The sequence below is a fragment of the Oncorhynchus mykiss genome, chromosome 12, assembly GCF_057628025.1.
Source record: "Oncorhynchus mykiss isolate SJ-2025 chromosome 12, ASM5762802v1, whole genome shotgun sequence".
Taxonomy (NCBI): domain Eukaryota; kingdom Metazoa; phylum Chordata; class Actinopteri; order Salmoniformes; family Salmonidae; genus Oncorhynchus; species Oncorhynchus mykiss.
Window position 1 is genome coordinate 17,467,918 of NC_143033.1, and position 72,089 is coordinate 17,540,006.

The window sequence follows — 72,089 nt, forward strand, 5'->3', positions numbered from 1 at the left end:
AAGTTCCCTGTTTGATGAGATATTGCATAGTTTGTTACTTTGTCGAAACATGTCAAACATCCGAATTCTTTGAAGTTGTCTCTTTCTGTTGCTTATGAAAGATGGTAATGAGAGAGTTTTATTAACCTGAACGGGGCCATGAACCTGACATGAGGAAGCCGGTGAGGGAGGCGCGCCCTGATCGATCAAATCGAACGATAATCTGCGCCACTCATTCATATTGTAAACATTACAGCATGCTGCATCATGCAGGAAAAATACATATATTTTAAAACTAGTTTTCATTGTATGCAATCAACACCCGGCTCACCCGGGGCATGAATAGAATCCCCCCCTATATTAGTGAATGTACACCAATAATATTCGGTGTGACAGAGTTACGGTGTTACAGTGATTTCGATTGGTTGAAACCTATTGCGAGAAAGAAGACTTCTTACGTAGCAGGTCGAGTTTACTTTGAGGAACCGGAGGGACAACTTTCTCATTGCATTTCGATGAACGAGGGTAGTGATAAACGTGGTTTGGTACTGGACTCAAGTGTAGTTTTCGTGACTTTGTAGGACCTCGGACCCTACGCTCTGACCAACGTTTTTATCGACCTCAGAATAGCAGAGCAGATAGCAAGGGTTTCTTTGGACCAGCAACAAGCATGCTAACTTCTCTGTTCGCATTTGGAACTGTTAGTCATGCTTGTTATTTGTATGATCATTTTTTTTAATTCGTGAGTAATCGGATGAGGAAATTTTTAACTAGATTATTTAAAAAAAAAACATTTAAAAAAAAGTCAAAATAACTATGTTGGGGAATGAGGGGATATATGCAGCGAAGAAGAGGAAGAAACCCGTCCAGAAAAGGTAATAATATTTGTAGGCTAAGATGTATTCACTGCTTTCTGTGAATGCATGCCTATTCTTTTATATAATTAGTGGGCGTGATGGTGGGAGGAGGGTGTACAACATCAACACAGCATCATAATAATTTCAATTTAAGGGCTTTATTGACATGGGAAACGTATGTTTACACTGCCAAAACAAGTGAAATAGAAAATATGTTTTAGGCCGAGGTATGTATAGTTTTTTGTGTGCTCTCGGGCAAGTGTCTAGATGGAATTTGTATTCGTGGTCCTGGGAACTGGACCTTTTTCAGGAACACCATTATTGTTGTCTTACTGAGATTTACTGTCAGGATCCAGGTCTGACAGAATCTGTGCAGAAGATCTAGGTGCTGCTGTAGGCCCTCCTTGATTGGGGACCACAAGCACTATCCCAATTCCCGTCTTGAAGATTTGGTCCAAAGTCAATAGTCTACCTAGTTGAGGAAGCTCAACTCTGTCCTCTTATATCGAGGCAGAGTTGGTTTTGAATAACTGGTCGCTCGATTTGCTAGAAACAAGCTGGACCAAAGTGTAGTTTACTACAGCAGAGCAGAGGAGGCACATGGTTTTCCTCCCAGAGTACAGGCTGCTGACTGGGAGTCCACGGACAAACAACATCTTCAGGCCAACTTTTTTTTTTTTAACAGTAACAACACTGTAAAGTAGACTATTATAAAGTCACTGTAGTGTGTTCAAATAACTTTCCTCTGATGAGAATGAGAGGTGTGCGTTGACACAGCCTCTGCTGTTCCCCCTCAAACAAACATTTAAAGTGACTCCAAGGAGGGATTTTAACATCTGTATGAGTGTGATGTTTACCTGGCTGGCTTCCTCACACACAGACTTGACTTGCAGACAGACAGACAGACAGGCAAGAAGGCAGACAGACATGACTGCTATTCAGGCAAAAAGACAGACTGACCGGCAAGAGGGCAGACAGACATGACAGACAGACAGGCGGAAACTTCACACCGAATAGCTCAGGGGGCTGGGATTAATTTACACTAAGCCACAATTTACAGTAAGACTCAACTGTTATGGGAAACCTCACAGTCCACTCTGCCATCACTATACCGCATTAGTGCACAATAACCAAACAAAACAATTTTGTTTGGTTATTGTGCACTAATGCAGTATAGTGATGGCAGAGTGGACTGTGAGGTTGTTTGAAGGACAGTGAAGTTTACTCAAGAGTCTACTATAGTTTACTCTCTAGGGTAGTTTGCTCTTTCCCCTTTCTTCCAAAGGAATGCAATGTGGCCCGATTGCCTAGCTTTACTAAGGACATTAACCACTGTGAGCGAATGGAAGCTCCAGAAAATGATCCAACCAGTGTTGATCTATCTGGTATAATTCACAATGCACGCACAGCCTATCCTCGTGCTTTTATTCCAAGTTCTCCAGGCCCTGCTTTCTCTCTCCTCTGTATTTCTTTATTCCCTTATCTTCTCTTTCCTCTCTCTCTCTCTCTCTCTCTCTCTCTCTGTGTGTCTCTCTCTCTGCATCTTGTCGTGGCATTTTTCTGCTTTAGCAAATGAGAGTTACAAACTTCCAACACCAGTCAGAGTTATACTTAAACTACATATGTTTTAATAATAAGCTTTGCAATAGCCTTTTTGACTTTCAATGATGCACTATCTCTAATGAACCATTGAAAAGTACCACCAGAAAAGTACAAAGATCTTTTATAGCCAAGATACACCCCTCTCAACTTACACTGACGAACCACAGATCTTAGGAACAGTTCACAAAGGTTAAGATTTGCTGTGTCAACAGTTCTCATTGTAAAGACCAGTGTCTGGCCCCCTCACTCAAATCAAAATCAAATGTATTTATATAGCCCTTCGTACATCAGCTGATATCTCAAAGTGCTGTACAGAAATCCAGCCTAAAACCCCAAACAGCAAGCAATGCAGGTGTAGAAGCAAGGTGGCTAGGAAAAACTCCCTAAAAAGGCCAAAACCTAGGAAGAAACCTAGAGAGGAACCAGGCTATGAGGGGTGGTCAGTCCTCTTCTGGCTGTGCCGGGTGGAGATTATAACAGAACATGGCCAAGATGTTCAAATGTTTATAGATGACCAGCAGGGTCAAATAATAATAATCACAATAGTTGTCGAGGGTGCAACAGGTCAGCACCTCAGGAGTAAATGTCGGTTGGCTTTTCATAGCCGATCATTAAGAGTATCTCTACCAACTCTCTCTCTCGAGAGAGAGTTGAAAACAGCAGGTCTGGGACAGGTAGAACGTCCGGTGAACTCCACTCACTCCAAAAGGGAACCGTCTCTCTCTGATACGGCATAGAACAGAACCATTAGCTCATGTTATCTGGAATGCTCTTTAGGCTTTATTACCCAAAGACATCGTAAATCTCCTCTGTCAGTGCTATCTCATAGAGGCTCACCCTCAGTGGAACACACACACAATACTCTATTCTGTCGAATGTAACAACTATTATAATGCAATACAAAGATTATAATATAATCTTACAAGCATTATAACATAATCTTTCATTTTTCCACGATAGTCTCTCTCTCTCTCTCTCTCTCTCTCTCTCTCTCTCTCTGTCTCTGTCTCTCTCTGTGTCTCTCTCTGTGTCTCTCTCTCTATGTGTGTGTGTGTTATGGGAGGGAGTGTTGGCAGACTGTGTGTCGTGTCCAGGCCTGTTCTAGCAGAGTAATCCTGCTGTAATGTGTTGTAGTTACACTGGCAGAGCCCCGGTAGACCCCATGATGCTGCAGGCTCGCAATGATGACATCACTCCTTTTTAGGATGTTTTTATGCTTTCTTTAGTGCACAATCAATGCTTCGAAAGAAAAGCCCTTGTCTAAGGCACTGCATCTCAATGCTTGAGGCGTCACTACAGACACCCTGGTTCGATTCCAGGCTGTATCACAACCGGCCGTGATTAGCAGTCCCATAGGGCGGCACATAATTTACCCAGCGTCGTCCAGGTTTGGCCGGTGTAGACAGTCATTGTAAATAATAATTTGTTCTTAACTGACTGGCCTAGTTAAATAAAATATAAAATAAAGAAAATGTTTGTGTACTTTCCCCCTCTTGAAATTTGTATTGGCCCTGTCAGATGTCTTTGAAATTGACCTTAATTGGGAATCTAGAAGGCATCACTGGTTAACAATCGTGAAATGCTATGCTGAAATAAATCATCCTGTAATTCAGAACCAACCTGAGTATGAGTTCCATGCGTTTCCCAAAGGACATACCATGGGTTCAGTAACCATGCCTCCTCCCCAAGGTAAAGAGGAGCCAGCCAGTCACTCTGTCCTCTGGGGCAGCAGCAGAGGAACAGAAATCCTGTTTGTCCTTAGCTATGCTGCCTGGGGCTGCAGGCTGCAGGATGGCCTCTGGATTAGACATCACACAGGCTGCATCTCTATAATGGAAAGTCCTTTTCTCTCCTGGCCCTCAATTTTATAGTCTGAAAGGGCTTGTCTCTTTCAAGCCCCTGAAAACATATTGTAAGTGACAGCAATAGCCAGATGATTACCAGTGTAAAGACAGACGTTGGGAGACGAGAAGCAAGTACAGGGAGTGAACATTTATTAAGCAACGGACATGAAACAGAACACGGACAGCGCATGGACATGCAAAAAATAACATCAATGTTGACACTGGGAACAAACTGAGGAACAGACCGATAAAGAGGAGCAATCAACAAAGTGAAGGAGTCCAGGTGAGTCCAATATTGCACTGATGCGTGTAATGATAGTAACAGAGGAGTGGGAGCAGGTGTGACACCCAGACCTGTCATGAAGAATGGACTCTGTTTCCCAAAATCTGTTACTGCGTTCATTTTACATGTCCTGATATGCTTATAGAAGTGAGTCTTTGTTGTCTATTCATGGAACTGGTGTTGAGAAATTGACCTGAAACAACTTCTTATTCTCAGCCATCTGTTTACTACAGGGGCAGGGCATTTCAGGACAGATTACATACAGTACCATTTAAAAGTTTGGACACACCTACTCATTCAAGTGTTTTTCTTTATTTTTACTATTTTCTACATTGTAAAATAATAGTGAAGACATCAAAACTATGAAATAACACATGGAATCATGTAGTAACCAAAAGAGTGTTTAACAAATCAAAATATATTTTCTTCAAAGTATCCACCCTTTGCCTTGATGACAGCGTTGCACACTCTTGACATTCTTTTAACCAGCTTCATAAGGTAGTCACCTGGAATGCATTTCAGTTAACAGGTGTGCCTTGTTAAAAGTTCATTTGTTGAATTTCTTTCCTTCTTAATGCGTTTGAGCCAATCAGTTGTGTTGTGAAGAGGTAGATGGCCCTATTTGGTAAAAGACCAAATCCATATTATGTCAAAAACAGCTCAAATAAGCAAAGACAGTCCATCATTCATTTAAGACATGAAGGTCAGTCAATCCGGGAAATTTCAAGAACTTTGAAAGTTTCTTCAAGTGCAGTCGCAAAAACCATCAAGCGCTATGATGAAACTGGCTCTCATGAGGACCACCACAGGAAAGGAAGACCCAGCGTTACCTCTGCTGCAGACGATAAGTTCATTAGAGTTACCAGCCTCAGAAATTGCAGCCCAAATAAATGCTTCACAGAGTTCAAGTAACAGACATCTCAACATCAACTGTTCAGAGGAGACTGAGTGAATCAGGCCTTCATGGTCGAATTGCTACAAAGAAATCACTACTGAAGGACACCAATAAGAAAAAGAGACTTGCTTGGGCCAAGAAACACAAGCAATGGACATTAGACTGGTGGAAATCTATCCTTTGGTCTGATGAGTCCAAATGTGAGATTTTTGGTTCCAACCGCCTTGTCTTTTTGAGTCACAGAGTAGGTGAATGGATGATCCCTGCATGTGTGTTTCTCACTGTGAAGCAGGAGGTGTGATGTTGGGGGGGTGCTTTGCTGGTGATACTTTCTGTGATTTTTTTTTATTCAAGGCCACTTAACCAGCATGAGTACGACAGCATTCTGCAGCAATACGCCATCCCATCTGGTTTGCGCTTAGTGGGACTATAATTTGTTTTTCAACAGGACAATGACCCAACACACCTCCAGACTGTGTAAGAGCTATTTGACCAAAAAGGAGAGTGATGGAGTGCTGCATCAGATGACCTGGCCTCCACAATCACCCGATCTCAAACCGTTGAGATGGTTTGGTATGACTTGGACCGCGGAGTGAAGGAAAAGCAGCCAACAAGTGCTTAGCATTTGTGGGAACTCCTTCAAGACTGTTGGAAAAGCATTTCAGGTGAAGCTGGTTGAGAGAATGCCAAGAGTGTGCAAAGCTGTCATCAACGCAAATGGTGGCTACTTTGAAGAATCTCAAATATAAAATATATTTTGATTTGTTTAAAACCTTTTGGGTTACTACATGTGCTATTTCCTAGTGTTGATGTCTTCACTATTATTCTCCAATGTAAAAAATAGTAAAAAAAAAAAAAGAAAAACCCTTGAATGAGTAGGTGTACCCAAACTTTTGACTGCTACTGTAAGTGTGACTGACCAGGTTTCCAATCTATTACACTTCACTTCCTTTGACCACCTCCTCTCCGGAATGACCCCAGCAGCTGATAGGCATCACCTGACAGAATTTGTGTCATGGCACCAATGTGACTGACTAGTGTCTGACTGGTTTTGAACCTGGGTTGTCTGTTCACCACAAGACTGTGTTAGCTTGCTACTGACAATCATATACTCTAGTAGTCCAAAGTCTGTGTTCAGTAGATTCCTAACCTTCCCTTGTCCTCTCTGGTCTGTTAACCTCTGCGCTAAAGCCTCTGACAATCAGCTGCAGTTCAGCTCTGCTCAGTAGATTACTAATTCCTCCCTCTCCTCCCCTCCTGTCCCCAGTCTGAAGCATGCTCCAGGTGACGGTGTGGTAAAGACCAACCCTTCAAAACGTCACCGGAATCGTCTGAACGGGGAGCTCGACCGGCTGACCAACCTGCTGCCCTTCTCCCCAGAGGTCAGGGGTAGGTTGGACAAATTGTCTGTCCTGCGGCTCAGCGTGGGATATGTCAAGGTCAAGAGCTTCTTTCATGGTGAGTGGGGTTGGAGGTGCACACACACACACAGACGCACGCACACACACACACTACGTTTATCGTTAAACTCACTGTTGGAAAGTAATGCACAGGCTATTAACCTTTCTGATCTCCCCATCCCGGATCCGGGTTTGTGAATACAGACTCAAGCTCATTACCATAACGCAACGTTAACTATTCATGAAAATCGCAAATGAAATGAAATAAATATGCTAGCTCTCAAGCTTAGCCTTTTGTTAACAACACTGTCATCTCAGATTTTCAAAATATGCTTCTCAACCATTGCAAAACAAGCATTTGTGTAACAGTATTGATGGCTAACGTAGCATTTAGCATTAACATTCAGCTGGCAACATTTACACAAAAAAACAGAAAAGCATTCAAAAAAATCATTTACCTTTGAAGAACTTCAGATGTTTTCAATGAGGAGACTCTCAGATAGCAAATGTTCAGTTTTTCCTGAAAGATTATTTGTTTAGGACAAATCGCTCCGTTTTCTGCGTCACGTTTAGCTATGAAAAAAACCCTGTATCCAGGATTGTGTAAATCTATCAGCAAGCTCATTAGCATAACACAACGTTAACTATTTATGAAAATCGCAAATGAAATGAAATAAATATGCCATCTCTCAAGCTTAGCCTTTTGTAAACAACACTGTCATCTCAGATTTTCAAAATATGCTTCTCAACCATAGGAAAACAATAATTTGTGTAAAAGTAGCTAGCTAGAGTTAGCATTTCACGTTAGCATTTAGCGTTAGCATTAGCGTTAGCATCCAGCACGCAACATTAACAAAAACATAAAAGCCTTCAAATAAAATCATTTACCTTTGAAGAACTTCTGATGTTTTCAATGAGGATACTCTCAGTTAGATAGCAGATGCTCAGTTTTTCCAAAAAGATTCCTTGTGTATTAGAAATAGCTCCGTTTTATACATCACATTTGGCCACCAAAAAAAATCCATAAATTCAGTCCTCAAAACGCAAACTTTTTTCCAAATTAACTCCATAATATCGACTGAAAACATGGCAAACGTTGTTTAGAATCAATCATCAAGGTGTTTTTCACATATCTCTTCATTGATACATCGTTCTTGGACACATGCTTTCTCCCCTGAATCAAATGGTAAAGTGGAAGCAGCTGGCAATTGCGCACCGAATTCGACGCAGGACACCAGGCGGACACTTGGGAAATGTAGTCTCTTATGGTCAATCTTCCAATGATATGCCTACAAATACGTCACAATGCTGCTAAGACCTTGGGCGAACGACAGAAAGTGTAGGCTCATTCGTTGCGCAATCACAGCCATATAAGGAGAGAATGGAAAACAGAGCTTCAGAAATTCTGCTAATTCCTGGGTGATGCATCATCTTGGTTTCGCCTGTAGAATGAGTTCTGGGGCACTTACAGACAAAATCTTTGCAGATTCTGAAACTTCAGAGTGTTTTCTTTCCAAAACTGTCAAGAATATGCATAGTCGAGCATCTTTTCGTGACAAAATATCGCGCTTAAAACGGGAACGTTTTTTATCCAAAAATGAAATAGCGCCCCTAGAGCTCTAAGAGGTTAACTTCTTGCGGATCAGTGGGACGCTAGCGTCCCATTTCGACAACTTCCGGTGAAATTGCAGAGCGCCAAATTCAAATTAAGTTACTATAAATATTAAACCTTCATGAAATCACAAGTGCAATACATCAAAATAAAGCTTAACTTGTTGTTAATCCAGCCTCCGTGTCAGATTTCAAAAAGGCTTTACGGCGAAAGCAAACCATGCGATTATCTGAGGACAGCGCCCAGCGCACAAATGCATAACAAATCACTTTCAACCAGGGAGTTGCGACACGAAAGTCAGAAATAGCGATATTATACATGCCTTACCTTTGAAGATCTTCTTCTGTTGGCACTCCAAAAGGTCACAGTTACATTACAAATGGTCCTTTTGTTCGATAATGTCCTTCTTTATATCCATAAAAACTCAGTTTAGCTGGCGCGCTTCAGTCAATAATCCACTCGGTTTCCCTCTTTCAAAATGCATACAAAATGAATCCCAAACGTTACCAATAAACTTATCCAAACAAGTCAATCAACGTTTATAATCAAACCTTAGGTACCCTAATATGCAAATAAATGATACAATTTAAGACGGAGAATCGTTATTGTCTTTACCAGAGAAAAATACCAAAGAACGTGCTCTCATTCACACGCTTGGAAACACTTGCAGTCAATTTGCAGTCTACAAATGATTTGCAGTTATGTTTCCGGCCCCCTGACCATCCACTCGAGTTGAATCTAGTTGATGATCCCTGCTGTAGAGCATGTTAATGTTGCTCGACCCCAGGAAGAGTAATGGGGATCCATGATAAATACTAAATAAAACAAATACTGTTTTAAGCAATGAGCCTAACGCAACAGATGAGAACGTTTAGCTTAAAATGTTGATAAACTATTGGTCTATTTCTTCATAGTATAAGCACAGCAATGCGCTCACAGCAATAGGCTATAAGCGCAAATGTTCAATTAGCAGGAAAACACCATTCTCAAAAGTGACCACAAATGCGATATAAAGGTGCATTTTTATGGTGAAAATGATTTTCTCCAACTTGAAACTCACACGCTGTGTGTGTTTGCCAGTTAGGCTCTACAGCTGTTGTAAAGCGGTGGCATGTCGCTAGTAAAGATTGATAAAAGTAAGGGGCCTAGACAGCTGCCCTGGAGAATTCCAGATTCTACCTGGAGTATGGAGAGGCTTCCATTAAAGAACACCCTCTGTGGTCTGTTAGACAGGTAACTCTTTATCCACAATATAGCAGGGGGTGTAAAGCCATAACACATACGTTTTTCCAGCAGCAGACTATGATCCATAATGTCAAAAGCCGCACTGAAGTCTAACAAAACAGCCCCACAATCTTGTTATCTTTCATAATTTGGTCAGATATACAGTACCAGTCAAAAGTTTGTACACACCTACTCATTCCGGGGGTTTTCTTTATTTTTACAGTTTTCTACATTGTAGAATTATGGTGAAGTCATCAAAACAATGAAATAACACATATGGAATCATGTAGTACACAAAAAAATGTTAAACAAATCAAAATATATTTTATATTTGAGATTCTTCAAAGTAGCCACCCTTTGCCTTGATGACAGCTTTGCAAACTCTTGGCATTCTCTCAACCAGCTTCATGAGGTAGTCACCTGGTAGTCACATTTCAATTAACAGGTGTGCCTTGTTAAAAGTTCATTTGTGGAATTTCTTTCCTTCTTAATGCGTTTGAGCCAATCAGTTGTGTTGTGACAAGGTAGGGGTGGTATACAGAAGATAGTCCTATTTGGTAAAATACCAAGTCCATATTATGGCAAGAACAGCTAAAATAAGCAAAGAGAAATGACAGTCCATCATTCATTTAAGACATGAAGGTCAGTCAGTCCGGAAAATGTCAAAAACTTTGAAAGTTTCTTCAAGTGCAGTTGCAAAAACCATCATGCGCTATGATGAAATTGGCTCTTATGAGGACCGCCACAGGAAAGGAAGACCCAGAGTTACCTCCGCTGCAGAGAATAAGTTAATTTGTTCAATCACCCAACCTCAACCCAATTGAGATGGTTTGGTGAGTTGGACCGCAGAGTGAAGGAAAAGCAGCCAACAAGTGCTCAGCATATGTGGGAACTTCTTCAAGACTGTTGGAAAAAGCATTCCAGGTGAAGCTGGTTGAGAGTATGTCAAGAGCTTGCAAAGCTGTCATCAAGGCAAAGGGTAGCTAAAATATATTTTGATTTGTTTAACACTTATTTGGTTAGTACACAATTCCATATGTGTTATTTCATTGTTTTGATGTCTTCACTATAATTTTATAATGTAGTAAATAAAGAAAAACCCTTTAATGAGTGTCCAAACTCTTGACTGGCACTGTACTTGGATGTTTAGTGTCAGCGTTTGTTGCTGGCATGTCATGCCTACGTTTGCTTAACTTGCCACTGAAAAATCATTAAAGTGGTTGGCAAAATCAGTTGGTTTTGTGATGAATGAGCCATCTGATTCCATGCCTTTTTTCCCATGCTCCAAAGTTTTTTATTATCATTCTTTATGTAATATATCTTTGTTTCAAAGTGTAGTTTCTTCTTTTTAATTCAGTTTAGTCATATGATTTCTCAATTTGCAATGCGTTTGCCAATCGGTTGTGCAGCCAGACTTATTTGCCATTCCTTTTGCCTCATCCCTCTCAACCAGACAATTTTTCAATTCCTCCTCAATCCACAATGATTTAACTGTCTTTACAGTCATTTTCTTAATGGGTGCATGCTTATTAGTAATTGGAATAAGTAATGCAGCGTCTGTTTGCTCCTCATTACACACCACGGACCAACAAATGTTCTTTACATCAACAACATAGGAATCACTACAAAACTCATTTTATGCTAGTGCTTGTATCAATTTGGGATCTATTGCATCCCACAAGTTTCCCAGACTATGTTTGAAATATTTATTTCTAGCACAGAATAGAAAAGGTCAACTTTTGTACAATGGGGATAGTGGATTGACATAGGCTATTGCTTTTGCTGTTCGTTATGCCTACTGATCTTGTTGGCTGACAAAAAGTAAATGTGGACAGTTCTTCCAATATCTTCAATATGTGGTTCGGATTTGGATAAGGATGAGTACAGTTGCGTCCTCGATGTGTCTGTTTTTACGTGTAGCCTGTGAGAAAGACCTGATCACGTGACAGAGAGCCATGTGAGTGAGAGGTGCTTTGGCACGCAGCCAGGAGAAGGGAATTATAGTATTCAGCCCAAGGGCACAACAGCCACTGGCCGCAAGAGGCATGGGAGTAATTACGACTACACGAAGGGGATACAGCAGGGAGATTTGAGGTATTATCAACTGCCTGTCACTAATACTAATATAGTTGCTCATGGAAAAATATTTTGTTTAATTAACAAGTAATATTTTTTTATATCTGAAGTTAGGATTCAGTCTTTCAAGTTGAGTGTTTTTTCCTCTGAGTTTAGGTGTAGCTCTTAAGGATCTGTATGGTGAATGGTTGTGTAGTTTCCATGTCTATGTCCTGTTGTCTGTCTGAGGTGGCTGAAGCCTAGCTGTCTGTTGTCTGTCTGACTCAAAGGAGAACAGAGAGATTGAAATAAGAGTTGACACGGAATCCTTCTGACCCAGATTTGTTCCAGCGTGTCGGTTGATGTGTGTGTATTTGTGTCTGGGCCTTTTTATTGGCCCTGTGTGTGTGTGTTTTTCTGCAGTAGTTGTCCGTGAGGAGCATGTCTACGGTATACTGTCAGGATACAGTGCCATCCCATGTCTATGGTACACTGCCAGGGTACAGTGCCATCCCATGTCTATGGTACACTGCCAGGGTACAGTGCCATCCCATGTCTATGGTACACTGCCAGGGTACAGTGCCATCCCATGTCAATGGTAAACTTCCAGGGTACAGTGCCATCCCATGTCAATGGTACACTGCCAGGGTACAGTGCCATCCCATGTCTATGGTACACTGCCAGGGTACTGTGCCATCCCATGTCTATGGTACACTGCCAGGGTACAGTGCCATCCCATGTCTATGGTATACTGCCAGGGTACAGTGCCAGGGTACAGTGCCATCCCATGTCTATGGTACACTGCCAGGGTACAGTGCCATCCCATGTCTATGGTACACTGCCAGGGTACAGTGCCATCCCATGTCAATAGTAAACTGCCAGGGTACAGTGCCATCCCATGTCTATGGTATACTGCCAGGGTACAGTGCCATCCCATGTCTATGGTACACTGCCAGGGTACAGTGCCATCCCATGTTTATGGTACACTGCCAGGGTACAGTGCCATCCCATGTCTATGGTACACTGCCAGGGTACAGTGCCATCCCATGTCTACGGTACACTGCCAGGGTACAGTGTCATCCATTGTCTACGGTACACTGCCAGGGTACAGGGCCATCCCATGTCAACGGTACACTGCCAGGGTACAGTGCCATCCCATGTCTATGGTACAGTGCCATCCCATGTCTATGGTATACTGCCAGGGTACAGTGCCATTCCATGTCTACGGTATACTGCCAGGGTACAGTGCCATCCCATGTCTATGGTACACTGCCAGGGTACAGTGCCATCCCATGTCTACGGTACACTGCCAGGGTACAGTGCCATCCCATGTCTATGGTACACTGCCAGGGTACAGTGCCATCCCATGTCTATGGTACACTGCCAGGGTACAGTGCCATCCCATGTCTATGGTACACTGCCAGGGTACAGTGCCATCCCAAACTGAGGATTCAAGTTTTATTAATCATATTTACAGGATACACATATGGTATACACCCTCCAAATAAATGCTTACTTGCAGGTTCCTTCTCGACAATGCAACAACAATAAAATATAAAAATACGAACATATATTTATTTAACACTACCAGACATACACAAGACAACATACTGAGCAAGAGGACAAGTACATTAGAGTACAGCAACAACACCAACATCCACAAAGTATTTAGTCAGCCACCAATTGTGCAAGTTTTCCCACTTAAAAAGACGAGAGAGGCCTGTAATTTTCATCATAGGTACACTTCAACTATGACAGACAAAATGAGAAAAAAATTCCAGAAAATCACATTGTAGGATTTTTTATGAATTTATTTGCAAATTATGGTGGAAAATAAGTATTTGGTCACCTACAAACAAGCAAGATTTCTGGCTCTCACAGACCTGTAACTTCTTCTTTAAGAGGCTCCTCTGTCCTCTACTCGTTACCTGTATTAATGGCACCTGTTTGAACTTGTTATCAGTATAAAAGACACCTGTCCACAACCTCAAGCAGTCACACTCCAAACTCCACTATGGCCAAGACCAAAGAGCTGTCAAAGGACACTGGAAACAAAATTGTAGACCTGCACCAGGCTGGGAAGACTGAATCTGCAATAGGTAAGCAGCTTGGTTTGAAGAAATCAACTGTGGGAGCAATTATTAGGAAATGGAAGACATACAAGACCACTGATAATCTCCCTCGATCTGGGGCTCCACGCAAGATCAAGAACGGTGAGCAAAAATCCCAGAACCACACGGGGGGGACCTAGTGAATGACCTGCAGAGAGCTGGGACCAAAGTAACAAAGCCTACCATCAGTAACACACTACACCGCTAGGGACTCAAATCCTGCAGTGCCAGACGTGTCCCCCTGCTTAAGCCAGTACATGTCCAGGCCCGTCTGAAGTTTGCTAGAGAGGATTTGGATGATCCAGAAGAAGATTGGGAGAATGTCATATGGTCAGATGAAACCAAAATATAACTTTTTGGTGAAAAACTAAACTCGTCGTGTTTGGAGGACAAAGAATGCTGAGTTGCATCCAAAGAACACCATACCTACTGTGAAGCATGGGGTGGAAACATCATGCTTTGTGGCTGTTTTTCTGCAAAGGGACCAGGACGACTGATCCTTGTAAAGGAAAGAATGAATGGGGCCATGTATCGTGAGATTTTGAGTGAAAACCTCCTTCCATCAGCAAGGGCATTAAAGATGAAACGTGGCTGGGTATTTCAGCATGACAATGATCCCAAACACACCGCCCGGGCAACGAAGGAGTGGCTTCGTAAGAAGCATTTCAAGTTCCTAGAGTGGCCTAGCCAGCAACAGTATGTGAAAACCTTGTGAAGACTTACAGAAAACGTTTGACCTCTGTCATTGCCAACAAAGGGTGTATAGCACAGTATTGAGATACACTTTTGTTATTGACCAAATACTTATTTCCCACCATAATTTGCAAATAAATTCATTAAAAAACATACAATGTGATTTTCTGGATTTTTTTCTCATTTTGTCTGTCATAGTTTAAGTGAACCTATGATGAAAATTACAGGCCTCTCTCATCTTTTTAAGTGGGAGAACTTGCACAATTGGTGGCTGACTAAATACTTTTTTTGCCCCACTTTTGCCCCAACATCTTCATAATATTTTTGTTGTTGAAGCCCACTGGTTACAGTCACTTCCTGCTTGTTTATGGGGTTACAGCCTCCAGGGCCAATCAGATGTTTATCAGGCTTTTGGTGCTGCTGTGTGTGCAATGGCTTGGATGGCTGATCATCAGGCCTGTTTCCTGTGTTTGTTGATAAGGAGGGGTGAGGGAGGGAGAGCTGAGGAAGGGGGTGAGGGAGGGGGGGTTGAGCTGGGTTGAATCCCAGTCAGTCCAGTCAGTCCAGTCATTAACCTAACTCTTGCCTACCTAACCATTGGTTTCCTCTGGAGTGAGTGGTCCACTGTTACACTCCTCTAATTGATTGGATATTGTTAAGATGTACAGTCAACTGACAAGTGCAAGCTCTGTTAAGTGTAATACAAATTTCAACTACTTGTATTTTAATAGCTCCTGATAACTGCATGCTCTGGTCTAGTGCACGCTGACTGTCACAACTGCCTCAGCTGCCTCAGTTTCCAGGACTTGACTGTTATACCAAGTCTTCAAAGTGCCTGTACATTGTATGGAGGGAACTCATCTATTAGCCTACCAATGTTTATCACCAACTCTCTCTCTTTCTGTGTGTGTGTGTGTGTGTGTGTGTGTGTGTGTGTGTGTGACTTTAAGGGAGGCAGAAGTCAAATTCTGTTTCTCACAAAAATAGACATGCTGTTCTATCCACGAAGTTCCTCCCTTTCTGAGCTCTGATAATGTTTCTGACCCTAACCTTGACCCGAGAACCAAAGTGGTGGCTGATATCAGTCCCTAGCAGCCACTGTGGTCAGGAATGAGAAGCAGGATGTGTGTATCTGGCCTGTTTGGGTGATAAGCAGAAACCACACTCAGAGACACACACAGGCTACAGCTAAAATGTTTTTGTAAAATCATCTTATTTTATTATTTCATATAATTGACCTGTGATAAGGCCACACAGAGAACCAGAGATAATTAAAGACACCTGTGATAATCTGAAGTACCCATAAGGGCCACTAGATGGCTTGTGATATATTATATGGAATGCTTGAAAGATAACAAAATTCTGGTAGTTTACTGGTAAACGTATAACGTTTCCAGTAATATACCCTCCCTTTGTGACCCTAGACAGGACAAGGGAGGAGAGGACAGAGCAGGGCAAGACGGGACGGGCCGGACAGGGGAGGACATGACAGGGCAGGAGGACAAATTGTGTAGTTAGGTTAGTCTGGAGACAGGGAGGGCTTACACTCAAATGACTACAGGAGTAAATCAAATCAAAATCAAATCAAATTTATTTATATAGCCCTTCGTACATCAGCTGATATCTCAAAGTGCTGTACAGAAACCCAGCCTAAAACCCCAAACAGCAAACAGAAGCACGGTGGCTAGGAAAAACTCCCTAGAAAGGACAAAACCTAGAAAGAAATCTAGAGAGGAACCAGGCCATGTGGGGTGGCCAGTCCTCTTCTGGATGTGCCGGGTGGAGATTATAACAGAACATGGCCAAGATGTTCAAATGTTCATAAATGACCAGCATGGTCGAATAATAATAAGGCAGAACAGCAACAGAAACTGGAGCAGCAGCACGGTCAGGTGGACTGGGGACAGCAAGGAGTCATCATGTCAGGTAGTCCTGGGGCATGGTCCTAGGACTCAGGTCCTCCGAGAGAGAGAAAGAAAGAGAGAAGGAGAGAATTAGAGAACGCACACTTAGATTCACACAGGACACCAAATAGGACAGGAGAAGTACTCCAGATATAACAAACTGACCCTAGCCCCCCGACACATAAACTACTGCAGCATAAATACTGGAGGCTGAGACAGGAGGGGTCAGGAGACACTGTGGCCCCATCTGAGGACACCCCCAGACAGGGCCAAACAGGAAGGATATAACCCCACCCACTTTGCCAAAGCACAGCCCCCACACCACTAGAGGGATATCTTCAACCACCAACTTACCATCTTGAGACAAGGCTGAGTATAGCCCACAAAGACCTCCGCCACGGCACAACCCAAGGGAGGGGGGGGGGGGGGGGGGGGCGGCGCCAACCCACTCTGGTGACGCACCCCCTCCAGGGACGGCATGAGAGAGCCCCAGTAAGCCAGTGACTCAGCCCCTGTAATAGGGTTAGAGGCAGAGAATCCCAGTGGAAAGAGGGGAACCGGCCAGGAAGAGACAGCAAGGGCGGTTCGTTGCTCCAGAGCCTTTCTGTTCACCTTCCCACTCCTGGGCCAGACTACACTCAATCATATGACCCACTGAAGAGATGAGTCTTCAGTAAAGACTTAAAGGTTGAGACCGAGTTTGCGTCTCTGACATGGGTAGGCAGACCGTTCCATAAAAATGGAGCTCTATAGGAGAAAGCCCTGCCTCCAGCTGTTTGCTTAGAAATTCTAGGGACAATTAGGAGGCCTGCGTCTTGTGACCGTAGCGTACGTGTAGGTATGTACGGCAGGACCAAATCAGAGAGATAGGTAGGAGCAAGCCCATGTAATGCTTTGTAGGTTAGCAGTAAAACCTTGAAATCAGCCCTTGCTTTGACAGGAAGCCAGTGTAGAGCACTGGAGTAATATGATCAAATGTTTTGGTTCTAGTCAGGATTCTAGCAGCCGTATTTAGCACTAACTGAAGTTTATTTAGTGCTTTATCTGGGTAGCCGGAAAGTAGAGCATTGCAGTAGTCTAACCTAGAAGTGACAAAAGCATGGATTAATTTCTCTGCATCATTTTTGGACAGAAAGTTTCTGATTTTTGCAATGTTACGTAGATGGAAAAAAGCTGTCCTTGAAATGGTCTTGATATGTTCTTCAAAAGAGAGATCAGGGTCCAGAGTAACGCCGAGGTCCTTCACAGTTTTATTTGAGACGACTGTACAACCATTAAGATTAATTGTCAGATTCAACAGAAGATCTCTTTGTTTCTTGGGACCTAGAACAAGCATCTCTGTTTTGTCCGAGTTTAAAAGTAGAACGTTTGCAGCCATCCACTTCCTTATGTCTGAAACACATTCTTCTAGCAAGGGCAATTTTGGGGCTTCACCATGTTTCATTGAAATGTACAGCTGTGTGTCATCCGCATAGCAGTGAAAGTTAACATTATGTTTTCGAATAACATCCGCAAGAGGTAAAATATATAGTGAAAACAATAGTGGTCCTAAAACGGAACCTTGAGGAACACCGAAATTTACAGTTGATTTGTCAGAGGACAAACCATTCACAGAGACAAACTGATATCTTTCCGACAGATAAGATCTAAACCAGGCCAGAACTTGTCCGTGTAGAACAATTTGGGTTTCCAATCTCTCCAAAAGAATGTGGTGATCGATGGTATCAAAAGCAGCACTAAGGTCTAGGAGCACGAGGGCAGATGCAGAGCCTCGGTCCGATGCCATTAAAATGTAATTTACCACCTTCACAAGTGCCGTCTCAGTGCTATGATGGGGTCTAAAACCAGACTGAAGCATTTCGTATACATTGTTTGTCTTCAGGAAGGCAGTGAGTTGTTGCGCAACAGCCTTTTCTAAAAATTTTGAGAGGAATGGAAGATTCGATATAGGCCGATAGTTTTTTTATATTTTCTGGGTCAAGGTTTGGCTTTTTCAAGAGAGGCTTTATTACTGCCACTTTTAGTGAGTTTGGTACACATCAGGTGGATAGAGAGCCGTTTATTATGTTCAACATAGGAGGGCCAAGCACAGGAAGCAGCTCTTTCAGTAGTTTAGTTGGAATAGGGTCCAGTATGCAGCTTGAAGGTTTAGAGGCCATGATTATTTTCATCATTGTGTCAAGAGATATGTTGACATGATCAGTCCAATCAAAGCTACTGTACATATAGTGTGATTTGACGTCATTTTATCTGTGGCCAATGACCTTGAGCCTTCTTGGATGGGCACTTCTTTGGCAGCAGCCGAAGGGCTAAAATTTTCAAGGTCTCCTCTTACAGGCAGTGACCTAGACTTGGCGCTCCGATAACGCTTGCCGTGCGGTACAGAGAGAACATTCCATGACTAGGGTGGCTTGAGTCTTTGACCATTTTTAGGGCCTTCCTCTGACACCGCCTAGTATAGAGTTCCTGGATGGCAGGAAGCTTGGCCCCAGTGATGTACAGAGGCCAAGCAGTTGCCATACCAGGTAGTGATGCAACCAGGATGTTGTCGATGGTGCAGCTGTAGAACCTTTTGAGGATCTGAGGACCCATGCCAAATCTTTTCAGTCTCCTGAAGGGGAATAGGTTTTGTCGTGCCCTCTTCACAACTGTCTTGGTGTGTTTGGACCATGATAGTTTGTTGGTGATGTGGACACCAAGAAACTTGAAGCTCTCAACCTGCTCCACTGCAGCCCTGTCGATGAGAATGGAGGCGTGCTCGGTCCTCTTTTTCCTGTAGTCCACAATCATCTCCTTCGTCTTGATCAGACTAAATTTGATTCTGGGAATTCTCTCCCTATGGCACTTGTAACTTAAATGCGCCATTGAGAGAAATGTTTATCTAGAGCACACAACAACAAGCCGATTAGGTAAATAGATAAACTATTCTACTATGGGGTTGTCTGATTTTTATATTCATTACTTGTTTTGTTTGCAGAGGAAAAGTAAATGTGGACTGTTCCAGCATCTTCAAAAATACACAATCCTTTTTTCAGTTACATTTTCTGTGACATTAGACTAGTCCAGTTACCATCGCCATGGCATTTTCCATTAGTTGTTATAAGAGGTACTATTTTTTTCATGTTCCATATTTTGGGTGCGTGGCGGCATTGATTGCTGCCAAAACACTGCTAAGGACTAAATCTAAAAACTAAGTTTAAGGACGAGGAACAAATAAGTAAATCTAAGGACTAAGAACTAAATCTAAAAACTAAGTTTAAGGACGAAGAACAAATAAGTAAATCTAAGGACTAAGAAGTGAATCTAAGGACTAAGAAGTAAATCTAAGGACTAAGAACTAAGCCATGTTCTCCTCTCCTGTGTTCCAGCGACCCTCCAGAAGAAGTGTGAGTGGCCGGCCCCCCCTCTCAGTGGGAACTGTAGGAACGGACGGACAGCCACTTCTATAGACGGAGTCAGCCTCTCCGAGGGAAACCTACTGCTGCAGGTATACAGAGTGTGTGTGTGTGTAGGGTTTATCTGCATCAAAGAGGGGCTTAGGTGGTGTGCGTGACAGGGGGCATGGCAATGAGCGCAGTTGGCTGTTGGTGCGGCTAAATTGTGGAGCATTTTAGAGGCGCCCATCTTGGCGGTGTAGAGAAATTTCCTACAATTTCCTACAATTCTACACATTTTGCTATGCAGCTGAGAGAAGGTAATTTCCTGTAATTTGAATGATTTTGCCATGATGCTGAGAGAGGATTTTGCAGTTTTAAAGGTAATGTCCTGCATTTTTATGCATTTTGCCATGGCTATTAATGTGTTATTCTGCTCAAACATAATAACAAAATGAGTACTTTTAAATTTGAGTACTTTTATTTTATTTTGGTGATTGTTAGTTCACAAAGATTATATTATAAAAATATACGTAGGTCCATAATCTGTTCCACATACTTTATATCTGATTTTAGTCATTTAAGTTTACACTGAAAGCTTTTTACCAAATGTTTTACACTGTTTGGACTTTGGCGACCACAAAAAATGCTTAGGCAGTCCGCCATAGGATTACAATGGTTGTGTGTGTCCATGCGTGTGTGTGTGTGTGTGCGCGCGTGTGTGCGTGCGTGTGTGTGGGTGTGTGTGTGCGTGTGTGTGTGCGCGTGCGTGTGTGTGTGTGTAGGGGTTTCTCATGTGCTCTCTCTCTGTGTAGGCTCTGAATGGTTTTATCCTGGTGGTCACCACTGATGACTCTATCTTCTACGCCTCTCCAACCATCCAGGACTACCTGGGCTTCCACCAGGTACAACATGATTATTACTTATTGATTATGCAGTGCATTCAGAAAGTATTCAGACCCCTTGACCTTTTCCAAATGTTGTTACATTACAGCTTTATTCTAAAATGGATTAAATATCAATCTACACACAATACCCCATAATGACAAAGCACATTTTTATACATAAAAAATAATAAACTGAAATATCACATTTACATAAGTATTTAGATCCTTTACTCAGTACTTTGTTGAAGCACCTTAGCGATTACAGCTTCGAGTCTTCTTTTTGGGGAGTTTCTCCCATTCTTTTCTGCAGATCCTCTCAAGCTGTTGTCGTGGCAAATCGGTTCAAATACGACGCTTTCAAGAACTTTGTGAAATCAATAGGCTTTTAATAAAAAGGTATCGCAAGCCGGAGTGGTCCGCGGAACACACACACTTTTTCAGAGCACTCGCTCTGATTTATACACATACAACATATCAGTCCATCCTACATGCAAATTAAGTTACATCCCAATCCGTGCATCCTGCTTGTTCAGCCCAATAACGCCCACATCTGCTTTCCATTAGATCCTAATGATGACAAGACCCTTGCTTTGTCCCTTCACTCAGCTTAATGCGTTCCTTTGTATGTGTGTTATCTGGGGTCAGCAGAATATGTGTCTCCTCTAGTTTTAGTGTTTCCAGCTGTCCTGGCGCCTATGTGTCGCCTTCTCTCATGGCCTTACTCTGGCTTCCTGTCCTATACAATAGACAATGCATTTTACCAGAATGGCAAATGCACTCTATAAATGTATCTCTCTCTTGTGTTACAGTATATTGTTCCTCCATATATGTACATCATTCTCCCAAACTGTCAGGTTGGATGGGGAGTGTCGCTGCAAAGCTATTTTCAGGTCTCTTCAGAGATGATTGATCGGGTTCAAGTCCGGGCTCTGGCTGGGCCACTCGATGACATTCATAGACTTGTCCCAAAGCCAATCCTGCCTTGTTTTGGCTGTGTGCTTAGGGTCATTGTCCTGTTGGAAGTTGAACCTTTGCCCCAGTCTGAGGTCCTGAGGGCACTGGAGCAGGTTTTCATCAAGGATCTCTCTGTACTTTACTCCGTTCATCTCTCCCTCAACCCTAACTAGTCTCCCAGTCCCTGCCTCTGAAAAACATACACTCAGCATGATGCTGCCACCATCATGGTTCATTGTGCCAGGTTTCCTCCAGACGTGATGCTTGGCATTCAGGCCAAAGAGTTCAATCGCAGGTTCATCCGACCAGAGAATATTGTTTCTCATAGTCAGAGTCCTTTAGGTGCTTTTTGGCAAACTCTAAGAGGGCTGTCATGTGCCTTTTATTGAGGAGTGGCTTCTGTCTGGCCATTCTACCATAAAGGCCTGATTGGTGGAGTGCTGCAGAAATGGTTGTCCTTCTGGAAGGTTCTTGCATCTCCACAGAGGAACTCTGGAGCTCTGTCAGAGTGACCATCAGGTTTTTGGTCACCTCCCTGACCAAGGCCCTTCTCCCCCGATTGCTCAGTTTGGCCCGGCGGTCAGCTCTAGGAAGAGTCTTGGTGGTCCCAAACTTCTTCCATTTAAGAATAATGTAGGCCACTGTGATTTTGGGGACCTTTAATGCTGAAAAAATGTTTTGGTACCGTTCCATAGATCTGTGCCTTGACACAAACTCTGACCTGATGGCTTGGATTTTACATCTGTGGGACCTTATATAGACAGGTGTGTGCCTTTCCAAATCATATCCAATCAAATTAATTGATCTACACGTGGACTCCAATCAAGTTGTCGAAACATCTCAAGGATGATCAATGGAAACAGGATGCACCTGAGCTCAATTTCAAGTGTCATAGCAAAGGGTCTGAATTCTTATGTACCTAAGGTATTTCTGTTTTTTATTATTTTTATAAAAACCTGTTTTCGCTTTGTCCTTATGGGTATTGTGTGTAGATTGATGAAGAAAAATAGATTTAATCCATTTTAGAATGAGGTTGTAACGTATCAAATATGGTTAAAGTCAAGGGGTCTGAATACTTTCCGAATGCACTGTAGGATTATTGATTATAGGATTTTGACAACTCAGGCTGCTTTCTATCTCATTATTTAGGACTAACTGTACTTTGAGGATTCTGAATATCACTCTGGGTATTAATGTGTTTAGTAATGTACACAGTACCAGTCAAAAGTTTGGACACACCTACTCATTCAAGGGTTTTTCTTTATTTTTACTATTTTCTACATTGTAGAAATTGGTTACGACATGATTTCATAATTGTTATTTCATATTGTTGATGTCTTCACTATTATTCTACAATGTAGAAAATAGTAAAAATAAAGAAAAACCCTTGAATCAGTAGGTGTGTCCATATGTTTGACTGGTACTGTGTATTTCTGTCCAGTCTGATGTGGTGCACCAGAGTGTGTATGAGCTGATACACATGGATGACAGAGCCATGTTCAGGTGTCAGCTTCACTTCGCCCTCAAGCCCAACCAGACCGATTCTGAGGCCGGACCAGATGGTATGTTCAGTATATTTATTTATTTTAATGAGCCTTTATTTAACTTCAAGTCAGTTAAGAACAAATTATTATTTACAATAACAGCCTAGCAAAATGCCTCCTGCAGGGACGTGGGCTAAAAAAAATATATATATATATATATATATATATATACAGTGGGGAGAACAAGTATTTGATACACTGCCGATTTTGCAGGTTTTCCTACTTACAAAGCATGTAGAGGTCTGTAATTTTTATCATAGGTACACTTCAACTGTGAGAGACGGAATCTAAAACAAAAATCCAGAAAATCACATTGTATGACTTAAGTAATTAATTTGCATTTTATTGCATGACATAAGTATTTGATACATCAGAAAAGCAGAACTTTAATATTTGGTACAGAAACCTTTGTTTGCAATTACAGAGATCATACATTTCCTGTAGTTCTTGACCAGGTTTGCACACACTGCAGCAGGGATTTTGGCCCAATCCTCCATCTAGATCCTTCAGGTTTCGGGACTTTCAGCAATACGGACTTTAAACTCCCTCCAAAGATTTTCTATTGGGTTCAGGTCTGGAGACTGGCTAGGCCACTCCAGGACCTTGAGATGCTTCTTACGGAGCCACTCCTTAGTTGCCCTGGCTGTGTGTTTTGGGTCGTTGTCATGCTGGAAGACCCAGCCATGACCCATCTTCAATGCTCTTACTGAGGGAAGGAGGTTGTTGGCCAAGATCTTGCGATACATGGCCCCATCCATCCTCCCCTCAATACGGTGCAGTCGTCCTGTCCCCTTTGCAGAAAAGCCTCCCCAAAGAATGATGTTTCCACCTCCATGCTTCACGGTTGGGATGGTGTTCTTGGGGTTGTACTCATCCTTCCTCTTCCTCCAAACACGGCGAGTGGAGTTTAGACCAAAAAGCTCAATTTTTGTCTCATCAGACCATATGACCTTCTCCCATTCCTCCTCTGGATCATCCAGAGGGTCATTGCAAACATCAGACGGGCCTGGACATGCGCTGGCTTGAGCAGGGCGACCTTGTGTGCGCTGCAGAATTTTAATCCATGACGGCGTAGTGTGTTACTAATGGTTTTCTTTGAGGCTGTGGTCCCAGCTCTCTTTAGGTCATTGACCAGGTCCTGCCGTGTAGTTCTGGGCTGATCCCTCACCTTCCTCATGATCATTGATGCCCCACGAGGTGAGATCTTGCATGGAGCCCCAGACCGAGGGTGATTGACTGTCATCTTGAACTTCTTCCATTTTTGAATAATTGCGCCAACAGTTGTTGCCTTCTCACCAAGCTGCTTGTCTATTGTCCTGTAGCCCATCCCAGCCTTGTGCAGGTCTACAATTTTATATCTGATGTCCTTACACCCTCTCTGGTCTTGGCCAATATGGAGTGGTTGGAGTCTGTTTGATTGAGTGTGTGGACAGGTGTCTTTTATACAGGTAACGAGTTCAAACAGGTGCAGTTAATAAAGGTAATGAGTGGAGAACAGGTGGGCTTCTTAAAGAAAAACTAACAGGTCTGTGAGAGCCGGAATTCTTACTGGTTGGTAGGTGATCAAATCCTTATGTCATGCAATAAAATGCAAATGAATTACTTAAAAATCATACAATGTGATTTTCTGCATTTTTTTGTTCTCCCCACTGTATATACACATACAGTTGAAGTCGGAAGTTTACATACACCTTGGCCAAGTTAATTTAAACTCCGTTTTTCACAATCCCTGACATTTTCCTCCTCATGATGCCATCTATTTTGTGAAGTGCACCAGTCCCTCCTGCAGCAAAGCACCCCCACAACATGATGCTGCCACCCCCGTGCTTCACAGTTGGGATGGTGTTCTTAGGCTTGTCATTATGGCCAAAAAGTTATATTTTTGTTTCATCAGACCAGAGGACATTTCTCCAAAAAGTATGATCTTTGTCCCCATGTGCAGTTGCAAACCGTAGTCTGGCTTTTTTATGGCGCTTTTGGAGCAGTGAATTCTTCCTTGCTGAGCGGCCTTTCAGGTTATGTCGATATAGGACTCGTTTTACTGAGGATGTAGATACTTTTGTACCGGTTTCCTCCAGGATCTTCACAAAGTCCGTTGCTCTTGTTCTGGGATTGATTTGCACTTTTCGCACAAAAGTACATTCATCTCTAGGAGACAGAATGTGTCTCCTTCCTGAGCGGTATATCGGCTGCATGGTCCCATGGTGTTTATACTTGCGTACTATTGTTTGTACATATGAACATGGTACCTTCAGGCGTTTGGAAAATGCTCCCAAGGATGAACCAGACTCTTGGAGTTCTACAATTTTTTTTCTGAGGTCTTGGCTGATTTCTTTTGATTTTCCCATGATGTCAAGCAAAGAGGCACTGAGTTTGAAAGGTAGGCCTTGAAATACATCCACAGTTACACCTCCAATTGACTCAAATGATGTCAATTAGCCTATGAGAAGCTTCTAAAGCCATTACATAATTTTCTGGAATTTTCCAAGCTGTTTAACCTTTCTAGCGCAGGCGGAACCCCTCGACAACATTCCGCTGAAAAGGCAGCGCGCAAAATTCAAAAATATTTTTTAGAAGTATGTAATTTTCACACATTAACAAGTCCAATACAGCAAATGAAAGATCAACATCTTGTTAATCTACCCATCATGTCCGATTTCAAAAATGCTTTACAGCTAAAGCACAACATATGATTATGTTAGGTCATAGCCAAGTCGAAAAAACACACAGCCATTTTTCCAGTCAAAGATTGGAGTCACAAAAAGCAGAAATATAGATCAAATGAATCACTAACCTTTGATGATCTTCATCAGATGACACTCATAGGACATTTTAGGACATTTTAGGACATTTTGTTTCCAAAACATCCAGTGATTTTGCAGAAATACTCATAATAAACATTGATAAAAGATGCAAGTGTTATTCACAGAATTAAAGATAGACTTCTCCTTAATGCAACCGCTGTGTCAGATTTCAAAAGACCTTTACGGAAAAAGCATAATCTGAGAACGGCGCTCAGAACCCAAAACAGCCAGAGGAATATCCGCCATTTTGGAATCAACAAAGTTAGAAACAACACCATAAATATAGCCACTTGTTGTTAGCGTGTTCAGCCCAGAAATCCATCTTCATGAGGCGCAGGCACTTCATCCAGACAAAAACTCGAAAAGTTCCGTTGCAGTCCTTTAGAATCATGTCAAACGATGTATGGAATCATTCTTTAGGATGTTTTTAACATAAAACATCAATAATGTTCCAACCGGAGAATTCCTTTGTCTTCAGAAAAGCACTGGAACGAGAGGTAATGCGTCATGAGACCAAGGCTCTCTGCCAGACCACTGACTCAAATAGGTCTCATGAGCCCCTCCTTTATAGTAGAATCCTCAAACCAGTTTCTAAAGATGGTTAACATCTAGTGGATGCCGTAGGAAGTGCAACCTTATCCATATCTCAATGTGTATTCGGTAGGCCAAACTTTGAAAAACTACAAACCTCAGATGTCCCCTTCCTGGTTGGATTTTTCTCAGGTTTTCATCCTGCCATATGAGTTCTGTTATAATCACAGACATCATTCAAACAGTTTTAGAAACTTCAGAGTGTTTTCTATCCAATACTAATAATAATATGCATATATTAGCATCTGGGACAGAGTAGGAGGCAGTTCACTCTGGGCACGCTATTCATCCAAGAGTGAAAATGCTGCTCCCTATCCCAAAAAGGTTAAAGGCACAGTCAACTTAGTGTATGTAAACTTCTGACACACTGGAATTATGGTATAGTGAATTATAAGTGAAATAATCTGTCTGTAAACAATTGTTGGAAAAATTACTTGTCATGCACAAAGTAGATGTCCTAATCGACTTGACAAAACTGTAGTTTGTTAACAAGAAATTTGCGGAGTGGTTGAAAAATGAGTTTTAATGACTCCAACCTAAGTGTATGTAAACTTCTGACTTCAACTGTATATATAAACTCAGCACCAAAAGCAACTTCCTCATACTGTCAACTGTTTTTTTTCCAGCAAACTTAACATGTGTAAATATGTGTATGAATATAACAAGATTCAATAACTGAGACATGAACTGAACAAGTTCCACAGACATGTGACTAACAGAAATTGAATAATGTGTCCCTGAACAAAGGAGGGATCAAAATAAAAAGTAACAGTCAGTATCTGGTGTGGCCACCAGCTGCATTAAGTACTGCAATGCATCTCCTCCTCATGGACTGCACCAGATTTGCCAGTTCTTGCTGTGAGATGTTACCCCACTCTTCCACCAAGGCACCTGCAAGTTTCCGGACATTTCTGGGGGGAATGGCCCTAGCCCTCACCCTCCGATTCAAAAGGTCCCAGACGTGCTCAATGGGATTGAGATCCTGGCTCATCGCTGGCCATGGCAGAACACTGACATTCCTGTCTTGCAGGAAATCACGCACACAACGTGCAGTATGGCTGGTGGCATTTTCATGCTGGAAGGTAATGTCAGGATGAGCCTGCAGGAAGGGTACCACATGAGGGAGGAGGATGTCTTCCCTGTAACTCACAGAGTTGAGATAGCCTGCAATGACAACAAGCTCAGTCTGATGATGCTGTGACACACCACCCCAGACCAGAGTACAGGCCTCAATGTAACGCTCACCCCTTTGACGATAAACGCAAATCCGACCATCACCCCTGGTGAGACAAAACCGCGACTCAGTCAGTGAAGAGCACTTTTTTCCAGTCCTGTCTGGTCCAGCGAGGGTGGGTTTGTTCCCATAGGCCACGTTGTTGCCGGTGATGTCTGGTGAGGACCTGCCTTACAACAGGCCTACAAGCCCTCAGTCCAGCCTCTCTCGGCCTATTGCGTACAGTCTGAGCACTGATGGAGGGAATGTGCGTTCCTTGTTTAACTCAGGCAGTTGTTGTTGCCATCCTGTACCTATCCCACAGGTGTGATGATCGGATGTACCGATCCTGTGCAGGTGTTGTTACACGTGGTCTGTCACTGCGAGGATGATCAGCTGTCCGTCCTGTCTCCCTGTAGCTCTGTCTTAGGCGTCTCACAGTATGGACATTGCAATTTATTGCCCTGGCCACATCTGCAGTCCTCATGCCTCCTTGCAGCATGCCTAAGGCATGTTCACACAGATGCAGGGACCCTGGGCATCTTTCTTTTGGTGTTTTTCAGAGTCAGTAGAAAGGCCTCTTTAGTGTCTTAAGTTTTCATAACTTTGACCTTAATAGTCTATCGTCTGTACGCTGTTAGTGTCTTAACGACCGTTCCACAGGTCGCATGTTCATTAATTGTTTATGGTTCATTGAACAAGCATGGGAAACAGAGTCTAAACCCTTTACAATGAAGATCTGTAAAGTTATTTGGATTTTTATGAATTATCTTTGAAAGACAGGGTTCTGAAAAGGGGACTTTTCTTTTTTTGCTGAGTTTATATATAGATAAAGGACCAATCACACATCACGGAAAGAGAGACAGCACAACACTACATAAGGTGAGACCTAAGACAACAACATAGCAAGGCAGCAACACATGACAACACAGCATGGTAGCAACACAAAGTCACAACAACATGGTAGCAACACAACATGGTAGCAGCACAAAACATGGTACAAACGTTATTGAGCACAAAGGGCAAGAAGGTAAAGACAACAATACATCACGCAAATCAACCACAACTGTCCAGTCGCTGCAGCTAACTGAAAAGATGAGCGACCTAGGGATGTGTGTGCTTTGGGGACCTTTAACAGAATGTGACTGGCAGAACGAGTGTTGTATGTGGAGGATGACGGCTGCAGTAGATATCTCAGATAGGGGGGGAGGGAGGCCTAAGAGGGTTTTATAAATATGCATCAACCAGTGGGTCTTGCGATGGGTATACAGAGATGACCAGTTTACAGAGGAGTATAGAGTGCAGTGATGTGTCCTATAAGGAGCATTGATGGCAAGTCTGATGGCTAAATGGTAAAGAACATCTAGCTGCTCGAGAGCACCCTTACCTGTCGATCTAATAATTATGTCTCCGTAATCTAGCAAGGGTAGGATGGTCATCTGTCATCTGAATCAGGGTTAGTTTGGCAGCTGGGGTGAAAGAGGAGTGATTACGATAGAGGAAACCAAGTCTAGATTTAACTTTAGCCTGCAGCTTTGATATGTTCTGAGACAGTGTACCATCTAGCCATACTCCCAAGTACTTGTATGAGGTGACTACCTCAATCTCTAAACCATCAGAGGTTGTAATCACACCTGTGGGGAGAGGTGCATTCTTCTTACCAAACCACATGACCTTTGTTTTGGAGGTGTTCAGAACAAGGTTAAGGGTAGAGAAAGCTTGTTGGGCACTAAGAAAGCTTTGTTGTAGAGCATTTAACACAAAATCCGGGGAGGGGCCAGCTGAGTATAGGACTGTATTGTCTGCATATAAATGGATGAGCTTCCTACTGCCTGAGCTATGTTTTTTATTTAGGTATTAACCCCCCCCCCCCCACCTTTGGAGGACAAATATCTTTTGTTTTTTAACAGCTTTTCTGCTACATATACATACATTTTACGTTTACATTTTATATAAAGCAATCACATAACAATAATATATTACCAAACATAAGCTATTTAATCCCACCCGTTAGCCACTCTCAGCCCATCACATCTATCACCACAGACCACCCTCGTTTGGTTTCCATGTGCCATGTATTTTTCAATTGTGTTGTGATGTTTTACATACATTTGAACCTTTCTAATTGTATAGTATCCACAGATTGTGAGATAAAGATTAAAATCTTTCCTACAAGTATTATATTATTTATTGACTGACAATGGCTTTCCAAATCGCTCAACATTTCTATTTGTAAGGTTAATTTTAAGTGTATGTTGTGATTTTTTTTTTAACCATTCCTGAACCTGAGCTATGTTGTTGATGTAAATTGAGAAGAGCGTGGGGCCTAGGATCGAGCCTTGGGGTACTCCCTTGGTGACAGGCAGTGGCTGAGACAGCAGATATTCTGACTTCATACACTGCACTCTTTTGAGAGAGGTAGTTAGCAAACCAGGCCAAAGACCCCTTAGACACTAATACTCCTTAGCCAGCCCATAAGAATGGAATGGTCTACCGTATCAAAAGCTTTGGCCAAGTCAATAAAAATAGCAGCACAACATTGAATCAAGGGCAACGGGCAAATAGCAAATATTCTGTGTAGCCATTTGATTCGCTGTTCAGGAGTCTTATGGCTTGGGGGTAGATGCTGTTTAGAAGTCTCTTGGACCTAGACTTGGTGCTTTGGTACTGCTTGCCATGCGGTAGCAGAGAGAACAGTCAATTACTAGGGTGGCTGGAGTCTTTGACCATTTTTAGGGCCTTCTTCTGACATCACCTGGTACAGAGGTCCTGGATGGCAGGAAGCTTGGCCCTGGTGATGTACTGGGCTGTACGCACCACCCTCTGTAGTGCCTTGCGGTTGGAGGCCGAGCAGTTGCCATGCCAGGCAGTGATGCATCCCATCAGGATGCTCTAGATGGTGCAGCTGTAAAACCTTATGAGGATCTGAGGACCCATGCCAATCTTTTCAGTCTCCTGAGGGGGGATAAGTTTTGTCGTGCCCTCTTCACGATCGTCTTGGTGTGCTTGGACCGTGTTAGTTTGTTGGTGATGTGGACGCCAAGGAACTTGAAGCTCTCAACCTGCTCCACTACAGCCCTGTCAATGAGAATGAGGGCGTGCTTGGTCCTCCTTTTCCTGTAGTCCACAATCATCTCCTTTGTCTTGATCACATTGAGGGAGAGGTTTTTGTCCTGGCACCACACGGTCAGGTCTTTGACCTCCCTATAGGCTGTCTCATCGTTGTCGGTGATCAGGCCTACCACTGTTGTGTCATCAGCAAACTTAATGATGATGTTGGAGTTGTGCCTGACCGTGCAGTCATGAGTGAACAGGGAGTACAGGAGAGGACTGAGCACGCACCCCTGAGGGGCTCCTGTGTTGAGCATCAGCATGGCTGATGTGTTGTTACCTACCCTTACCAGCTGGGGGCGGCCTGTCAGGAAGTCCAGGATCCAGCTGTAGAAGGAGGTGTTTAGTCCCAGGGTCCTTAGCTTAGTGCTGAGCTTTGAGGGCACTATGGGGTTGAACACTGAGCTGTATTTAATGAATAGCATTTTAACATAGATGTACCTTTTTTTCCAAGTGGGAAATGGCAGTGTGGGGTGCAATAGAGATTGCATCATCTGTGGATCTGTTGGTGCGGTATGCAAATTGGAGTGGGTCTAGAGTTTCTGGGATAACACATCCATAACCTGAGCGTTAACCAGATTGCATACCAGAGAGAATACTATAGACCTCAAGAAAGCCAGTCAGTTGATTATTGACAAGTTTTTCCAACACTTTTCCAACATAAACATGGCAAAATAGAAATAGGCCTATAACTGTTAGGATCAGCTTGATCTCCCCCTTTAAATAAAGGACAACCGTGGCTGCCTTCCAAGCAATGGGAACCTCCCCAGAAAGGAGAGATCGGCTTGACGATGATAGGGGCAGCAACCTTAAAGAAGAAAGGGTCTAACCATCTGACCCAGATGTTTTTTGGGGGTCAAGTTTCAGGATCTCCTTTAGCACCTCGGACTCAGTGACCGCCTGCAGGGAGACACTTTGTTGCGAGGCAGAGGAAAAAGAGGGAGAAACGTCGGGGCTAGTCACATTAGAAGGGGTGGGAGATGAGGGAATGTTGGACGGGCAAGGAGGCATGGCTGAGTCAAATAGGAATCCTGACTTAATGAAGTGGTGATTAAAGAGCTCAGCCATGTGCTGCTTGTCAGTAACAACCACATCAACATTACGGTACATGGGCAGCTGTAGGGGGGTTTATCCCCCAGGTCTTTAACTGTTTTCCAGAACTTCTTGGGGTCAGACCCACAGAGAGAGAACTGCTCCTTAAAGTAACTAACTTTGGCCTTCCTGCTAGCCTGAGTACACTTATTTCTCATTTGCCTGGACGAGAGCCAGTCAACCTGAGTATGCATATGCCAAGCTTAATATGCTGTTTCTTTTAGTGATTGGTCATTTATTGATTAAACAGTCCAAAGATCTCAAACATGTATCTGATGGTAATGTCCTCTGTCCTATGCAGCCATCGAGTCTAGCAGCAGGCCCCACAGTGAGTCTATGAGCTACCCGCCCCATCACATCCCTGAAGAGAACAGGTCCTTCCTAGAGAGAAGCTTCTGCTGTCGCTTCCGCTGTCTCCTAGACAACTCCTCCGGCTTCCTGGTAGGACAGCATGAAAATAAATAGATATGACCAATATATGAAATATAATCCATAGATCCATATATTACATAAATACACTATCAATTTAATCCATAAATGACATGGACATTATCCATAATCTACTCTCCCAAAATCTATTCAAATTATTCATTGTATACAACACTCTCCCTCCTCTAGGCGTTGAACTTCCAGGGACGTCTGAAGTATGTTCGAGGCCAGGGAAGGCTGGGGGATGACGGGGCCTCGGTCCCCGCTCAGCTGGCCCTGTTTACCATTGCCACACCCATGCAGATCCCAGCTGTCATGGAGATCAGGACCAAGACACTCATTTTCCAGACCAAACACAGACTTGACTTCGCCCCCATAGGCATAGATACTAGGTACCATTACGACAGGGAAACTCTGAATGTACTCCTTCATCACATCTCATAGCACCACTGGGAACACAATACCCTCCCAGGGTCTTTATAAACAGGGAATTTGAGAGGACAAATGTTTGTTCCCTGAGAGATATTTTTGGTGTGTGTGTGTGTGTGTGTGTGTCTGTGTGTGTGTCTGTTCCCCCCCTTCAGAGGTAGAGTGGTGCTGGGTTACTCTGAGACAGAGTTGGTCACTCCAGGCTCAGGTTACCAGTTCATCCATGCTGCTGACATGATGTACTGCGCAGACAACCACATCAAAAGTGAGTTACACTATAGTTACTCATTACACACACATCTGAGTCTTATCTTATTAAAGGTTCGATCTGGTATTTCGCAAGCGAACATTGACTATGATGTAGACTCTGACTCCCTCTCTCTCTCTTGCTCTCTCTCTCTCCTCTATCTCTCTGTAGTGATAAAGACAGGAGAGACTGGTTTCACCATCTTCAGGCTGCTGACTAAGGCAGGTGTGTGGGTGTGGGTTCAGGCCAACGCCAGGGTCGTCTTCAAGGCAGGGAGACCCGACTTCATCATCGCTCGACAGAAAGCCCTAACGTGAGTCCACTGTTGATATTACGATTTACTCTCCCCAGCAGTTATAGTTGTATCATTCCATGGTATTTATATACGCTTACATACGGTATGTTTTAGTGACCTTTGACCTTTGTCACCTTTCTACAGAAACGAAGAGGGTGAGGAGCACCTGCGTCAGCGGAGAATGCAGCTTCCCTTCAACTTTGCCACTGGGGAGGCTCTGCTGTATGAGTCCTGTCCCTCTCTGAATACTGCCATTATGCCTACAGGACCACCCATCCCCCCTGGCCTCACTCCCCCAGGCTCCTGCCCTGAGGACAAGCCCCTGGACCCTGCGTCTCTCCTGGGGTCCCTGCTCAGTCAGGACCGCTCTGTTTATACTCAGCCCCAGGACGCTAACCCTAACCTGGACCTCCAGGTCTTTTCCCCCAACCTAGACACAGCCTTCCCCCAGGACCAGGACCCAGGCCTGGAGAGAGCCTTCCTGGACAGCCACGCTCTGCTGAGTGTCCCTGGGGAGCTCCAGGGGCCCCAGAGGCCCAACAGGGGAGACCCCACAGCGCAGGCCATGATGGACTCTCTGGGGGAGATCCTGGAGGAGATGGGGGCGGGGGGCTTGGAGGGGCTGGAGGTGGAGGAGACAGAGCTGAGGGAGTGGGAGAGCACTCTCCTCAGGATCAACATGGAACAGCAGGATGTGACGGGGGAGCTGTATGATATCTTAGCCAATGATGTGTTCTCCTATGTGGAGGAGGCTCTGATGAGAGAGTGTGATGATGGATGTGTGATGGGCAGCTTGGGACAGGGCACTGAGCCAATCAACAGACTTTCTGCTCACATCACTGCCAATCAAAACATACTACGTGGGTTCACTCACTCCCAGAGTTCCATATTGCCAGGCAACCAGGGGTTCAATGGCGGGAACGGCTCCCACAGTGAGAACCAATGGCAGTTGTCTGGTCCACACATGACCTTTAACCTCAACAGCTTTGGAGAGCAGAGGTTGCTAGGAAATGGAGTTGTTGGTGGTGTGGAGCAAGGACTGGGGTGTAGTCCTGGGACTGTGAGACAGCCACGGAGGACTGTAAACACAAACACACTACCCAGAGCTGCTCAGACCGTTGCAAGGCAATGGATTCAAGGAAGCTGTGCGGATCTCCATGGCAACCAAATGGTCCCACAACCTTCTCATACTATCAACCAACCAGAGTCCTGGATACCCTCCATCCAAAATATAAATGATAATAACCACACCTCTCTCTCTGTCCCTCTCCCAAAATTTAACAACTATCTCCCAGAGGCCTTTGACCAAACCATGCAGCCCAGCCGGGAGTTATACCACTCTGAGACTGGAGATGCAAACAGGCAGTTCTCAGGGCAGCCCTATCCAGGTCTGTCATATCAGGACCCAAGGCAGTCTTGGCAACAGCCACGTCAACACACACAATGGCAACCACGGCGGATACCACAGGGTTTTCCTGCAAAGCCAGTAAACAGACATCGTCACACACACCCCAAACACAGCACACACATACCGTCCAATAACGCACCCAGAACTCAAACACTCACACACACCACACACACACCCTCAGGCAGCTGTATGTTTGACAAGACAACTCCAAATGTCTCCAATCCCTCCAGCCCCCTTACAACTGCCCCAAGCAGATCACACGGTCTCATACCTGCCCCCACTTACTACAATGAACCCAGACCCACTCCCACTCTTTCCAATGACTGTAAAACCAGCTCCTCAACCCAGGCCCCCAAAGTCTTTATGACTTACCCTCAAGCATCCATAATCTCAAGATCTACCAAATCTTATCCGCAAGACTCCATTCCTAACCTAACCTACCCCCCAGCCTCCATCCCCACCCCCATCCCCGCCCTATCCAGAGGGGCTCAGATGGATAATTACACAGGAGCTATCCCTGCCTGGTCTGGGGCTCCATACCTGGGCATGAAGCAGCTCCCAGGCCCCTTTCCCAGCCCCAAGCAGGTTCCCCAGAGCACCAGGGGAAATGGCAGCTGTAGTGATCCCAGTGAAGGAAGCTTGATGCTGGGTCAGAGGGGGTTGGAAGAAAGCCTCCTTCCTGGAGGTCCAACGCCAGGATTTCCTCCTGAGAGAACGGATCTGTAGAGTCATCTTTATTCTACTGGAATGGACAAACACAGGTGAGACAGTGCCGAACTTCATCTCACTACTGTTTTAACAATATTCTGGGGGCCTCCCATCCTCACAAGTTTAGATACTGGAATGTGACCTAAAATGACCCTCCAATGTGATCGGTCTTTAACTCATCTGTCTCATCTTCCATAGGTCCCTACCGGTCCTAATGGTGATGCGGATCCTTTTCTCTTCACTGGCAACATCTTCTAGATTCTCTAGGACTAAGAGGAACCTACAAGTAACCATCTCCACAATGGAACCACAACATCTTTTGGAATCTAGGACCTACCTTGGAACCACCAACATCTTCTGGAAGAATACAACTGTACAAAAACCAGCACCTCTATCGAAGACTGTTCCTTGGAGCTGCATAATATTCTATATTATATTTAATTTCCTTGTCTGGTTGAAGGGTGCTGCTTTCCAGCCATGGACAGCCACCGGTTTAATGTTCAGACTAGGGCTGTTACGGTGACCGTATTACTGCCACACCGGCAGTCACTAGTCATGACCGCAGTCAATTTCCATGTGACCGTTTAGTCACGCTAACTAGGCTTATCCCAGCTCTGATTCTGCTGATGGTCATAACTGCTTGGCACTCAGCACTTTATTGTCCCTCTAATCACTCTGGCATCAATGCAAATGTAATTGAAAATCAAATCAAACACTTCATGAGAGCCCATGAGCTATGGAATTGCATGAGAAAACAGGGTGATGGCCTCTATTAAAAAGAGGAGGATCCCATCAGCTTTCTATTTTTCAACTTTCCTAATAGTAAGCACATTGCTTCGCTTTACAACAGGAGTATAGCCTACCTGGCTGGCATGAAAATGAACCACGTAAAATCGTCTTCCATTCGCTATTTAAGTGCGTAGATGACATGTATTTGTTTCCCCTGCCCCTGTTCCGAAACAGGTGCATGATCATGGTCCATTCTAAATCCAAACTAATTTCACACATATATTATTTAGTATATGTAAAGACAATATCAAATTAAGAATAGTCTGAATATTAGCCTTTCACTTGTGAATGATGTATTATCACTTGTGAATGATGTATTATCACTTGTGAAGTAAGGCAAGAAACAGCGCATTCCTTTTTTGTTGTTGACTTTTTCAAATCATAGTCAAACACCTCATGTAGCCTAGCCCATAGGCGTATATATGTTGAAAGGGTTTGTATCACAACTAAAGTTGCCAAATAACTTCTTAAAATGAAGAACATTAATCCACTTTACAACTGGTGTAGAGCATACATAGAATACATAGGCGGCACATGAGTTTCAAGTTTGGGGAAGATAATTCCCCATAAAATGCACTTTTATAATAAAGCATTACATGCTGTTGAGAAGCCTTTGTTGAGAAGCCTTTGTTGAGAAGCCTTTGTTGAGAAGCCTTTGTTGAGAAGCCTTTTTTGAGAAGCCTTTGTTGAGAAGCATTTGAAGTCACTTTTTAGAATGGTGTTTTCCTGTCAATTGATTGCATTTTGGAACATTCATGCTTATAGCGTACTGCCGTGTGTGCATTGCTGTGCTTATAATGTGAAGAAATAGCTTAATAGTTTATCAACATTTTAATCTAAACTTTCTGATCTGTTGCATCAGCCTCATTGCTTTTAAAATGTTTTATTAATTTGGGATCTAGCGCATCCCACAACTGTTCCAGACTATGTTTTGAATATTTCTTTCTCACACAGAATAGAATAGGTCTACGTCTGTACTATGGGGGATAGTAGATTGACATAGGCTAGTGCTTTTGCTGTTGGTTAGGACGACTCCTCTTGTTTGCTGATGAAAAGTCAATGTGGACAGTTCTTCTAACATCTTCAAAATGGGCCTGGGAATTTGATGAGAAGGAAGAACTCAGTTGCGTCCTCAATATGTCTTCACTTGTAGCCTACTTCAGAGCTGAGATGCCTGTGAGAAGGACCCAATCACTGTGACGGGCATTGCCTAATAAGAATTGATATATCTGAGAGAGCCATGTGATTGAGAGATGCTTTGGAGAGCGGCGATTGGCAGGCGGGAGAAGGGAATTATAATGATTCTATTCAGCCCAAGGGCAAAAGGCATGAATATTGTTAGGGGGCATTACGGCCACCCAAAAGAGGGTGCCGCCGGGAAATCTAGGCCTGGTGAGAATATTATCAAGTGCTTGTCAAATTGTGAATGAAGGGGCCTCCCGTGTGGTCTAAGACACTGCATTGCAGTGCTAGCTGTGCCACTAGAGATTCCGGGTTCGAGTCCAGGCTCTGTCGCAGCCGTCTGCGATCGGGAGACCCATGGAGAGGCGCACAATTGGCCCGGGTTAGAGGAGGGTATGGCCGGCAGGGATGTCCTTGTCCCATCGTGCACTAGCGACTCCTCTGGCGGGCTGGGTGCAGTGCATGCTGACACGGTCACCAGGTGTACGGTGTTTCCTCCAACACATTGGTGCGGCTGGCTTCCGGGTTAAGTGGGCATTGTGTCAAGAAGCAGTGTGGCTTGGTTAGGTTGTGTTTCGGAGGACGCACGGCCTTCGACCTTCGCCTCTCCCGAGTCCATACGGGAGTTGCAGTGATGAGACAAGACTGTAACTGCCAATTGGATACCACGAAATTGGGAAGAATTTTTTATTTTATTTTTTTACAAAAAAAAAAAAAAAAAAAATGTTTCACACAACTTTTTTCAAATCATCATTAGTCACATCATGTAGCCTTAGAATGTATAAAAATCTAAACATACAGCCCAGCGTTTGTATCACAACTAAAGTTACATAACTCTAAATGAAGCATATAGGAGGACCAGTTTCTTTGTTAACCCCTCAACACAGAATAGCCACGTGTGCACTCCCTCAGAAATTGCTTGGTGAAAATATCCTTTCTATTTTATTCAGTTATGTTCGATTGTATTCTTCATACTATAAAATAATGCCAAGGAATTCTAAGTAAATCTTGTCTGCTAAATTATCTAGTGTCGCCCACAGCCATATGGCACAGCCAGATCAGGACCTAACATAAGGACAACTCAGAGTATGCTATTCTGTTCTTCTGAAATAGACTACATTTTCTTCATATCATGTTTCTTTAGACCTGTCTAAAATAAATCATGGATGTATTGTGAAGGTGTAGGCTATCTTACATTGATTTATTATACTTTTTTTAAATGTAGTTCCAAAATTCTGCATAATTGGCTTGTAGACTATGTGTGGAAGCCAGGAGATGCTAAGTGTGTTTATGTTAATTAACGGTCAATTACCGTGAGACCGCCAGTTATTTGCTTGACAATCACCGGCTGACAAAATGTCATGACCGCCACAGCCCTAGTTCAGACTGTGTGTTAGTGGCATAGTGGCTGCAGCTGAGGGTCCATTCAGATGGACAGAAGATGTGTTTACGTAAATGAAATTTCATCATCGATAAAAAGGACTTCACTCTCCCCACCACATGACAATGTGAATTTATCAACACAACATCTGTTTGAGCAGGATCTGTTTTTGTTTTCAGTCATTTTCTCTCCCACACTAGCCTGGCCATTCTGTCAGCTCAACTTGAGTTTCTTGTGCACTTCTCATCACGTTTTCTTTTTTGTCTGTTTCCATTCCAAGAAACAAGAAGGCTGAACCTCTAGCTTTAAAGACAGACAGGAGTTAATGTTTTTTGGAAGTTGCAAAGGCTTTTTGAAAATGTTTTAAACCCAAATACAGCAGTTTGAGTATGATTGAGTGTCCATGTTGATACGATAAGCATCAAAAGGAGTGCATTGTGTTCATGCTTCTTCATGTTGGTTTGTTTTTAACTTGTTTCAAAGACATGTTATTGTGTTGATATTATTGTTTCTGTTCAAGCTTTAGCTGACGAGCCTGTAGCCCTAAGGAACATCACTATTACCAGGGAAACAGCCTGCCTGCTGCTTGTGCCTTGGCCGTAGACTGTTTGTCCCAATATGTTAGAGATCACATATAGCACTTAACTGGTCAACCATTGACTTTATTACATTATGATTGCTTTACATGTGTAAACTATAACTATTTAAAATTACCCAACAAATCATGCTTAACGTGTCATTGACTTATACGATAAGTATGTATAACATTAAATGTGTAACATATTGTAATTTAATATTGGAGGTTATGAATGGTTGGACAGGTTTCTAGCTATTCACTAAGTAAACATTTGTACATTTGGTGATCATTTTGAGATTTTTATATAAGTTGCACAAAGCTATTTTGAAGACACCAGCCCAGATCTGCACTCTGTATTTTGATATAAACTGTACTAATGTCCAGTAGTCATAGGAGTTAGAGGACTTTCTACTGTATGTGACACATAAACTATCTATCCCCTTCATCCCTGGATACTGGTTGATCACAGTATCCTGCATTATTGTAAAAAGAGAAACCTATTTAATGACTCAAATGCACTAATTGATATATTTTTGATATATTTTCGATATGTTATATTGGAACCCTGGTGAGCAGAGGAGGGGTAGTTTGATATGTTATATTGGAACCCTGGTGAGCAGAGGAGGGGTAGTTCGACATGTTATATTGGAACCCTGGTGAGCAGAGGAGGGGTAGTTCGACATGTTATATTGGAACCTGGTGAGCAGAGGAGGGGTAGTTCGACATGTTATATTGGAACCCTGGTGAGCAGAGGAGGGGTAGTTCGACATGTTATATTGGAACCCTGGTGAGCAGAGGAGGGGTAGTTCGACATGTTATATTGGAACCCTGGTGAGCAGAGGAGGGGTAGTTCGACATGTTATATTGGAACCTGGTGAGCAGAGGAGGGGTAGTTCGACATGTTATATTGGAACCCTGGTGAGCAGAGGAGGGGTAGTTCGACATGTTATATTGGAACCCTGGTGAGCAGAGGAGGGGTAGTTCGACATGTTATATTGGAACCTTTTGAGCAGAGGAGGGGTAGTTCGACATGTTATATTGGAACCCTGGTGAGCAGAGGAGGGGTAGTTCGACATGTTATATTGGAACCCTGGTGAGCAGAGGAGGGGTAGTTCGATATGTTATATTGGAATCTGGTGAGCAGAGGACGGGTAGTTCGACATGTTATATTGGAATCTGGTGAGCAGAGGAGGGGTAGTTCGATATGTTATATTGAAACCTGGTGAGCAGAGGAGGGGTAGTTCGACATGTTATATTGGAACCCTGGTGAGCAGAGGAGGGGTAGTTCGATATGTTATATTGGAATCTGGTGAGCAGAGGACGGGTAGTTCGACATGTTATATTGGAATCTGGTGAGCAGAGGAGGGGTAGTTCGATATGTTATATTGGAATCTGGTGAGCAGAGGAGGGGTAGTTCGACATGTTATATTGGAACCTGGTGAGCAGAGGAGGGGTAGTTTGATATGTTATATTGGAACCCTGGTGAGCAGAGGAGGGGTAGTTCGACATGTTATATTGGAACCCTGGTGAGCAGAGGAGGGGTAGTTCGACATGTTATATTGGAACCCTGGTGAGCAGAGGAGGGGTAGTTCGACATGTTATATTGGAACCCTGGTGAGCAGAGGAGGGGTAGTTCGACATGTTATATTGGAACCCTGGTGAGCAGAGGAGGGGTAGTTCGACATGTTATATTGGAACCCTGGTGAGCAGAGGAGGGGTAGTTTGATATGTTATATTGGAACCCTGGTGAGCAGAGGAGGGGTAGTTCGACATGTTATATTGGAACCCTGGTGAGCAGAGGAAGGGTAGGTCGACATGTTATATTGGAACCCTGGTGAGCAGAGGAGGGGTAGTTCGACATGTTATATTGGAACCCTGGTGAGCAGAAGAGGGGTAGTTCGACATGTTATATTGGAACCCTGGTGAGCAGAGGAGGGGTAGTTCGACATGTTATATTGGAACCCTGGTGAGCAGAGGAGGGGTAGTTCGACATGTTATATTGGAATCTGGTGAGCAGAGGAGGGGTAGTTTGATATGTTATATTGGAACCCTGGTGAGCAGAGGAGGGGTAGTTTGATATGTTATATTGGAACCCTGGTGAGCAGAGGAGGGGTAGTTTGATATGTTATATTGGAACCCTGGTGAGCAGAGGAGGGGTAGTTCGATATGTTATATTGGAACCCTGGTGAGCAGAGGAGGGGTAGTTTGATATGTTATATTGGAACCCTGGTGAGCAGAGGAGGGGTAGTTCGACATGTTATATTGGAATCTGGTGAGCAGAGGAGGGGTAGTTCGATATGTTATATTGGAACCTGGTGAGCAGAGGAGGGGTAGTTTGATATGTTATATTGGAACCCTGGTGAGCAGAGGAGGGGTAGTTCGACATGTTATATTGGAATCTGGTGAGCAGAGGAGGGGTAGTTTGACATGTTATATTGGAACCTGGTGAGCAGAGGAGGGGTAGTTCGACATGTTATATTGGAACCCTGTTGAGCAGAGGAGGGGTAGTTCGACATGTTATATTGGAATCTGGTGAGCAGAGGAGGGGTAGTTTGATATGTTATATTGGAACCCTGGTGAGCAGAGGAGGGGTAGCTCGACATGTTATATTGGAATCTGGTGAGCAGAGGAGGGGTAGTTTGACATGTTATATTGGAACCTTTTGAGCAGAGGAGGGGTAGTTTGATATGTTATATTGGAACCCTGTTGAGCAGAGGAGGGGTAGTTTGATATGTTATATTGGAACCCTGGTGAGCAGAGGAGGGGTAGTTCGACATGTTATATTGGAACCTGGTGAGCAGAGGAGGGGTAGTTTGACATGTTATATTGGAATCTGGTGAGCAGAGGAGGGGTAGTTCGACATGTTATATTGGAACCTTTTGAGCAGAGGAGGGGTAGTTCGACATGTTATATTGGAACCTTTTGAGCAGAGGAGGGGTAGTTCGACATGTTATATTGGAACCCTGGTGAGCAGAGGAGGGGTAGTTTGATATGTTATATTGGAACCTGGTGAGCAGAGGAGGGGTAGTTTGATATGTTATATTGGAACCCTGGTGAGCAGAGGAGGGGTAGTTCGATATGTTATATTGGAACCCTGGTGAGCAGAGGAGGGGTAGTTCGACATGTTATATTGGAACCCTGGTGAGCAGAGGAGGGGTAGTTCGACATGTTATATTGGAATCTGGTGAGCAGAGGGGTAGTTCGACATGTTATATTGGAACCTTTTGAGCAGAGGAGGGGTAGTTTGATATGTTATATTGGAATCTGGTGAGCAGAGGAGGGGTAGTTCGACATGTTATATTGGAACCCTGGTGAGCAGAGGAGGGGTAGTTCGACATGTTATATTGGAACCCTGGTGAGCAGAGGAGGGGTAGTTCGACATGTTATATTGGAATCTGGTGAGCAGAGGAGGGGTAGTTCGATATGTTATATTGGAACCCTGGTGAGCAGAGGAGGGGTAGTTCGATATGTTATATTGGAACCCTGGTGAGCAGAGGAGGGGTAGTTCGACATGTTATATTGGAATCTGGTGAGCAGAGGAGGGGTAGTTCGATATGTTATATTGGAACCTGGTGAGCAGAGGAGGGGTAGTTTGATATGTTATATTGGAACCCTGGTGAGCAGAGGAGGGGTAGTTCGACATGTTATATTGGAATCTGGTGAGCAGAGGAGGGGTAGTTCGACATGTTATATTGGAACCTGGTGAGCAGAGGGGTAGTTCGACATGTTATATTGGAACCTTTTGAGCAGAGGAGGGGTAGTTTGATATGTTATATTGGAATCTGGTGAGCAGAGGAGGGGTAGTTCGACATGTTATATTGGAATCTGGTGAGCAGAGGAGGGGTAGTTCGACATGTTATATTGGAACCTTTTGAGCAGAGGAGGGGTAGTTTGATATGTTATATTGGAATCTGGTGAGCAGAGGAGGGGTAGTTCGACATGTTATATTGGAATCGGGTGAGCAGAGGAGGGGTAGTTTGACATGTTATATTGGAACCTGGTGAGCAGAGGAGGGGTAGTTCGACATGTTATATTGGAACCCTGTTGAGCAGAGGAGGGGTAGTTCGACATGTTATATTGGAATCTGGTGAGCAGAGGAGGGGTAGTTTGATATGTTATATTGGAACCCTGGTGAGCAGAGGAGGGGTAGTTCGACATGTTATATTGGAATCTGGTGAGCAGAGGAGGGGTAGTTTGACATGTTATATTGGAACCTGGTGAGCAGAGGAGGGGTAGTTCGACATGTTATATTGGAACCCTGGTGAGCAGAGGAGGGGTAGTTCGACATGTTATATTGGAACCTGGTGAGCAGAGGAGGGGTAGTTCGACATGTTATATTGGAACCCTGGTGAGCAGAGGAGGGGTAGTTTGATATGTTATATTGGAACCTGGTGAGCAGAGGAGGGGTAGTTTGATATGTTATATTGGAACCTGGTGAGCAGAGGAGGGGTAGTTCGACATGTTATATTGGAACCCTGGTGAGCAGAGGAGGGGTAGTTCGACATGTTATATTGGAACCTGGTGAGCAGAGGAGGGGTAGTTCGACATGTTATATTGGAACCCTGGTGAGCAGAGGAGGGGTAGTTCGACATGTTATATTGGAACCTGGTGAGCAGAGGAGGGGTAGTTCGACATGTTATATTGGAACCCTGGTGAGCAGAGGAGGGGTAGTTCGACATGTTATATTGGAACCCTGGTGAGCAGAGGAGGGGTAGTTTGATATGTTATATTGGAACCTGGTGAGCAGAGGAGGGGTAGTTCGATATGTTATATTGGAACCTGGTGAGCAGAGGAGGGGTAGTTTGATATGTTATATTGGAACCTGGTGAGCAGAGGAGGGGTAGTTTGACATGTTATATTGGAACCTGGTGAGCAGAGGAGGGGTAGTTTGATATGTTATATTGGAACCCTGGTGAGCAGAGGAGGGGTAGTTCGACATGTTATATTGGAACCCTGGTGAGCAGAGGAGGGGTAGTTTGATATGTTATATTGGAACCCTGGTGAGCAGAGGAGGGGTAGTTTGATATGTTATATTGGAACCCTGGTGAGCAGAGGAGGGGTAGTTCGACATGTTATATTGGAATCTGGTGAGCAGAGGAGGGGTAGTTCGACATGTTATATTGGAATCTGATGAGCAGAGGAGGGGTAGTTCGATATGTTATATTGGAACCTGGTGAGCAGAGGAGGGGTAGTTTGATATGTTATATTGGAACCTGGTGAGCAGAGGAGGGGTAGTTCGACATGTTATATTGGAACCCTGGTGAGCAGAGGAGGGGTAGTTCGACATGTTATATTGGAACCTTTTGAGCAGAGGAGGGGTAGTTTGATATGTTATATTGGAATCTGGTGAGCAGAGGAGGGGTAGTTCGACATGTTATATTGGAACCTTTTGAGCAAAGGAGGGGTAGTTCGACATGTTATATTGGAACCCTGTTGAGCAAAGGAGGGGTAGTTCGACATGTTATATTGGAACCCTGGTGAGCAGAGGAGGGGTAGTTCGACATGTTATATTGGAACCTTGGTGAGCAGAGGAGGGGTAGTTCGACATGTTATATTGGAACCCTGGTGAGCAGAGGAGGGGTAGTTCGACATGTTATATTGGAACCCTGGTGAGCAGAGGAGGGGTAGTTCCTTGGTGTCCACATCACCAACAAACTATCATGGTCCAAACACACCAAGACAGTCGTGAAGAGGGCAAGACAACCTATTCCCCCTCAGGAGACTTAAAAGGTTTGGCATGGGTCCTCAGATCCTCAAAAAGTTCTACAACTGCACCATCGAGAGCATGGTTGCATCACTGCCTGGTATGGCAACTGCTCGGCCTTCGACCACAAGGCACTACAAGAGGGTAGTGTGTACGGCCCAGTGCATCACTGGGACCAAGCTTCCTGCCATCCAGGACCTCTATACCAGGCAGTGTCAGAGGAAGGCCCTAAAAATGGTCAAAGACTCCAGCCCCCTAGTCATAGACTGTTCTCTCTGTACCGCACGGCAAGCGGTACCAGAGCGCCATGTATAGGTCCAGAAGGCTTCTCAACAGCTTCTACCCCCAAGCCATAAGACTCCTGAACAGCTAATCAAATGGCTACCCAGGCTATTGCATTGTTGGTTAAGGGCTTGTAAGTAAGTATTTCACTGTAAGGTTGTTACCTGTTGTATTTGGTGTATGTGACAAATAACATGTGATTTGATTTGATTCAACACTGACCAACTTTGAGCGACTTTAACACTGACCACTTTAACACTAACTGACTTGCATCCAGACTGCTGATACTGGTTAGTTAGCATGTTTCCACTGTTTGTTTTCTTTTCTCTTCCTTCTCCCTCATCACTCTTTCTCAGGAGACTCTGTTCCCACAACACCCTTATGTAACTGCCTGCATTACTCTCTCTCTCTCTCTCTCTCTCTCTCGCCCCTTACCCATCCACTATCAGTGTCTGTGTCCTCAGAGCGCGCTCCTGGCCTAGTCTCTGATTGTCTCTGACAAAGTAAACATGGCTGCCATCAGAGCCCTTGTAAGTGGAGGAAGGAGGAGGGGGAGATATGGAAATCACTAGATGGCCACGCTAGAAACGACATCAGCTATTTCACAAGACCTGTTGAGATAGTACATGAGCTATCTGCTCTGAATCATCTAGGGTTATGTCTAAGATTAGGATATAGGTTCATGGTTAAAGTAAGAGGTTAGACAAAACATAGTAAATGTAAATCCGACACTCTTTAGTATGATGTGTTACGTTTGGTATGGTTACATAAGAGAGAAGTTTACTTAATGCAAAAACAAAAGTAGGGTGGATGGATGGAAAGTCTAGCAACCGAAGGTTTCGTGTTTGTATCTCATCAGACAACTTTAGTATTTTAGCTAATTAGACACTTTGCAACTACTTAATACTTTTTAACAACTTTACAATTACTTAGCATGTCAGCTAACCCTTCCCAAACTAGGGGTTGGGAGAATTTCCAAAATCCGGATGAAAAGAAATATACACACAGTACCAGTCAAATGTACTCATTCCAGTGTTTTCTTTATTTTTACTATTTTCTACATTGTAGAATAATAGTGAAGACATCAAAACTATGAAATAACACATATGGAATGTAGTAACCAAATAAGTGTTAAGCAAATGTAAAAAAATTTTAGATTTTAGATTCTTCAAAGTAGCAACCATTTGCCTTGATGACAGCTTTGCACATGCTTGGCATTCTCTCAACCTGCTTCATGAGGAATGCTTTTCCAACACTCTCCAAGGAGTCCAAGGAGTTGCCACATATGCTGAGCATGTTGGCGGCTTTTCCTTCACTCTGCGGTCCAAGTCATCCTCAACCATCTCCTCCTCTATGCTTCACGGTGGGAACCACACATGCAGAAATCATCCGTTCACCTACTCTGCATCTCACAAAGACAGCAGTTGGAACCAAAAATAGCAACTTTGGACTGATCAGACCAAAGGACAGATTTCCACCAGTCTAATGCCCATTGGTTGTGTTTCTTGGCCCAAGCAAGTCTCTTCTTATTATTGGTGTCCTTTAGTACTGGTTTCTTTGCAGCAAACCACGAAGGCCTGATTCACACAGTCTCCTCTGAACAGTTGATGTTAAGATGTGGCAGGTACTTGAACTCTGTGAAGCATTTATTTGGGCTGCAATCTGAGGTGCAGTTAACTCTAATGAACTTATCCTCTGCAGCAAAGGTAACTCTGGGTCTTCCTTTCCTGTGGCGGTCCTCATGAGAGCCAGTTTCATCATAGCGTTTGATGGTTTTTGCAACTGCACTTGAAGAAACTTTCAAAGTTCTTGAAATGTTCCGGATTGACTGACCTTCATGTCTTAAATTAATAATGGGCTGTCGTTTCTCTTTGCTTATTTGAGCTGTTCTTTTCAAAATATGGACTTGGTCTTTTACCAAATAGGGCTATCTTCTGTATACCACCCCTACCTTGTCACAACACAACTGATTGGCAAAAGGCATTAAAACTTCTTAGGGATAGGAGTCCCGCTAGCGGGACAACTTCCAGTGAAACCTTAAATTCTTGTTAATCTAACTGCACTGTCCGATTTACAGTAGCTATTACAGCAAAAACATGCCATGCGATTGTTTGAGGAGGGCGCCACACATCAAAATATTTCTCCACCTGCACAGGTTTCATACATTCACAAATAACGGTTAAATATTCACTTACTTTTTGAAAATCTTCCTCTGATATGTCATCCAAAGGGTCCCAGCTATAACATGTAGTGTTGTTTTGTTAGATAAAATCCTTCTTTATATCCCAAAAAATCTGTTTAGTTGGCGCCATCAATTTGAGATATCCACTCGTTCAACGTGCAGAAAAAAGAATCCAAAAATCTACCCCTAAACTTTGTTTCGACAAGTCAAAATACATTTCTATTTAAACCTCGGATAACCTAAAATGTAATCAAACTATAATTTTTCTTACGGAAAGAAGTATGTTCAATAGGAAATTGATTTAGCAGGTGCGTATTGTCTTCATGGCGCGCGCAAACACGAATTTCCAAGACTGTGTCCTTTTGCTAAAACTGATATTTCTTATTCGTTTTTGAAGTTACAAGCCTGAAACCCTGAACATAGACTGCTGACACTCTGTGGAAGCCATAGGAATTGCATCCAGGGAGCTCATTTTCAATATGACCTTACTGTCACGTTCTGACCTTAGTTCCTTTGTTTTGTTTTTGCTTTAGTATGGTCAGGGCGTGAGTTGGGGTGGGCAGTCTATGTTTGTTTTTCTAGGTTGATTTTTGAGTTTGGCCTGGTATGGTTCTCAATCAGAGGCAGGTGTCGTTAGTTGTCTCTGATTGAGAATCATACTTAGGTAGCCTTTTTCCACCTGTGTTTTGTGGGTGTTTATTTTCTGTTTTGTGTGTCGTCACTAGACAGGACTGTTTCGTTTGTTCATTCTTCCTAGTTGTTATTTTGTTTAGTGTTCAGTTTTGATTATATTAAATATCATGAACACTTACCACGCTGCACCTTGGTCCTCACCTTCTTCCACCGACGACGGACGTAACTTGCTCTTGCATTTCTATTCTCCTACAATATTTTAACATTTCTACAAACTTCAAAGTGTTTTCTTTCAAATGGTACTAATCAAATCAAATCACATTTATTTATATAGCCCTTCGTACATCAGCTGATATCAGCTAATTATATGCATATCCTGGCTTCAGGGCCTGAGCTACAGGCAGTTTACATTGGGCATGACAGGAAGTGGAGGGAAAAGGGGCATAGCCCTAAGAAAGGCATTAAGAAGGAAAGAAATTCCACAAATTAACTTTTAACAAGGCACACCTGTTAATTGAAATGCATTCCAGGTGACTACCTCATGAAGCTGGTTGAGAGAATGCCAAGAGTGTGCAAAGCTATCATCAAGGCAAAGAAAGGGTGGCTACTTTGCAGAATCTCACATATAAAACATATTTTGATTTGTTTAACACTTTTTTGGTTACTACATGATTCCATATGTGTTATTTCATAGTTTTGATGACATCACTATTATTTTACAATGTAGATCATATTAAAAATAAAGAAAAACCCTTGAATGAGTAGGTGTGTCCAAACTTTTGACCGGTAGTGTAACGTTATATATATATATATATATATTATAATACCGTCTTTGTGTCTCAAAAGCATTGTAATGTGGTTAACCTTAAACATTTAAATTATTCAAATCTGAAAGATCAAATTCAACAAGATAGCGCCCTTAGATAATGGAAATTGGCCGCACTTGGCGGTTGCACTTGAATCATTCCCACAGTGAATGTTTAGGCCCAGTACGCTATGAAACATCACACTATTGCAGAGACTTTGATATTACTGGCCGCAATTGATATGGTGAAGACAATGTGTGGGGAAGCAGAGGCACAAGAAACTCACATCAATAGCTTTTTTCAGATAACACTGTTAAACAAAGAATTCATGCTTTGATTGAACGACTCAAAAACTCCTCAGCTTATACTCACCAAATGGACTTTAGCTATGAGGGCCGAGATGCATTGACTTTTGTTTACTACACATGTCAAGGGATGCTATTTACAAGGACATATTGATCTGTCTCACCATTCCCGAGCATGAAAAGGCACAGGGGATGTTCAGTGTGCTGCATGGCTATATTGATGAAAAACAGATTCCATGGAATCGAACGGTGGGCTTTTGCACAGATGGGGCTCCATCTATGGCGGGACGGAGGGCAGTCTCTGCACTCTAGTTTTGAATGTGTCTCCCTCTGCCATTGTATCATACACTGAGAGCAACTGGCGGCAAAAGAGATGAGCACAGAACTGAGATACACTGCAACAGGTAACTTCGATTGTAAACTACATCAAAAAAGTTCACTCCGAAATGCCTGTTCTCAAAACTGTGGATTTACACTGAGGCTTTGGTGGCTAGATTTTTCGAATTGAGAGAGGAACTGTTGTCATTCTCAATGGATGTAAAAAAAAAAAAACGGACTTTCTTGACTCTGTGTAATGAAAAGAAAATAACAGGAAACAGCATCAGTAAGTGTCCCACATGAGTGATGACTGCTCACCTCCAATTTTGGGACCTACTTCCTAATCCATTTGACTGTGATCCTGACTCAGTTTATATGCTGGTAAGTGAAATCGAATAGCTGATTGAGCTGTCATGTGACCGAATGCTGCAGACAGCGCATTCACTGGTCTCTACGGAGTAGTTTTGGTTTCTGACATCTCCCTCTGAGCATTAATGTCCCATTCACTGGTCTCTACGGAGTAGTTTTGGTTTCTGACGTCTCCCTTTGAGCATTAATGTCGCATTCACTAGTCTCTACGGAGTAGTTTTGGTTTCTGACGTCTCCCTCTGAGCATTAATGTCCCATTCACTGGTCTCTACGGAGTAGTTTTGGTTTCTGACGTCTCCCTCTGAGCATTAATGTCCCATTCACTGGTCTCTACGGAGTAGTTTTGGTTTCTGACGTCTCCCTCTGAGCATTAATGTCGCATTCACTGGTCTCTACGGAGTAGTTTTGGTTTCTGACGTCTCCCTCTGAGCATTAATGTCCCATTCACTGGTCTCTACGGAGTAGTTTTGGTTTCTGACGTCTCCCTCTGAGCATTAATGTCGCATTCACTGGTCTCTACGGAGTAGTTTTGGTTTCTGACGTCTCCCTCTGAGCATTAATGTTGCATTCAGAACAACGTGGAACTCGGAACTGGGAACTCGGGAAAGAAACAAACTCCGAATGGAAAAAATCATTTTTATCAGTTATCAGACTCTGAATTCTAACTTAAGAACTCAGGGCTCTTTCTATAGCTCAGACTTTTCGACCTTAAGATCCCTGGTGTCATGATTTGACCTTGTATTTTTCGGAGTTCCCAGGTGTCTTGAAAGCACATCTGTGTGAAACTGGATTCAGTGCTCTTGTGTCCATTAAACCAAAGATCAATCCAGGTTGGATGTGACAGCAGAGATGAGGTGCACGCTGTCAACCACACCCCCTGATTTTGAGAAGCTCCGACGCAACATGCATCAAGCACACCAATCTCATTAGTGGTGTTGAGATAAGAGACTAATTTTAAATTGACTGTCGTAGACCCACATTAAAAGTATGTGATGGTGAGTTGAGAAGACAATCAGAAATAATGTTAGAAGGTTTTTGAATTAACTGTCATAGCCCTAAATTTAAAAATAAAAAAAAATCACATGGTTGGGGTCGTGAGTATTTTCAGATATCAAAATGGAGTCATGGGTCAAAAAAGTTTGGGAATACCCTGCCCTAACCCTTGTAACCTAACTCCTAACCCAAACCTTAACCCACATTGTAATTAGTAACATATCACAAGTTTTGCAAATTCCTAACATATTGTACGAATTGCAATTCTTAACATATCATACGAAATGGATGATGGAAATCCATAAATTGATACCTACCATATGAAACGTAACATATAATACTAATTGGAGTGTCCCGGATTTACTATGTTACATCTACCCCTGAGTCCAGGTTGCAGCTTCATGTTTTAGTTTAGAAGTTTGGTTAGTAGTTAAGAGGAGGTTTTGGTTCAGTGGTGTCCTCCTTAGAAGTTAAGTATTGAAATCCAATTGGATCTACCTAACTCCATACAGGATCAGGTTAAATTCTCCAAAGTTTGACAAGCAAATGGAAAAATAGCTAGAATGTAAAACAAGTCAAAGACATTTGGTTAATGTTACTGGATGTCAAATGGAGTTAGATCAGTTTAAGAAACTCATCCTCAAGTCTACCCCCTTGGTCTAGAGAGCCATGTGAAATGGTTTGTTCTTTATTTTTTCATTGTTTTCTTTCTTTCTCTTGATTGTTTGTTTTCTTTCTGTCTTCATTTCTTTCCTTTTTTCTGCATTTCTTACATTAAGCTTTCATTATGATTTCTAGTAGCTTACATTTATCAGAACTGCAAAACAGTACAGTTGTGTGTGTTATGTTGAGAAGTTTCCTCTGGGTTAAAACTACCAATGAGTTCTGACTAAATGAGCAGTCACCTGATGGAACACTAAACCAGGAATCTTCTGTGGTAGAAAATATGCCAAAAGAGCTGCATGTTTTGAAGCGTGAGTGTAAATCCAGGACTGTAACCTTAGCTGTCCCCATAGAGCAGCTCCATTGGTCTGGCTGAATGAGGGATTCGTTTAAAGGAAAATCGTGAAATGTTATATCAACATCAACTGGACCTAATGCCATGGTCTCACGCAAGGAATCTGATTCTCTGTCAGTCTGAGAGAGAGCGGAAAGAGAGAGACAAAGGGGAAGAGAGAGAGTGGAAGAGAGAGAGAGAGTGGAAGAAAGAGAGAGTGGGAGAGAGAGTGTGGAAGAGAGAGAGAGAGGGGAAGAGAGAGAGAGAGGGGAAGAGAGAGAGTGAAAGAGAGGGGAAGAGAGAGTGAGTGTGGAAGAGAGAGAGAGAGGGGAAGAGAGAGAGAGAGATTGAAAGAGAGGGGAAGAGAGAGTGAGTGTGGAAGAGAGAGAGAGAGGGGAAGAGAGAGTGAAAGAGAGGGGAAGAGAGAGTGAGTGGAAGAGAGAGCAGAGAGGGAGGGGAAGAAAGAGAGAGGGTGGGAGAGAGAGAGAGAAAGGGGAAGAGAGAGAGTGAAAGTGGCCTCTTAAAAACAAGTGACTTCTGTTCTGTTAGTTCTAGGAGAAAAGTGGTTTATGAAATCTGAGGTTGAGGAGATATTAGCTGTTTGTAGACAAAGCGAGAGAGCGAGAGGGAAGAGGAGTGTTTGGACAGGAGGAGGAGGGGTAGAGATACTATCTCGACCCTCTTGAAGAAGGAAAAGTCTAATGCTGTTTTACGATGAAGTAAACCTTGAATGTTTGACAAACATATGATTCATGAATGTCTTACGAACATGCATTAACTCCTTTTGAGTCCTTATGACCATGTATAAGCTCTTATAACTATGTTAACTAACTGCATGTCAATGTTTCACTCATGATGAGCAACTGTTAACTCCTCAACTTTCTTCTCAAACAGGTCTGTGTTCTGTGTTAATGCTGCCCTCTGGTTGGCTGATAAAATGTCTCTCTGGAGAGTTCAGTCCTCTCTCTCTCAATTCAATTTCATTTTAAGGGGCTTTACTGGCATGGGAAACAAATGTTTACATTGACAAAGCAAGTGAAATAAATAATAAACAAAAGTGAAAAAAACAATAAAAATGAACTTTAGTTAACTTTACACTCACAAAAGTTCCAAAATAATAAAGGCATTTCAAATGTCATATTATGCCATATTACAGTGCCTTGCGAAAGTATTCGGCCCCTTTGAACTTTGCGACCTTTTGCCACATTTCAGGCTTCAAACATAAAGATATAAAACTGTATTTCTTTGTGAAGAATCAACAACAAGTGAGACACAATCATGAAGTGGAACGACATTTATTGGATATTTCAAACTTTTTTAACAAATCAAAAACTGAAAAATTGGGTGTGCAAAATTATTCAGCCCATTTACTTTCAGTGCAGCAAACTCTCTCCAGAAGTTCAGTGAGGATCTCTGAATGATCCAATGTTGACCTAAATGACTAATGATGATAAATACAAGCCACCTGTGTGTAATCAAGTCTCCGTATAAATGCATCTGCACTGTGATAGTCTCAGAGGTCCGTTTAAAAGCGCAGAGAGCATCATGAAGAACAAGGAACACACCAGGCAGGTCCAAGATACTGTTGTGAAGAAGTTTAAAGCCGGATTTGGATACAAAAAGATTTCCCAAGGTTTAAACATCCCAAGGAGCACTGTGCAAGCGATAATATTGAAATGAAAGGAGTATCAGACCACTGCAAATCTACCAAGACCTGGCCATCCCTCTAAACTTTCAGCTCATACAAGGAGAAGACTGATCAGAGATGCAGCCAAGAGGCCCATGATCACTCTGGATGAACTGCAGAGATCTACAGCTGAGGTGGGAGACTCTGTCCATAGGACAACAATCAGTCGTATATTGCACAAATCTGGCCTTTATGGAAGAGTGGCAAGAAGAAAGCCATTTCTTAAAGATATCCATAAAAAGTGTCATTTAAAGTTTGCCACAAGCCACCTGGGAGACACACCAAACATGTGGAAGAAGGTGCTCTGGTCAGATGAAACCAAAATTGAACTTTTTGGCAACAATGCAAAACGTTATGTTTGGCGTAAAAGCAACACAGCTGAACACACCATCCCCATTGTCAAACATGGTGGTGGCAGCATTATGGTTTGGGCCTGCTTTTCTTCAGCAGGGACAGGGAAGATGGTTAAAATTGATGGGAAGATGGATGGAGCCAAATACAGGACCATTCTGGAAGAAAACCTGTTGGAGTCTGCAAAAGACCTGAGACTGGGACGGAGATTTGTCTTCCAACAAGACAATGATCCAAAACATAAAGCAAAATCTACAATGGAATGGTTCAAAAATAAACATATCCAGGTGTTAGAATGGCCAAGTCAAAGTCCAGATCTGAATCCAATCGAGAATCTGTGGAAAGAACTGAAAACTGCTGTTCACAAATGCTCTCCATCCAACCTCACTGAGCTCGAGCTGTTTTGCAAGGAGGAATGGGAAAAAATGTCAGTCTCTCGATGTGCAAAACTGATAGAGACATACCCCAAGCGACTTACAGCTGTAATCGCAGCAAAAGGTGGCGCTACAAAGTATTAACTTAAGGGGGCTGAATAATTTTGCACGCCCAATTTTTCAGTTTTTGATTTGTTAAAAAAGTTTGAAATATCCAATAAATGTCGTTCCACTTCATGATTGTGTCCCACTTGTTGTTGATTCTTCACAAAAAAATACAGTTTTATATCTTTATGTTTGAAACCTGAAATGTGGCAAAAGGTCGCAAAGTTCAAGGGGGCCGAATACTTTCGCAAGGCACTGTATGTCTATACACAGTGTTGTAACGATTTGAAAATAGTTCAAGTACAAAAGGGAAAATAAATAAACATCCATATTTACATATTGTATTGTATTTACATGGTGGCAACAGGTTGCAAATCTTGCTGCTGTGATGCACACTGTGGTATTTCACCCAATAGATATGGGATTTTATCAAAATTGGGTTTGTTTTCTAATTCCTTGTGGGTCTGTGTAATCTGAGGGTAATATGTGTCTCTAATATGGTCATACATTGGGCAGGAGGTTAGGAAGGGCAGCACAGATTCCACCTCATTTTGTAGGCAGTGTGCACATAGGCAGACCTTGCTCTCAAGAGAACACAGGCTATGGCGGCCTTTCTCAATAGCAAGGCTATGTTCACTGACTCTGTACGTAGTCAAAGCTTCATTTCCTTAATCTCTCCTTTGAACAATGATCCCATTGTCTTCTAGTTAGCCCTCCTCCACTGTCAAGCTAAAAGGTGAACTCATGTCGAGCTCTTGCATTGTTAATGGTTAACTTTGCTATTTGTCATGACTCCTGATACAACAAAACTTTGACCAGGCTGTTTTATGCTTAGTCACACTGCCTTTCATCCTCAATCTGCCTAACTCTTGCTTACTGTAAAAGCTCATGTAGAAATGACACATAAACACACCCGCCCCTCAGCAGTCAGTCCTACTCTATAGTGATTCAGTGAGAAGTCATCTTCATCTTCTGTACACCATTGCTGCCCTCTTGTGGGCACGGGGTATAATCCCATTGCACTGACTGGGAATGTTTTTTTTTTTTAACACAAGCGATACAGTGCCATCAGAAAGTATTCACACCTCTTGAATATTCCAAAAATCTGTTGTGTAACAAAGTGGGATTAAAATGGATTTACTCTCCTTTTTTGACAACGATTTTCACAAAATAATCTCTAATGTCAAAGTGGAGAAAAACATTTCTAACACTTGTAAAATATAGCTACTCTTCCTGGGGTCCGAAAAGGAAACAACACAAATAAAATACATATACTGTACATAAATATACTTACATAGCACTACATTTACAGTACAATTTAGCCATTCTTTTCTAGGTAAAGCCCCGCCTTATCTCAGCTCACTGGTCACCATAGCAGCACCCACCTGTAGCACGCGCTCCAGCAGGTATATTTCGCTGGTCACCCCCAAAGCCAACTCCATCTTTGGCCGTCTTTCCTTCCAGTTCTCTGCTGCCAATGACTGGAACGAATTGCAAAAATCACTGAAGCTGGAGACTCATATCTCCCTCACCAACTTTAAGCATCAGCTGTCAAAGCAGCTTACAGATCATTGCATCTGTACATAGCCCATCTGTAAATAGCCCACCCAACTACCTCATCCCCATATTGTTTTTTTTGCTCCTTTGCACCCCAGTATCTCTACTTGCACATTGATCTTCTGCACATCTATCACTCCAGTGTTTAATTGCTAAATTCTAATTATTTTGCCACTACGGCCTATTTATTGCCTTACCTCCCTAATCTTACCTCATTTACACACACTGTATATATTCTTTTCTATTGTGTTATTGACTGTACGTTTGTTTATTCCATGTGTAACTCTGTGTTGTTTGTGTCGCACTGCTTTGCTTTATCTTGGCCAGGTTGCAGTTGTAAATGAGAACTTGTTCTCAACTGGCCTACCTGGTTAAATAAAGGTGAAATAAAATTTAAAAAATATATAAAAAACAGCTATACGTTTGATACCAGTTGGTATTGAACACCCTCACCTTTCCATCCTTCTTCATGAAACTGATCTCAGCCAGAGGTTGACCCTCGCTTTTAATTCATACCTTTTCCGTGTACTCCAGATAATGAAAGGGGTTCTTCAACAAAAAGTTCACAACATTTTCAGCAGCATTGGCCATTCAACCATTCTGGCAGAGAAAACTGCACACTCCCGCTGGTAGCTAGCAAGCTAGCTACTGATGTTAGCAAGGCAACTTTAAATAAATTGCACTAACTGGACACAAAAATAAAGTTCTAAACCCAAGAAGCAATTTATAGTATACCTCCTCCATCTCCCGTAATTTTAAAAAACAATTTTAAATTGAATAATGTCCCAAAAATGCTCAACTATCACTCTTCACTCTTAATCTCTATCCAACAATGCCACAATGTTTCTAAAAGAACCCCCCATAATGCTCTGTGTGTGGCCTACCAGCCTCCTAGATTTTGTATTGAAGTCAATGTAGCCAGAGGAGGTGTCACGCCCTGACCTGAGATATCTCTATTTTCTTTATATTTTGTTTTCAAATCAAATTAAATTGTATTGTCACACGTGTCGAATACAACAGGTGTAGACTTTATCATGAAATGCTTGCTTACGAGCCCTTCCCAACGATGCAGAGTAAAATAATTGTAAAATAAGAGGAATAAAATACACAAGAGTACCAGTAGCAGATCAATGTGCAGGGGTGCAGGGTACAGTATCTGAGGTAGATATGCACATGAAGGCGCGGTAAAGTGACTCTGCATCAGGATAGATAGTAATAAGAGTAAAATAAAGAACAGAGTACTGGCAGCATATGAGCCTGAGTGTGTGTGTGTGTGTGTGTGTGTGTGTGTGTGTGTGTGTGTGTGTGTGTGTGTGTGTGTGTGTGTGTGTGTGTGTGTGTGTGTGTGTGTGTGTGTGTGTACGTATGTATGTGTACGTATGTATGTGTGTGTGTGTGTGCGTATGTAGTGTATGTCAATGTGTGTAGGTTTTTTGTGTCAGTGTGGTGTTTGTGAGTACAGTGCCTTCAGAAATAATTCATGCACCTTGACTTATTCCACATTTTGTTGTGTTACATTATTAATAAAAAAATATTTACAAACAAAATTCCACTTTGACATTATGGGGTACTGTGTGTAGATCAGTGACACAAAATCTCAATTGAATCCATTATAAATTCAATCTGTAACAACAACATGTGGAACAGGTAAAGGAGTGTGAATACTTTCTGACGGTATAGTGTGTATATACAGTCTTGTGAGTGTGCATAAAGTCAGTGCAAGATGTGGTTAATTCACATAGTCCAGGTAACCATTTAATTAACTATTTAGCAGTCTTATGGAGTAGGGTAGAAGCTATCTCAGAACCTGTTGGTCCGAGAGCCGATGCTCTGGTACCATTTGCCGGACTGTAGCAGTAAACTTTGTCTTTGGCAATTTTTTGGTCCTTCCTCTGACACCGACCTGATATAAAGATCCTGGACGGCAGGGCCCCAGTGATGCATTGGGCTGTCTGCACCACCCTCTATAGAGCTTTGCAGTCGAAATGCTCTCAATATTGCAGCTATAGAACGTTTTGAGGATCCGAGGGCCCATGCCAAATCTTTTCATCCTCCCGAGGGAGAGGAGGTATTGTCGTGTCCTCTTCACAAATGTGCGGGTGTGTGTCGACCATGTTAAGTCCTTAGTGATGTGGACGCCAAGGAACTTGAAGCTCTCTACCCGCTCCACTACAGCCTTGTCGATGTGGATGGGGGCGTGCTCTCCCCTCTTTCTCTAATAGTCCACAATCAGCTCCTTGGTCTTACTGATGTTGAGGGAGAGGCTGTTGTCCTGGCACCACACTGCTAAGTCTCCGGCCTCCAATCCTGTAGGCTGTCTCATTGCCATCGGTGATCAGGCTTACCACCGTCATGTCGTCAGCAAACTTGATGATGGTGTTGGAGTCATGCGTGGCCACACAGTCATGGGTTAACATGGAGTACAGGAGGGGACAAAGCACAGACATCTGAAGGGCCCCCTTGTTGAGGATCAGCTTGGCGGAGGTGTTGTTGCCTACCATCACCACCTGGGTCCGGCCGCCAGGAAGTCCACGATCCAGTTGCAGAGTTTTGTGTAAACTTTATACAAGCTTTTGTTAGACTTTTGTGTCTGTATAGACTGCCACCTTTCTGTGCTGTCGCCAGCTTGTTGTTGGCAAAGCAACAGTGTAACATGGGTCAAAGCTGAACAGGAACAGACAGCCAGGTACCCAGGCTGGGCTTGGTCTAGAGTTACTGCAGTTGACACCTTGGCCACTAGGGGCGATGTTCACCATTCTCTCCCAGTGAACCGTGAGTCCTATAGCGTCTAGCAACGCTGTGTGATGAAGAACAAGGCTCTCTAACCCTGTTCCTGGCGAGATATCATCCTGTAGGTTTTCACTCCAACTCTAATTTAGCGCACCTGATTCTAATAATTAGTTGGTTGATAAGCTGAATCAAGGTAGTTACAACTGGGGATGGAGCAAAAACCTACAGGAAGGGATCTCTCCAGGATCAGGGTGTCACGCCCCCTCCAAGTGTCACTTATTTTCCCCAGTGTATTTATCCCTGTGTTTCCTGTCGCTCTGTAAAAGTTTGTCTTGTCTGTTTCAAGTCAACCAGCGTGTTTTTCCTGTGCTCCTGCTTTGCTATTCTCTCTTTTGCTAGTCCTCCCGGTTTGACCCTTGCCTGTTTTCTGTACTCTGTACCCGCTTGCTTGACCAGTCTGCCTGCCCTGACCTCGAGCTTGCCTGCCACTCTGTACCTCCTGGACTCTGATTTGGTTTTGACCTTTTGCCTGTCCACGACTATTCTCTTGCCTGCCCTTTTTGGTACTAATAAATATCAAGCACTCAAACCACCTTCCTCCCGTGTCTGCATCTGGTTCTGGCCCTGAGCCCTTATACAGGGGTTGGAGAGCCCTGCTGTAGTATATGTGTTGTCATTTTAATGTCTGAAAATCAAAGCATTATATATTATTATTCTAAAAAAGAAGATAACAGCTAAAGACACAGATATATGTATATATTTTTTTACAACAGATATGAGATATAATAACTTATTATTTAAAAAAAAAAATATTGTTGCCTCTCAGTTCTGTCTGCAGCCAGAGAATAGGACTGAAGGTTTGTTTTCCACACAACAACAGATGGCAGACTGTCACCACACACACACACACACACACACGCACACACACACACACACACACACACACACACACACACACACACACACACACACACTCAGAAAGGAAATATACAAATACAAAGAGACAGACTGTCAGCTGCAGCTCGGCCCCTTGGGTAAAATTAAGGACAAGTAGCTTTCACCGAGGTGCCAAAACTAGTATGATTATAGGGGGGGAAATTCCACCATTCAGCAATATACTGCATCAGTCATTCTCTAACTTGTTTATGGAAAGTTTGAGTTCGGTGATGTATGGTTGTGTATAAAAATCTCATAAAAATGGTATATCACACTAAGGTCAAGCTACAATAAGACGACACCAATAGGAAAAACCTGTAGTACGCCTACAGCTACAGAATACGCATAGTGCGCACACACACACACACACACACACACACACACACACACACACACACACACACACACACACACACACACACACACACACACACACACACACACACACACACACACACACACACACACACACACACACACACACACAGGTACTAGAACACGGACGGATTCCAAAGGTAAAGAGAACAAGCTCAGACCTGAACATAGTGACATTTGTATAGTCTGCCAGACAACTAGGTACTAGATACCCAGACAGCTAGGTACTTGAAACCCAGACAGCTAGGAACTAGAAACACAAAAAACTAGGCAATAGAAACCAAGACAGCTAGGTACTAGAAACCCAGGCAGCTAGGTACTAGAAACCCAGACAGCTAGGTACTAAAAAGCCAGACAACTAGGTGCAAGATACCCAGACAGCTAGGTACTAGAAACCTAGACAACAAGGCAATAGAAACCCAGACAGCTAGGTACTAGAAACCCAGACAACTAGGTACTAGATACCCAGACAGCTAGGTACTTGAAACCCAGACAGCTAGGAACTAGAAACACAAAAAACTAGGCAATAGAAACCAAGACAGCTAGGTACTAGAAACCCAGGCAGCTAGGTACTAGAAACCCAGACAGCTAGGTACTAAAAAGCCAGACAACTAGGTGCAAGATACCCAGACAGCTAGGTACTAGAAACCCAGACAACAAGGCAATAGAAACCCAGACAGCTAGGTACTAGAAACCCAGACAGCTAGGCACTAGAAACCGAGACAGCTAGGCACTAGAAACCCAGACAGCTAGATACTAGAAAACCAGACAACTAGGTACTAGTGTCCCAAACAGCTATGTACTAGAAACCCAGACAGCTAGGTTCTAGAAACAAAGAAAGCTAGGCACTAGAAACCCAGACAGCTAGGTACTAGAAACACAGACAGCTAGGTATAGAAACCTAGACAGCAAGGTACTAGATGCCCATACAGCAAATTACTAGAAACCCATACAGCTAGATACTAGAAACCCAGACAGCTAGGTACTAGGAACCCAGACAGCTATGTACTAGAAACATAGACAGCTAGGTTTTAGAAAAAATGACAGCTCAGTCAGTACTAGAAACAAAGACAGCAGGGTACTAGATACCCAGATAGCTAGGTACTAGAAACACAGATATCTAGGTACTAGAAACCCAGACAGCTAGGTACTAGATACCCTGAAAACTAGGTTTTAGAAACGCAGACAGCAAGGTACTAGATACCCAGACATTTAGTACTAGATACCGAGACATTTAGGTACTAGATACCCAGACAGCCAGGTACTAGAAACACAGACATCTAAGTACTAGAAACTCAGACTGCTAGGTACTAGAAATCCAGACAGCTAGTACTGAGCTGTCTGGGTTTCTAATACATAGTTGTCTGGGTTTCTAGTACCTAGATACCCAGACAACTAGGTACTGGATACCCAGACAGCTAGGTACTAGAAACCCAGAGAACCAAGTACCAGAATCCCAGACAGCTAAGTCCTAGATACCCAGACAAATTGGTACTAGATACCCCGACAGCTAGGTGCTAGATACCCAGACAGCTAGGTACTAGAAACTCAGACAGCTAGGTACTAGAAACCCAGACAGCTTGGTACTAGAAACCCAGACAGCTAGGTATTAGATACCCAGACAGCTAGGTACTAGAAACACAGACAGCTAGGTACTAGATACCCAGACAGCTTGGAACTAGAAACCCAGACAGCTAGGTACTAGATACCCAGACAGCTAGGGACCAGATGCCCAGACAGCTAGGTACAAGATACCGAGACAGCTAGATACTAGAAACCTAGACAGCTAGGTACTAGAAACACAGACAACTGGGCAATAAAAACACAGATATCTAAGTACTAGAAACCCAGACAGCTAGGCACTAGAAACCCAGACAACTAGGTACTAGAAACCCAGACAGCTAGGTACTAGAAACCCAGACAACTAGGTACGATAAACCCAGACAACTAGGTACTAGAAACCCAGACAACTAGGTACTAGAAACACAGACAGCTAGGTACTAGAAACCCAGAAAACTAGGTACTAGAAACACAAACAGCTAGGTAACAGAAACCCAGACAACTAGGCACTAGAAACTCAGAGAATAGGGCACTAGAAACCAAGACAACTAGGTACTAGAAACCCAGAGAGCTAGGCACTACAATCCCAGACAGCTAGGTACTAGAAACCCAAACAACTAGGCATAAGAAACCAAGACAGCTAGGTAGTAGAAACCCGGACAGCTAGATACTACAAACCCAGAAAGCTAGGTACTACAAACCCAGAAAGCTAGGTACTAGATACACAGACAGCTAGGGACTAGAAACCCAGACAACAAGGCAATAAAAAACCAGACAGCTAGGTACAAGAAACCCAGACAACTAGGTACTAGATACCCAGACAGCTAGGTACAAGAAACCCAGACAGCTTGGTACTAGAAACCCAGACAGCTAGGTATTAGATACCCAGACAGCTAGGTACTAGAAACACAGACAGCTAGGTACTAGATACCCAGACAGCTTGGAACTAGAAACCCAGACAGCTAGGTACTAGATACCCAGACAGCTAGGGACCAGATGCCCAGACAGCTAGGTACAAGATACCGAGACAGCTAGATACTAGAAACCTAGACAGCTAGGTACTAGAAACACAGACAGCTAGGTACTAGAAACCCAGACAACTAGGTACGATAAACCCAGACAACTAGGTACTAGAAACCCAGACAACTAGGTACTAGAAACACAGACAGCTAGGTACTAGATACCCAGACATTTAGTACTAGATACCGAGACATTTAGGTACTAGATACCCAGACAGCCAGGTACTAGAAACACAGACATCTAAGTACTAGAAACTCAGACTGCTAGGTACTAGAAATCCAGACAGCTAGTACTGAGCTGTCTGGGTTTCTAATACATAGTTGTCTGGGTTTCTAGTACCTAGATACCCAGACAACTAGGTACTGGATACCCAGACAGCTAGGTACTAGAAACCCAGAGAACCAAGTACCAGAATCCCAGACAGCTAAGTCCTAGATACCCAGACAAATTGGTACTAGATACCCCGACAGCTAGGTGCTAGATACCCAGACAGCTAGGTACTAGAAACTCAGACAGCTAGGTACTAGAAACCCAGACAGCTTGGTACTAGAAACCCAGACAGCTAGGTATTAGATACCCAGACAGCTAGGTACTAGAAACACAGACAGCTAGGTACTAGATACCCAGACAGCTTGGAACTAGAAACCCAGACAGCTAGGTACTAGATACCCAGACAGCTAGGGACCAGATGCCCAGACAGCTAGGTACAAGATACCGAGACAGCTAGATACTAGAAACCTAGACAGCTAGGTACTAGAAACACAGACAACTGGGCAATAAAAACACAGATATCTAAGTACTAGAAACCCAGACAGCTAGGCACTAGAAACCCAGACAACTAGGTACTAGAAACCCAGACAGCTAGGTACTAGAAACCCAGACAACTAGGTACGATAAACCCAGACAACTAGGTACTAGAAACCCAGACAACTAGGTACTAGAAACACAGACAGCTAGGTACTAGAAACCCAGAAAACTAGGTACTAGAAACACAAACAGCTAGGTAACAGAAACCCAGACAACTAGGCACTAGAAACTCAGAGAATAGGGCACTAGAAACCAAGACAACTAGGTACTAGAAACCCAGAGAGCTAGGCACTACAATCCCAGACAGCTAGGTACTAGAAACCCAAACAACTAGGCATAAGAAACCAAGACAGCTAGGTAGTAGAAACCCGGACAGCTAGATACTACAAACCCAGAAAGCTAGGTACTACAAACCCAGAAAGCTAGGTACTAGATACACAGACAGCTAGGGACTAGAAACCCAGACAACAAGGCAATACAAAACCAGACAGCTAGGTACAAGAAACCCAGACAACTAGGTACTAGATACCCAGACAGCTAGGTACAAGAAACCCAGACAGCTTGGTACTAGAAACCCAGACAGCTAGGTATTAGATACCCAGACAGCTAGGTACTAGAAACACAGACAGCTAGGTACTAGATACCCAGACAGCTTGGAACTAGAAACCCAGACAGCTAGGTACTAGATACCCAGACAGCTAGGGACCAGATGCCCAGACAGCTAGGTACAAGATACCGAGACAGCTAGATACTAGAAACCTAGACAGCTAGGTACTAGAAACACAGACAGCTAGGTACTAGAAACCCAGACAACTAGGTACGATAAACCCAGACAACTAGGTACTAGAAACCCAGACAACTAGGTACTAGAAACACAGACAGCTAGGTACTAGAAACCCAGAAAACTAGGTACTAGAAACACAAACAGCTAGGTAACAGAAACCCAGACAACTAGGCACTAGAAACTCAGAGAATAGGGCACTAGAAACCCAGAGAACCAAGTACCAGAATCCCAGACAGCTAAGTCCTAGATACCCAGACAAATTGGTACTAGATACCCCGACAGCTAGGTGCTAGATACCCAGACAGCTAGGTACTAGAAACTCAGACAGCTAGGTACTAGAAACCCAGACAGCTTGGTACTAGAAACCCAGACAGCTAGGTATTAGATACCCAGACAGCTAGGTACTAGAAACACAGACAGCTAGGTACTAGATACCCAGACAGCTTGGAACTAGAAACCCAGACAGCTAGGTACTAGATACCCAGACAGCTAGGGACCAGATGCCCAGACAGCTAGGTACAAGATACCGAGACAGCTAGATACTAGAAACCTAGACAGCTAGGTACTAGAAACACAGACAACTGGGCAATAAAAACACAGATATCTAAGTACTAGAAACCCAGACAGCTAGGCACTAGAAACCCAGACAACTAGGTACTAGAAACCCAGACAGCTAGGTACTAGAAACCCAGACAACTAGGTACGATAAACCCAGACAACTAGGTACTAGAAACCCAGACAACTAGGTACTAGAAACACAGACAGCTAGGTACTAGAAACCCAGAAAACTAGGTACTAGAAACACAAACAGCTAGGTAACAGAAACCCAGACAACTAGGCACTAGAAACTCAGAGAATAGGGCACTAGAAACCAAGACAACTAGGTACTAGAAACCCAGAGAGCTAGGAACTAGAATCCCAGACAGCTAGGTACTAGAAACCCAAACAACTAGGCATAAGAAACCAAGACAGCTAGGTAGTAGAAACCCGGACAGCTAGATAGTACAAACCCAGAAAGCTAGGTACTACAAACCCAGAAAGCTAGGTACTAGATACACAGACAGCTAGGGACTAGAAACCCAGACAACAAGGCAATAAAAAACCAGACAGCTAGGTACAAGAAACCCAGACAACTAGGTACTAGATACCCAGACAGCTAGGTACAAGAAACCCAGACAGCTAGGTACTAGAAACCCAGACAACTAGGGAACTAGAAACACAGACAGCTAGGAACTAGAAACACAGAAAACTGGGCAATAGAAACCAAGACAGCTAGGTAGTAGAAACCCGGACAGCTAGATACTACAAACCCAGAAAGCTAGGTACTACAAACCCAGAAAGCTAGGTACTAGATACACAGACAGCTAGGGACTAGAAACCCAGACAACAAGGCAATAAAAAAACAGACAGCTAGGTACCAGAAACGAAGACAACTAGGTACTAGATACCCAGACAGCTAGGTACTAGAAACCCAGACAGCTAGGTACTAGAAACCCAGACAACTAGGCACTAGAAACCCAGACAGCTAGGCATAAGAAACCAAGACAGCTACGTACTAGAAACCCAGACAGCTAGATACTACGAACCCAGACAACTAGGTACTACAAACCCAGACAGCTAGGTACTAGATACCCAGACAGCTAGGTACTAAAAACCCAGACAACTAGGTACTAGAAACCCAGACAGCTAGGTAACAGAAATCCAAACAGCTAGGTACTAGAAACCCAGACAGCTAGGCACTAAAAACACAGAAAACTAGGCAATAGAAACCAAGACAGCTAGGTACTAGAAACCCAGACAGCTAGGTACTAGAAACCCAGACAGCTAGGTACTAAAAAGCCAGACAACTAGGTGCAAGACACCAAGACAGCTAGGTACTAGAAACCCAGACAGCTAGGTACTAGATACCCAGACAACAAGCAAATAGAAACCCAGACAGCTAGGTACTAGAAACCCAGACAACTAGGTACTAGATACCCAGACAGCTAGGTACCAGAAACCCAGACAGCTAGGTACTAGAAACCCAGACAACTAGGCACTAGAAACCCAGACAGCTAGGTACTAGAAACACAGACAGCTAGGTACTAGAAACACAGACAACTGGGCAATAGAAACACAGACAACTAGGTACTAGAAACCCAGAAAGCTGGGTACTAGAAATCGAGACAGCTAGAGACTAGATACCCAGACAACTAGGTACTAGAAACCCAGACAGCTAGATACTACGAACCCAGACAACTAGGTACTACAAACCCAGACAGCTAGGTACTAGATACCCAGACAGCTAGGTACTAAAAACCCAGACAACTAGGTACTAGAAACCCAGACAGCTAGGTAACAGAAATCCAAACAGCTAGGTACTAGAAACCCAGACAGCTAGGTACTAAAAACACAGAAAACTAGGCAATAGAAACCCAGACAGCTAGGTACTAGAAACCCAGACAGCAAGGTACTAAAAAGCCAGACAACTAGGTGCAAGACACCAAGACAGCTAGGTACTAGAAACCCAGACAGCTAGGTACTAGATACCCAGACAACAAGCAAATAGAAACCCAGACAGCTAGGTACTAGAAACCCAGACAACTAGGTACTAGATACCCAGACAGCTAGGTACCAGAAACCCAGACAGCTAGGTACTAGAAACCCAGACAACTAGGCACTAGAAACCCAGACAGCTAGGTACTAGAAACACAGACAGCTAGGTACTAGAAACACAGACAACTGGGCAATAGAAACACAGACAACTAGGTACTAGAAACCCAGACAGCTAGGCACTAGAAACTCAGACAGCTAGGCACTAGAAACCCAGACAGCTAGGTACTAGATACAGAGACAGCTAGATACTAGAAACTCAGACAGCTAGGTACTAGAAACCCAGACAGCTAAGAACTAGAAACCCAGAGAGCTAGGTACTAGAAACACAGACATCTAAGTACTAGAAACCCAGACAGCTAGGCACTGGTAACCCAGACAGCTAGGCATAAGAAACCAAGACAGCTACGTACTAGAAACCCAGACAGCTAGATACTACGAACCCAGACAACTAGGTACTACAAACCCAGACAGCTAGGTACTAGATACCCAGACAGCTAGGTACTAAAAACCCAGACAACTAGGTACTAGAAACCCAGACAGCTAGGTAACAGAAATCCAAACAGCTAGGTACTAGAAACCCAGACAGCTAGGCACTAAAAACACAGAAAACTAGGCAATAGAAACCAAGACAGCTAGGTACTAGAAACCCAGACAGCTAGGTACTAGAAACCCAGACCGCTAGGTACTAAAAAGCCAGACAACTAGGTGCAAGACACCAAGACAGCTAGGTACTAGAAACCCAGACAGCTAGGTGCTAGATACCCAGACAACAAGCAAATAGAAACCCAGACAGCTAGGTACTAGAAACCCAGACAACTAGGTACTAGATACCCAGACAGCTAGGTACCAGAAACCCAGACAGCTAGGTACTAGAAACCCAGACAACTAGGCACTAGAAACCCAGACAGCTAGGTACTAGAAACACAGACAGCTAGGTACTAGAAACACAGACAACTGGGCAATAGAAACACAGACAACTAGGTACTAGAAACCCAGAAAGCTGGGTACTAGAAATCGAGACAGCTAGAGACTAGATACCCAGACAACTAGGTACTAGAAACCCAGACAGCTAGATACTACGAACCCAGACAACTAGGTACTACAAACCCAGACAGCTAGGTACTAGATACCCAGACAGCTAGGTACTAAAAACCCAGACAACTAGGTACTAGAAACCCAGACAGCTAGGTAACAGAAATCCAAACAGCTAGGTACTAGAAACCCAGACAGCTAGGTACTAAAAACACAGAAAACTAGGCAATAGAAACCCAGACAGCTAGGTACTAGAAACCCAGACAGCAAGGTACTAAAAAGCCAGACAACTAGGTGCAAGACACCAAGACAGCTAGGTACTAGAAACCCAGACAGCTAGGTACTAGATACCCAGACAACAAGCAAATAGAAACCCAGACAGCTAGGTACTAGAAACCCAGACAACTAGGTACTAGATACCCAGACAGCTAGGTACCAGAAACCCAGACAGCTAGGTACTAGAAACCCAGACAACTAGGCACTAGAAACCCAGACAGCTAGGTACTAGAAACACAGACAGCTAGGTACTAGAAACACAGACAACTGGGCAATAGAAACACAGACAACTAGGTACTAGAAACCCAGACAGCTAGGCACTAGAAACTCAGACAGCTAGGCACTAGAAACCCAGACAGCTAGGTACTAGATACAGAGACAGCTAGATACTAGAAACTCAGACAGCTAGGTACTAGAAACCCAGACAGCTAAGAACTAGAAACCCAGAGAGCTAGGTACTAGAAACACAGACATCTAAGTACTAGAAACCCAGACAGCTAGGCACTGGTAACCCAGACAGCTAGATACTAGAAAACCAGACAGCTAGGTACTAGTGTCCCAAACAGCTATGTACTAGAAACCCAGACAGCTAGGTTCTAGAAACAAAGAAAGCTAGGGACTATAAACCCAGACAGCTAGGTACTAGAAACACAGACAGCTAGGTATAGAAACCTAGACAGCAAGGTACTAGATGCCCAGACAGCTATGTACTAGAAACACACACAAGTAGGTACTAGAAACTCAGACAGCAAAGTACTAGAAACCCATACAGCTAGGTACTAGGAACCCAGGCAGCTATGTACTAGAAACCCAGACAGCTAGGTTTTAGAAAAAATGACAGCTCGGTACTAGAAACAAAGACAGCAAGGTACTAGATACCCAGACATCTAAGTACTAGAAACTCAGACTGCTAGGTACTAGAAACCCAGACAGCTAGGTACTAGAAACACAGACATCTAAGTACTAGAAACTCAGACTGCTAGGTACTAGAAACCCAGACAGCTAGGTACTAGAAATCCAGACAGCTAGTACTGAGCTGTCTGGGTTTCTAATACAGAGTTGTCTGGGTTTCTAGTACCTAGATACCCAGACAACTAGGTACTAGAAACCCAGACAGCTAGGCACTAGAAACCCAGACAGCTAGGTACTAGATACCCAGACAGCTAGGTACTAAAAACACAGAAAACTAGGCAATAGAAACCCAGAGAACTAGGTACCAGAATCCCAGACAGCTAAGTCCTAGGTACCCAGACAGCTTGGTACTAGAAACCCAGACAGATAGGTGCTAGATACCCAGACAGCTAGGTACTAGAAACACAGACAGCTAGGTACTAGATACCCAGACAGCTTGGAACTAGAAACCCAGACAACTGGGCAATCTAAACACAGATATCTAAGTACTAGAAACCCAGACAGCTAGGCACTAGAAACCCAGACAGCTCAGCACTAGAAACCCAGACAGCTAGGTACTATAAACCCAGACAGCTAGGTGCTAGATACCCAGACAGCTAGGTACTAGAAACACAGACAGCTAAGTCCTAGATACCCAGACTGCTTGGTACTAGAAACCCATACAGCTAGGTGCTAGATACCCAGACAGCTAGTCACTAGAAACACAGACAGCTAGGTACTAGATACCGAGACATCTAGGTACTAGAAACCCAGACAGCTAGGTACTAGATACCCAGACATTTTAGTACTAGATACCGAGACATTTAGGTACTAGATACCCAGACAGCCAGGTACAAGAAACCCAGACAGCTAGGTACTAGAAACCCAGACAGATAGGTGCTAGAAACACAGACATCTAAGTACTAGAAACTCAGACGGCTAGGTACTAGAAACACAGACAGCTAGGTACTAGAAACTCAGACAGCTAGGCACTAGAAACTCAGACAGCTAGGTACTCGAAACCCAGACAGCTGGGTATTAGAAACCCAGACAGCTAGGTACTAGAAACACAGACAGCTAGGTATTAGAAACCCAGACAGCTAAGTACTAGATACCCAGACAGCTAGGTACTAGAAACCCAGACAGCTAGGTACTAGAATCCCAGACAGCTAGGTACTAGACACCAAGACAGCTAGGTACTAAAATCCCAGACAGCTAGGTACTAGACACCCAGACAGCTAGGTACTTGAAACCCAGACAGCTGGGTACTAGAAACCCAGACTGCCCGGTACTAGACACCCAGACGGCCCGGTACTAGAAACCCAGACAGCTAGGTACTAGACACCCAGACGGCCCGGTACTAGAAACCCAGACAGCTAGGTACTAGACACTCAGACGGCCCGGTACTAGAAACCCAGACAGCCAGGTACTAGACACCCAGACGGCCCGGTACTAGAAACCCAGACAGCTAGGTATTAGATACCCAGACAGCTAGGTACTAGAAACCCAGACAGACAGGTACTAGACACCCAGATGGCCCGGTACTAGAAACCCAGACAGCTAGGTACTAGACACCCAGACAGCTAGGTACTAGAAACCCAGACAGCCAGGTACTAGACACCCAGACGGCCCGGTACTAGAAACCCAGACAGCCAGGTCCTAGACACCCAGACGGCCCGGTACTAGAAACCCAGACAGCTAGGTACTAGACACCCAGACGGCCCGGCACTAGAAACCCAGACAGCTAGGTACTAGAATCCCAGACAGCTAGGTACTAGAAACCCAGACAGCCAGGTCCTGGGTAGTACTGGAAGGTAGGTTCTTGTTCAGAAAATCAACATTTGGAACATTAATTGGTTGCTTTCATCCATGTGAAAAGTGTTTCTTTAGTTCACCGTCTCTGTGTGCCACTCACTCCCACTTAGGGTTGCATTTTCATTTCTCTCAGAGACATTGAAATTATTCACCTATTTTCAATCAGCGTTTAACCGTAATTTAATTTGGAGTTTTGGGCATGTATTACCCATTTAAGGATATTTGCATTCATTTGAAATATTAATGTTTTCTTTTGGTTGAGTGGAGAGATGAGAATTTGGCCACCGAGGACCCTCCCCTCCCCTCTCCTCCCCATCCAGGCATATCTGGTCCCATTACTCAGTGTAACTGCAACGAGATAAGGGCGTAAATTAAAAACAGAGTTCTCTCTGCTGGACTCTGTATTGAATATAGAAATTGAATTATAGAAAGTGGGGGTAGTGATAATAGAATGGTATCAGGCAGACATAATAGTTTATCTGCACTGGCCTAGCAACATGACTACAGAATAGAGGAGGAGAGGGGATGGAGGGATGAGGGGTGTGAGGGAATCAGGATGTGAGGGGGTGAGGGGTGAGGATTTGAGGAGTGTGAGGGGATGAGGGGTGTGAGGATGTGAGGGGGATGAGGGGTGTGAGGGGATTAGGGGTGTGAGGTGGTGAGAATGTGAGGATGTGAGGGGGATGAGGGGGTGTTCAATAAGCATGAGAGGCAGTCATACATAATATTAGTGAGAAGGAGAGGGTTTCAGGCCAGGTCATTGCTCATCATATTTTCTGATTCAGTGCCTGCCATGCTGTGTCAGACGTCACAGAAGAGATTGTTTTGACACGGCCGGCTCATAAAATTTGCAGCCCGATTGAATTGATCATATTTTCATAAGGGCCATCAACTCTGTCTGCCTGCCAGGCCAGACTAGCTGACAGAGAGGGGGGACCATGGAGATGGACACAGAGGAGAGGGGGATAAGGGAGAGGGGGGATCTTTCCATCTTTCTCTGCTTCCCTCCCTCCCTCCTAAATCTGTTCCCTCCTGCACTTCTCAGCCCCCCTGCGTCTGATTCCTCTTGAGATTTCTTCCTTCTAGGGAGTTTTTGCTTGCCACTGTACTGCTGCTGATGCTACTACAAAT

At 43.5% G+C, this 72,089-nt stretch overlaps 1 protein-coding gene across 3 annotated transcripts; it reads left to right on the forward strand.

The window, feature by feature from the left end:
• Positions 1 to 368: 368 nt before the first annotated feature.
• Positions 369 to 39,919, forward strand: LOC110537064 (uncharacterized). Of its 3 annotated transcripts, none has more exons than XM_021622788.3 (11): positions 369 to 854; positions 6,728 to 6,918; positions 19,828 to 19,946; positions 20,649 to 20,738; positions 23,116 to 23,236; positions 32,331 to 32,470; positions 32,648 to 32,850; positions 33,043 to 33,152; positions 33,306 to 33,447; positions 33,574 to 35,598; positions 35,744 to 39,919. In XM_021622788.3, exons 1-10 carry the CDS (start codon positions 796 to 798, stop codon positions 35,561 to 35,563), a joined length of 3,165 nt encoding a protein of 1,054 aa, XP_021478463.2. In that variant the 5' UTR covers positions 369 to 795; the 3' UTR covers positions 35,564 to 35,598; positions 35,744 to 39,919. The 3 variants fall into 3 exon arrangements, with proteins under 3 accessions (XP_021478463.2, XP_090047976.1, XP_021478464.2); XM_090191850.1 differs by having other exon boundaries at positions 487 to 4,565; XM_021622789.3 differs by lacking the exons at positions 369 to 854; positions 6,728 to 6,918; positions 19,828 to 19,946; positions 20,649 to 20,738; positions 23,116 to 23,236 and adding an exon at positions 27,729 to 28,708.
• The last annotated feature ends 32,170 nt before the right edge of the window (positions 39,920 to 72,089 follow it).

What these genes read in the sequence shown, in the direction of transcription:
- LOC110537064 (XM_021622788.3), top strand. Translation starts at nt 796, where the DNA reads ATGTTGGGGAATGAGGGGATATATGCAGCGAAGAAGAGGAAGAAACCC. An exon ending in GGTCAAGAGCTTCTTTCATG is followed by an intron (nt 6,919 to 19,827) that starts GTGAGTGGGGTT and finishes CCTGTGTTCCAG; the next exon opens with CGACCCTCCAGAAGAAGTGT. An exon ending in TTCTGAGGCCGGACCAGATG is followed by an intron (nt 23,237 to 32,330) that starts GTATGTTCAGTA and finishes TGTCCTATGCAG; the next exon opens with CCATCGAGTCTAGCAGCAGG.